Source organism: Leopardus geoffroyi, chromosome A1, assembly GCF_018350155.1.
Source record: "Leopardus geoffroyi isolate Oge1 chromosome A1, O.geoffroyi_Oge1_pat1.0, whole genome shotgun sequence".
Taxonomy (NCBI): domain Eukaryota; kingdom Metazoa; phylum Chordata; class Mammalia; order Carnivora; family Felidae; genus Leopardus; species Leopardus geoffroyi.
This window is the reverse complement of record NC_059326.1, coordinates 236,374,044-236,446,132: the sequence shown is the minus strand read 5'-3', so window position 1 is coordinate 236,446,132 and position 72,089 is coordinate 236,374,044.

The window sequence follows — 72,089 nt, the reverse complement described above, 5'->3', positions numbered from 1 at the left end:
CTGAACGCGTCCTAATGCCACATCTCCAGCCTCCTGCTGTCCTGAGATCTGTCCTGTCCTGTGTCGCCCTTGCACACCTGACCAGTTACACCGTAAGGATGGGAGGCTTCGTCGCATTCCCAATGGTCATAGTGCCTGGTACATAATGGTGTGTGATCAACACCTGTCTAATGAAGGGACCCATTATTCTTCTGGCATTTCTTACTAGTAAAATGATTCTTGGTGATGGAATAAGTAAAGCTTGGGGAGCAGCAGGGAAACTTCTTCAGGACAAAGCATTATCTCTGCATGGCCACTGACCCTTCTTAACAAGATTCCATTGTTGGGGTTTCTAAGTCAGTTAGTTACTTCTCGAGTGCAATCAAAGGCATAGACCAAAAAAGCTAAACCCGCAAGTGGTCTTGTCAAGGCTGAACTTGAATATTTAGTCAATGGTTATTTACATTTTTGAGTTTATGGATATCACCATTTCTTGATTCTCAAGGGTTGCATAGACCTTGTTTTGTGGGGGGAGACTACATTGAGTTTTGTTGCTCTTGGTGTTGATAGGCTAGATGTCTCAGTAAATGTTTTGGCACAATTTATAGCCACAATTCGGTTTTTATTTATTTGGTGTCCAGGAGAAGATTCTAGACAAAGAGTTGCTCAACCCACCAACTCTGTATGTGGCATGTTCGGTGTGGGATTTTCTATACAACTGTGACTTCCTGTTATTTTTTTTCTTGAGTAGACTCTTGACTTTGGAATAATTTTAGATTTACGGGCAAGCTGTAGGGATGGTATAGAGAGCTCCCCCATACAAAGCTGTAGGGGTGGTATAGAGAGCACTCTGTATCCCCCATTGTTGACATTCGACTTCGTGGTACACTTGGCACAGCTGAGGAGCCAACAGCAATACGTTCCTCTAAATTAAACTTCAGAATGTGTTCAGATGTCACTAAGTTTCCCACTAATGTCCTCTTGTTACTCCAGGATCCCATCCAGGACCACGTTGGGTAAGCAGGTGCTGCAGGTTGCGCTTGGCTCTTCAGAATGTTTGGAGAGATTTTCTCTGGTACTTTCTGGACAAATTGTGGGTGCCTCCCACTCTACTCAGCTTCTCGCTTTGATTATTAGCCACCCAGAGTGGGGCAGGAGGGGCCCATCTGGGTGTTCTTAGAGTATGCGCTCCAATAATCTGTGTACTTCCACCGAAACCTGATAAGGCCATTGTGACAGGCAAATTAATAGGGATGTTGCTTCAAACAGCTTTTCTAACTTTGTACCAGCATAAAAAGGAAACCCACCCAGAAGCGGCACAAACAATTCTAATCAATCTACTTGTGAGGTGTCATAAGACTACTTCCTTGAGTCTAACACAGACTTAAATTTGCTTTCTTTTATGCGCTGTCTCAGCAGGAAAGACCAACGGTGCAGCATGCCTTAACTGGAAATGCTTCTCACCGAGAGGAGTCAATTAAACACATCACTATAGGTCTAAGACAATCTGGGGTTTCATACAATAGAACAAATAGAGGGTACATAAGGAATACACACCGTATTAAAAGTTTTGTACAAGGGGTGTATTTCCATAGTCCCGAGTTACCATAATTTTATAAAACAAATAATTAGGGGTGCCTGGCTGGCTCAGTCGGTTGAGCGTCCGATTTTGGCTCAGGTCACGATCACATAGTTCGTGGGTTCGAGCCCTGCGTCGGACTCTGTGCTGACTGCTCAGAGCCTGGAACTTGCTTTGGATTCTGTGTGTGTCTCTCTCTCTCTGCCCTTTCCCCCCACCCCTCTCTCTCTCTAAAATAAATAAACATCAACACGCATAATTTTTTAAAAAACCAGATATGTGTTTACTAAGGTCTATGCCGTTCCTGACAATATAGTCTTAAGTGTGACGTTGTTAAGTCTAGGCACCTGCAATGAATGCAGTCATCACGCAGTGGCCCTAACTCAGTCAATGCAGAGTCTCCCTTATGGGCTAGAAGTGACAGGCATATACTGTTTTAATGAAAAGCGCCATTACAATTTACCTAAGAATATAGGGCACAGTCCTAGTTTCTAAGGTTTTACTCAACAATCAGGAAAATATTCCGTGTACCTCTAAGACTTTTGAAAGAAATATAGAAAAATGGATGTGAAAGACTGTCGGATCCATCGGTTATGTCGATGTATATGTTTGAATCTATTATTTCCTTGGTCTATTTAATTTTGTGCCTAAGGGCTTTGAAGCCATCTATTCTAGAGAATAAGGCCTTTATCTGAGAGTTAAATAGGTCATTTAAAGTTATCGTTATTCTGCACAACGATCCTAAATCCCATAATCTCTGGTAAAACCCGTAAAATACATTTCGAAGTCCAATCACTTAATGAGGAATTAACACACACAAAAGAAAAGTTTAATCCATACAATTATACTCCCTACTGGATGCTATAATTTTTTTAGTTATACCTCAATTAAAATTTCAAACTCAAAATTGCTGAGTACTATAATTTTTTTTTATTTATTTTATTTATTTATTTTTTTTTTTAATTTTTTTTTTCAACGTTTATTCATTTTTGGGACAGAGAGAGACAGAGCATGAACGGGGGAGGGGCAGAGAGAGAGGGAGACACAGAATCGGAAACAGGCTCCAGGCTCCGAGCCATCAGCCCAGAGCCCGACGCGGGGCTGGAACTCACGGACCGCGAGATCGTGACCTGGCTGAAGTCGGACGCTCAACCGACTGCGCCACCCAGGCGCCCCTATTTATTTTATTTAAAAAATTAAGTTTATTTATTTATTTTGAGAGAGAGCGAGAGAGAAAAAGAGAGAGAGAGAGAGAGCATGAGTGGGGAGGGACACAGAGATGGAGAGAGAATTCCACGTAGGCTCTACACTATCAGTGCAGAGCCCAAAGCAGGGCTTGATCTCACCAACCGTGAAATCATGACCTGAGCTGAAATCAAGAGTCAGACGCTCAACTGACTGAGCCACCCAGTTGTCTCTACTTTTCTTTATTTTGTATTTTATTTTAATCGATAAATTTAAATCTTCCCAGCTACTGGTGGGAATTAAATTGGGGCAGCCACAATGGAAAACTGTATGAAGGTCCCTCAAAAAATTAAAACTAGATATGCCATATGATCCAGCAATCACACTTCCAGGTGTATATATCCAAAGGAAATGAGAATAGGATACGAAAGAGATATCAACATTGCCGTGATCATTGCAGCATTGTTTATAATAGCCAAAAAAATGGGAACAACCTGAGTGTTTCTCAAAGAATGAAAAGGTGACGCAGATGTGATCCACAGGCAACCACACACACACAAACACACACACACACACTTACACACACAATGGAATATCACCCAACCACAAGAAAGAAGGCTATCCTGTCATTTGCAACCACATAGATGGACCTTGAGGGCATCAGGCTGATGAGGTATGACAGACACATGAAGAAATGTGCTGTATGAGACTCTTAAAGGCAGAGAACACACTGAGGGTTGCTGCAGGGGCCGTGGGTGGGGGGATGGGCTAAATGGGTGATGGATATCAAGAAGGGCACATGTAGGGATGAGCACTGGGTGTCGTACGTAAGTGATGAATCACTAAATTCTACTCCTGAAACAAACATTACACTACATGTTAATTAACTTGAATTTCAATAAATAAAGTAAAAAAAAGAAAAATATTGTATGATCTCACATATATGTGGAATCTTCAAGACAGTTAAACTCATCGCAACAGGGACCAGAAAAATGGTTTCTAGAGGTTGGAGAGCAGGAGAAATAGGGAGGAGTTGGGAAAAGGTTACCTGCTTTCAGCTCTAAGATGTCTAAGTTCTGAGGAGCTAATACGTGGTAACTGTAGTTTCTAAAACCATATTGTATAATTGAAATTTGTTAAGAGAGTAATAAACTTAAACATTCTCACCAAGGGGGGAAAAAAAGATAGACTCGTAAGGTGATCAATGCGTTAATTAATTAGATGATGCAGATCCTTTCAAACTGTGTACGTATATCAAATCACCATGACTTACATTTCAAATACCACACAAGTTTATGTGTCAGTGATACCTCAATAAAGTTAAATAAAAATAAAAATAAAAAATGTGCCTAGCCAATGTAATTACAGATTTTCTTCCCAATATTTACCACCTGATATAGTTATAAGTACTTGGTGATGGGCAGTTTACAAGAGGCATGGCTTGGATTGACCATTCCTCACAATGTGGAAGTTAGAATCAACAATGACACATTTGAATTGTTTTTATTTAAGAAAAGCAAAGTGGCAGCCTCCAGCTTCGACCTGCTCTGTAACATGGGGACATTGTGACGGTGAATCTGAAGAGAGATTCAAGGGCAATTAAACTGTTGTAAGGACTGTAATCAAAAGCGAAACACAGCTAGACTTCAGTTAGGAAAGCCCATTCAGGCACTGACATAGACTTGACTTGGGTTCGGGACAAAACAATGGCTACGATGTTTGGATTGGAATAAGTGGTTTATAAAGCCTGCTTCTTCAATTTCCGCATCAGTCAAGGATGCCATCTGGAAAGCTGCCTAACTGGATGCCACAGGTATTAGGCCTTTTCAGTGAGATCCATACATGACTGAAACCGTCGATAAAAGTACAGAAAAAAGTGTGAATGAATTCTGTGTTCAATGGACTGATTGTCCCATTTATGTAACCTGTGGTTAGCCTCAGTCGGGGTTCTTAACATTGTTGGGTTTGTGCTTAATTCTGTAATATTCTAAAGATCACCATGAAACGTCACGAGAGAATGAAACTGTCAGCCTCCCCAATATTTTATCAAACCTGTAATAAAGTTGCTTTGCCTTCTCACTCAACTTAATAAAACTAAAAGGTTAGAATGCTTTTATTTAGGCAGGTATGTCCAGAGGCATTACAATATTGTTGCTTTTCTTTGTGTTAATCTGTAAACTAAACATGAATCCTTCCAGTGTGTTATCCTTTTAAACTCCATAAGCATATTAAATATGTAACTAAAATTGGTTTGAATCAGACAAGGCACTTCGAATGAGTTTTATACTTTTTCTTCAACAAAAAAGTTGGAATTTTGCTCATTGTTTCAATGAGTAGAAGCAACAAATGTTACATAATATTTTGTAAAGCTATGATTATGGAACAGATTTAAACTTAGAAAAAAGTAACACAGATAGTACAAAGAGTCTCTGTGTACCACTCACTCAGATTCTCCCAATGTTGACGCATCGTATAACATCGTCAGATCTGTCAAAACTAAGCAAATAACATTTATACAATACTATTAATTAACAATTGAATTGTATTTTACCAGGCTTTTGTTTTTAATTAATGTTCTATTTCCTGTTCCAAAATCCAATCTGGGATCATACACTGCCTTATTCAGCGCGACTCCTCTGATGTCTGGTAGTTTTTCAGTCTTCCCTTGATGTCCCGACCTTGAGAGTCTGAAGACTATTGGGCTATTACTCTGTAACGTGTCCCTCCACTTGGGTCTGTCTGATGTTCTCCTATCGAGTAGAGCTGTAGATTTGGGGGAAGAAGACCATAAAGCTGAGGTACCTCCCATCTGGGGGTTCGTGGTGGCCACATGGCATTACTGGGTGCAACCACCTTGACCACCTGGTTCAGTCACGTTCCCAGGTTTCTCCACTGCAAGTTACCATTATTCCCTTTCCAGATTCCTGTCTGGGAGAAGGTCAGTGAGCCTGGTCCATACTCAAGGGGAGGGAGATCAAGTCCACCATCTAGAGAAGGTGTATCTGGAATTCTTCGCTAAGAAAGATTTGTGACAACTGTTTCAAAAAGAATGAACACCTTTTTCTGCAGAAAAGTTTTCATGATTTGTCCTCAGCTACTGCAGCACACATTTCTGAAACTACACTGTTATCATCCTTTCTAGATGTCCTCCTTGCCATGCTGATAATTAAACAGGAAAGCCAGCTGGTGACAAATCTTCTGGAGATAAAGATACGATTTCTTCATTTTTTTTCTCCAGTGTATGTCGTCAATATAAACGAAGATAACTGACTGGAAACATCATTTCTGAGGACAACACGAGCAATGTGAAAATCTCATTGTGGGGGGACGACAGCCTAGTATAGTGTTATGCTCCACATTAGTTATTGGAGCTGCCTATTGTTTGACCCCAAGGCAGTAATTCTACAAGAAAATCCACTAGTCTTGAGAACTTTTCTCTGGGAAAAGGTGGTATCTATGAAGTTAAAGGTTAAGCACCCAATGTTGACAAATGATATTAAACCATTAAGTTTTTAAATTCAGAGGAGTCAGAATAAACACTACCATATGCTGTAACTAGATCCAATGTTGCCTTAAGTCCTCACCAGTCTTTTGAGAGCACCACATTTTATGAGTTGTCTCTATAAAAAAATAATTGATTTTAAATGAACCTAAGATCAAACTATGGTATTGCATCACTTATCTATTGCTGCAGAACAAAGGATCACAAAATTGAGCAGCTTAGAACTACACAGGTCCATGTCGCAGAGTTCTGCAGGCCAAGGACCTGGGCATTACCTCATCTTGACCACCCTCTTCCGTTTGCAGTCAAGGTGCTGGCCAGGGCTCAAGGCTCATCTGGACTCAACTGGGGAAGGGTTTGCTTCTAAGCTGATTTACATCATTGTTGGCCGTATTTGTTGTCTTGTGAATTGTTTGAGGACAAAAGTCTAAGTTCCCAGCTTGCTGTTGGCCAGAGGCTGCTCTCAGTTCCTTGCCATATAGGTCCCCTCAGCAGAAAGAAGGAAGAAAGAAAGAAAGAAAGAAAGAAAGAAAGAAAGAAAGAAAGAAGCAACCTGAAGAAGTTTCAGTTGTAAGGGCGCCTGGGTGACTCAGTTGGTTGAGCCTCTGACTCTTCATTTCAGCTCAGGTCATGGTCTCACGGTTCATGAGTTCTAGCCCCGCGTCAGGCTCTGCGCTGACAGCGTGGAGACAGCTTGGAATTCTCTCTCTCCCACCCTCTCTCTTTCTCTGCCTCTCTCCTGCTCATTCTCTCTTTCTTTCTAAAAATAAATAAATAAACGTGAAAATGAAAGAAGTTTCAATTGTACAATCCTCCGAAATCCAGCCATGTAAGAAATACCTATCATTCAATAAAGAAAAGAATGAGAAACAAAGGGTCTAGTTGGTGGGGGGGGGAGAGGGAAAAGGCACCTGAGCATTTGTGAAATGTGGCAAAGGACTAAACCTTCTTGTAGAGAAAAAAAAAACTGGTCAGCAATAATTCACTAGCATCCTGACCCTGCACGCAGGTGCCCCGAGACGTGGCTCTGGGCAAAAGCAGTATTTCTCCTGTTGGGCCCTGAAGTTGGATGAGACGTTTTCCACGTTCCTTCTACTGAAGCTCTATTTACTGAGACATCAGTGCCTGCATTTAACGGACAAAGAGAAGGGCTGCATCCTGGTGTCTGCCTCTCAGCCTCTGAGCCTACCTGCCACAGACAATCCACCAAAGTCTCAAGAGATAGAAGATACTTAGGGAGGGTGCCTGCGAAGATGAAATACAGCTATTCTCGGAATATTCTAAAACTTATTCTTGGTTTAAGTTGATTTGGCACAGCTGATTCCTTTGATTATACCATGTCAACCCCTGAGAAAGAATATCCTTTATTGAACTTTGATTCAACAGGGAGATCCTGGCTCTTCTCATGAGATCGGGCTAGAGAGAGGTCTCAAAATGCCATCACTGTGTTGACTTGGAGGATGTGGTCGAGATGGTTGAACATGACATCATCCTGGGCTCTTGTCCTGACGACCTTCAAGAAATCTTGACTTACGCTTTGGTTCTCTCCCTCTCTAGCCTCTTTTTTTTTTCCTTCCCCTCCCCCACAGACTTCTGTTAAGTTTCTCAGGATCCACATAAGAGTGAAAACATACAGTATCTGTCTTTCTCTGTATGACTTATTTCACTTAGCATCACACTCTCCAGTTCCATCCACGTTGCTACAAAGGGTCATATTTCATTCTTTCTCATTGCCATGTAGTATTCCACTGTGTATATAAACCACAATTTCTTTATCCATCCGTCAGTTGATGGACATTTAGGCTCTTAAAAACTGAGAACAAACTGAGGGTTGATGGGGGATGGGAGGGAGGGGAGGGTGGGTGATGGGTATTGAGGAGGGCACCTTTTGGGATCAGCACTGGGTGTTGTATGGAAACCAATTTGACAATAAATTTCATATTAAAAAATAAACAAACAAATAAAAAAACATTATATGAGAAATGGAAAAAAAATGAAAAAATACAATTTATTTGACTGCTTATAAAAAAAAGAACAAAAACAAACAAACAAACAAAATAAATCTTGAGTTATCTTAGAATCAGAATGAGGCTTGGGCCTCCTAAGCACTTTGTGTTTACTGCCTTCCCCCCCACCCCATTGTACAAGCCCTATGAAGGGACTGACTAGGCTTTTCTTATCCTATTGATTATTAAAAACATCAGAATGCATCTGTGCCCAATCCCTTGCAAGTGTATGGATATTTATGACATACACTTTTATATTTTCTTTCCTTTTAACTCCTAAATGTATCATTTTCTAGTTTAGTTTCCTTCTACCTTATATAAATTGCTTTGTTTGCCTTTATAAACCATGTTAATACCTTTCAGTAGTCTGCTGAGAAAAAAGAAAAATTGCTTAATCTTTTTAAGTCAGTTGATCTCCAGTTGGGGTTTATAAAATGATACAGTCAGCATATAAAGAAAATATTATCAATTTATATTTGTTTTCATATCACACGTTATATCCATATTATTTATAAAAATAAAAATGCACCTAATCTTTAGAATCAGGACCCTTACTGGGGCACCTGGGTGGCTCAGTCAGTTAAGCGTCCAACTCTCGACTTCGGCTCAGGTCATGATCTCACGGTTCGTGGATTTAAGCCCCACATCAGGCCCTGTGCTGATAGCACTGAGCCTGCTTGGGATTCTGTCTCCCTCTCTTTCTGTCCCTCCCCTGCTCACTCTCTCTCTCTCTCTCTCTCTCTCTTCCTCAAAAATAAATAAATAAACATTTTTAAAAAATTTAGAATAGGGACCCTTACTAAACCTTGGAATACAGGGCCCTCATTCTATATATAGTATCTAAAGGGTATAACCACATCATAAATCAAAGATCTGTACCTGCCAATGGAGCGGGTTTAATACATCTAAAACAACTATTAAAAACACAGACTTTCTTGAGCTGTCTTTGGATTCCAAAGATTGAAAAGTACTAGAAACATCCATTTAGGGGCACCTGGGTGGCTCAGTCGGTTGAGCACTGACTTTGGCTCAGGTCATGATCTGGCGGTTCGTGAGTTTGAGCCCCACGTCAGGCTCTGTACTGACAGCTCAGAGCCTGGAGCCTGCTTTGGATCCTGTGTCTTCCTCTCTCTCTTCCCCTACCCCACTTGCACTCTCTCTCTCTCTCAAAAATGAATAAACACTTGAAAAAAAAATCCATTTCACAACATAAATTAAACTGGTATTAACATGCTCTGTCTCCAGACTTGTCCAAGGTAGGAAATGGAAAGAAGATGTGAAGGAAGAGACCATACGCAGGGAGTGAAAGTAAATGTTACAAGTTTATACTCCGTCAAGAGTGAAGGCAAGAGAAATGCATCTTGAGACGTGAGAAACTTCAGAACATACGTCTCTTGAGTTAGCTTCTGGAAAAAAGTTTCTTGGTCTCCCGCCCCTTTTAAGAGCCCGATTAACAATTCTTCTATCTTCTCTAAGCCCTCTGTCTATTCTATACCAGAGACGAACGCACGGTCCCAAATTATAGTCTTTAAGTTCACATACACTCCTGCCCCTTCCTTCTGCGTCGGTGCAAGAACTCTGGGTGAGTCCCCAGTCCTACCCTCGCTCTGCGTGTCCTTCCCCACCGGGAAGGGCTGGGCCAAATAAGACACGGCCAACGTGATGAGGCCTTCATGCTAAGCCGGGGTGAGGAGGCTGTGCGCCATGACCTAGGTTGCATGGGGAGCACAAAGGAAACCACCATGAGGTGCCGCTACACCCCCGGGATGGCTAAGATGGAAACCACTTGGCCATGACGAATGTTGGCAAGGCCGTGCTGGGCCCTGGACGCACATGCGCGCCAAATAGTACCACTAATTTAGACAACAGTTGGGTAGTTTCTTTCTTTTTTTTTTAATCTTTTTTAATGTTTATTTATTTCTGAGACAGAGAGAGTCAGAGCGTGAGTGGGGGAGAGGCAGAGAGAGAGGGAGACAGATAATCCCAGGCAGGCTCCAGGCTCTGAGCTGTCAGCACAGAGCCTGACGCGGGGCTCGAACTCACGAACCGTGAGATCGTGATCTGAGCCGAAGTTGATGCTCGACCGACTGAGCCACCCAGGTGCCCCTGGTAGTTTCTTAATATGGGAGCAACAGCTCTCGTATATTCAGTCATTCTACTCCTAGCTGTGTATCCAAGGCGAAAGGCCACACAGCCCACGGAAAATGCACTTCCACATGAGCGTTCCTAGCTGTTTTATTCGTGAGAGCCAAAAACATGGAAGCAAGCTGAACGTCCGTCAAAAAGCGCACAGATAAACTGTGGTATATCCACATAGGGGAAAACCACTCAGCAAGACAGACATGAATGAATTACAGATGCCTCAAGAATAGGGACAGATTTCAAAATAACTATGCTGAGTAAGCAGAGCCAGAAGAAAGGACAAATGCAGTATGATTCCACCTTTAAAACCCTGATTCATGTTGCAAGAAAGGAGATTAGAGGCTGCTCTGTAGGATCATGGAGACGGACAGAAGGAAGGAATAATCGGTGGGCATGAGGAAACGTGAGAAGCCCCGGATACGTTCACGATTTTTATTCTGGTGGTGATTTCATGGGCGTATACACATGTCAAAACATTTCCAACTGTGTACTTTAAATATGTGTACTTACTGCCTGTCAGTTACACCTAGATAAAGGTGTCATTTAAAAACTGTACAACCTACATTTTGTAACCCCGTTGTAAAATGGCTAGAATTTCAAAAGAAAGCACAAGGCAAGGCCAGAAAAAAAAAAAAAAAAAAAAAAAAGCAGCCAGGGGCACCTGTGTAGTTGAGTTGGTTAAGCATCTGACTCTTGATCCCGGCTCAGGTCATGATCTCACGGTTTGTGAGTTCAAGCCCCACATCAGGCTCTGCGCTGATGGTGTGGAACTTGCTTGGGATTCTGTCTCTCCTTCTCTCTGCCCCTACCCCGCTTGTGCTCTCTCTCTCTGTCGCACATTCTCTCTTTCTCTCTCTCTCTCTCTCTCAAACTAAACACATAAATATAAAAAAAAAAATTAAAAAAAAGAAAGAAAGAAAATCAACCAGTCACAGTTAAGAATGGAGACACAGAAACAGATACAATGCTATTAGCTCAAAGATAGCAATGCACTCTTTTTTAAGTTTATTTATTTATTTTGAGAGAGAGAGAAACAGACGAATGCACACGAGGGAGAGGCAGAGAGAGGGGGGAGAGAGAGAGAGAGAGAGAGAGAGAGAATCCCAAGCAGGCTCTGTGCTGTCAGCATGGAGCCCAAGGCAGGGCGAGATCTCACGAACCATGAGATCACGACCTGAGCCGAAATCGAGAGCTGGACGCTTAACTGACTGGGGCACCCGGCCCCCTGCAATATAGTCTTTGTAAACAGCCTCAAAAACAACCATTGTATTCTTCAGAAATGAAAACACAGTTTACTTCAAAAAGTGACCGACTCCTGTTAACACACAAGTAGGTGAAATGAGAACGGTTACCAGGATCACAAAGTCATGAGATTTAACACCCAAAAATCCAAGTTCTACTCTTGCTTCAAAAGCAAAGTCCATTTCTTTTTTTCTTTCTTTTTTTTTTTTTTTTCAACGTTTATTTATTTTTGGGACAGAGAGAGACAGAGCATGAACGGGGGAGGGGCAGAGAGAGAGGGAGACACAGAATCGGAAACAGGCTCCAGGCTCTGAGCCATCAGCCCAGAGCCCGACGCGGGGCTCGAACTCACGGACCGCGAGATCGTGACCTGGCTGAAGTCGGACGCTCAACCGACTGCGCCACCCAGGCGCCCCCAAAGTCCATTTCTTAATACAACGCCATATAATACAAAGAAAATAATCATTTAAAAATATGCTATGGAATATCTTTCTGGAACCAAGAGCTATTAAGTACTTAACGATAAATGCTTCAGGCATTCTTACTCCTAAGATTATTTAATACAATTTTGAATGCTTCAGTTCGTACTCTGAGAAAATTTTAAAAAATAGGTTACGAATGGTACTCACAAAAATAAATTGTTATTTAGGAATAGGTTAAGTGCCTATTTGAAAAATTCAAGGGGCGCCTGGGTGGCTCAGTCGGTTAAGCGTCCAACTTTGGCCAGGTCTTGATCTCATGGTTTACGAGTTTGCGCCCTGTGTCGGGCTCTGTGCTGACAGCTCGGAGCCTGGAACCTGCTTCGGATTCTCCCTTGCTCTCTGCCCTTCCCCTGCTTGCTTGTGCTCTCTCTCTCTCTCTCTCTCTCAATAATAAATAATAAACTTAAAAAAGAAATTCAAGAGGATCAACTGATACGATTAAGATCCCTGACTGCAAGATGACTAATATTATGCAAAAAAAAAAAAAAATCCATTGACAATAGCAACAAAAGTATATACTACCTAGACATCAACTTCACCGCAGAAGCAGAGGACCTCTAGAAACGTGACTGGAGGACTCAAGTGAATTACAGAAAAGAAGATTCCACACACGGAGAATCTACAGTCCCAATGACAAGAAACAAACAAATAAAATACTCTAAGATGTCTAAAAGTCAACTGTTCCCAAACTAACCTTCGATGTAATCCAAATGCAGTAAAATGCGGAATATGATTTACTTTTACGTGGAACACGGCAGGGCAGTCATGCAACTCTTTCCACAGGAGAGCTGAGCGGTCTAATCAGAAAGACAACAGTGGCCACGTCTGCTATTCCCGCCTCCCTAAAGAAGCACCAGGATCAGACGAATTAGAATTAGAAAAATATCTCTGGGACAATCTCTCATTTTCAACCGTGGTAAAAAGAATGGGTTCTGACACACTTTTTTTGGAAGCCAGTCTGACATGAGCCTCATAGACTGTGCTTTCTTATATGTATATAGATCTGAAAATCCCAGGAACATATTCGTACGTTAACGCAAACACACTGTTAACAATTAAAGGCTGTTTCAGGAAAATGTTTTACTCTCCTAATAGTTTAGGCAGATAGGAGGTGTTTGGTCACAGTGCAAAAATGGGAAAGAGACACCTGTACGCACTGGAAAGTCAGCCTCAAGACATCATCATCCTTGTCCAGATGGTTCCTTGGAATTCCGAGGAAGCCCTTCAAGAGCGTTTGGGAAACAGACAGCGGAGTCGTCGGACAATGAGATCCACAAACGGGGTCCGGAGATGGGAGGAGAAATGGGCAAGGTGGAGTCCAAAGATAATAAGCAGATAGAGGGGGAAAAAATTAACTAGAAAGCACGGACAGGAAGAAAGAAGGAACCATGCCAAGGGGGTCCAGGCAGAGAATGTTAAGACGGGGCCTGTAGAAAATGCTGGCACAGGTCGAGGGAGGGTTTTCAGTCTGCAGAGGCCGCGAGAAAGATCCTCGGGGAGCCTGGGTCACAGGGGCTGTAGCAGGGCCCTGACATACAGGCCTACTGTTCCACCGACGGGCCCTTCCAGGTGGCGAGGACTTGCACAGGACCGCCACCCTGGGAGCCCTGCGGCACAGGTCCCTCTCTGCGTCACTGCGGGAGGCTCTCGCAGGCTGAAATCCCCAGCCCCTGTTGCTCTGTCACAGACACAGTCTAAGGAAACCTTTCTTGGCGTGTGCCTCTCAGTGGACCCGGGCATGCACACAACGACTGTGCTCCAATCTGACAAAATGGGTACAGTTGATATGAAGGGGCCCGAATGTCACCTGTGGGCGGTAGTCTGAGCTGCGCACTGCGGCAGGTGGTGCCGGCGGTGGGGCCATTGCGCTGTCTTCTGCACTGCTGCTGGGAGGGCCTGGCCACATCGTCAAGACCTGAGCGGAGCCGGGGAGGGAACGTGTCCTGTCGGGGGGCCCTGGGTGGCTCCCCGTCCCCGAGTCACTGAGCTCCCTGCCCCGAGCATGGAGACAGAAGCCATCTGAGGCCGTGAGCAGAGGCCCAGGGGGTTAAGGGCTCGTGACCTCAGCTGTGTCACTCTATGCCCACGGAAGATCGCTCCGGAAGATTCCGTGAAAATTTAATTCAGTCAACTCTAATCCAGTGCTGTGGCAAAGCTGGATGTCTGGTTTCCTCCTTTGTTTGCAGGGCGAAGGCTAGGGCCACAGTAGAGTTCTTTATTTATGCATAAAACACAAGTCTTTGAGACATTTCTAAAAAGCACATAAAGGAAAAATAGACTTCGGTAGCACCGTAATGTCATGCTTTGGGTTTTGGTAAACTAATCATTGAATATAAACAAACTAAAGCCTTCCACAAACTATTTAAAAACCAACAAAGCAACTTTTCCGATTGCCTTCCAAAACTATCTAAGTTATTCTTCAAACAATAGACTCAATGATATTTTGCTTTAAAAAAATTTTCCATTAATATGAGTGTAGGTTTTCCCGACTCTTTGAACCAGGAGTAACTGCATCTTTTGCTTCCTGAATGCAAATAGAATCATTAATTTCAACTAAAATTTATGCCACATAGAAATGCAGGGCAGTCCAATTCCCTGCGGAAGCAAGAGCCTGCCAGAAGGAAAAAATTAGAAATCCCTGACCTAAGGCACCATTAAAAATTTTATTTATTTACACGAACATTTCACTGGCCTTACAGTTGTTCATAATCTCCTGATAGGGAACGGAGCTATCCTGTGTAGCAGACAGGATTTTGTAATGAGATCAATGTCTCTGAGAATCACCTTCGTGGGTTCTAGAACATTCTTGGATACATCAGGAGCAGCTGATGCCAGACAAGCAAGCTGGGCCGCTGTCACCTTCCGGTACACGGATCGAGAGGGAATTCTGGGCCTCGGAGATGTTCCTCTCCTCCAAGTGGAAACCAGCTCAGAGGTCACTCAGCATTTCACGCGGACTGAACCCCTGAGTCTCTCCTTTTGCTCTGCAGAGGTCTGGACTCTGTCCAGTGGGTCACTGCATGGGATTTCACCGGGTCTTTATTACCTTGTTCTTCCATTTCAAGGGCACGGTGTGGTTCGGTGGGAGGGGTCAGGTGGCCACTGGAGAGGAGTCAGAGAGCCAGTGGAGAGGACCGGTCTGTGCCTTGAGGGGGTCTGGGAAGGAGGTAGCAGTTAAAGCCTCCGGAGGGCTAAGAGCTATTTTTAGAAGGAGTAACATGACTCCCTGGAATCACAGAAAGAGTGGATTTTCATCAAAAGGACACACGGAGGGCAGTCATCTTGATTTCCAAGAGCCACTTGCTGCCAGAGGTTTCAGCTGCGTTGCTTGAGACAGAAGGATGATCCTATGTCCTGTTTGGCAAGGATGGTACCTGCTGGCCAAGAGCAGGGAAGGCATCTGAGGCCTCTGTTGTCCTGGATTGCCAGGACAGTAGGTGGGGAAATATAAGGAAGAGAGTCATGAAAAAAAAGAGTCTGAGTGCCGTAGTTACATCTTGACCTTCCTTCCGCAGACCTGCTCTGATAAGGACAGGAGCCAGAGCCGGACCCCCACGGAGCTCACGACCATACGATGTGGGGCAGGGATCATCTCATCTAATGTAAGACCACCTGCTCCTGCCTGTGCCACCAGGCTACGTATCCCTCATCCTTCCTCCCGACTGTTTTACATTCCCCTTTGATGGCTAACATACAAAAGCATACAGCGTCTGACCGGTTTTTGTTTGTTTTTTTTCCTATAAGAGCGATCTGGAGCTTTCCCTTGGGTAAGGCAGGAAAACGCAGATTGCACACCGCCCGGCCTGGCTCCCTTCCCTACTGCCTTCTGGATCCAGGACTGCCGGGCGCATTCAAGTCACTTCTTTCCTCACTGGCCCAGCCCCCCTCTGCAGCCAGCCTCACCCTTCACTCCCAGTCACCAGGAACCGCCTTTCTGTCTGAAGCTAGGACAGGTGCCTTGACGGGGCCCTTAGAATCTCCTGTCCCCATTCCTTCCGCCCTACGAGTATTTCATTCTGACAAAGTCATATTCTCCAGCCAAGCTTGTGAGCGAAGAGTTCCCTCACATTCACAGATACTCCGGGTTCCAGCCCATGCGGAAGTTATAATTCCTGCTCGAATCAGCTGCTGTGTTATCTGGTCTTTCTGGATTCGATTATCTACACATTTAATAAAAGTGTATTTAAGACACTCCCTTGAGTCATGGTTGAACCCGGGAATACAATGGTTCCAGAAACAGAAATTGTAACAATTCGCTAGACATTTAACTCCATCAATTTTCATCCACTAATATTCCTTGAGAATCATTTTGTAACTAGCAACGAATTCTTCTAAGCCAATTCTATTTCGGACTCTCATTCCTAAGACATTTCCAAATGATGTCATGAGACCGTGTCACATGTGTTTTAGAATTCAGCGCAGTTGTGTCCATAACACTCGCCGATCTGTGCTGTAGTGACCTCACGGAAGCACAGGTTGGCCAGGACTTATTTGTGGGGAATCCACACCAGTCTTGCGTGACTTCTCCCAGTTTTCTAACTGCCCCCAAAATGACCTACCTAGCAATGTGTTCTAGAAACGTGGTGCAAGTCAAGAACACGAATCAATAGATCCTGTGATTCACTCACTTTTGAAAATGTATATACTTACCCATCTTAATTTCTTTTGGCACCTCCCTCTTCTTTGAAGAGAAAATCCACCATCTGAGTTAAGTAGGTCCTTTGCCTTAATTTTAAGCAGCTAGGAGATCTCTTGGGATCTTGTCACTACAGGTTGGGATACAGATTTTATTCTTTCCCTAAATTCTTCTATTTTTCTCTCTGGAAAAAATAATATAGGAGATCAGATCTTGCTTTCTGACTTACGACAGCAAATCATATTACTGTAGAAATGGGTCTAACTGGTTTACTGTTCCTGTTCGTCCATATTTAGATGAAAACTCAGCTAATTCTGCCCACTTGAATTTGAACCTTAGCCCTCTGACCCTCCTCCGAAGTTGTGAGCCAGGCTTTCACATTTCTCCAGAGATAAACCACAGCGCTACACGTTCCTGGGTTATCAATGGTCCCCGTCCATAGAGGCAGACTTTTATTTTGCCCCGAATCTTTGAAAATCTTACAAATTATTTTGTCAGTTGGCTGGATTGCATTCCTTATGTTACCCAACAGATCTGTGTGTTTGTTTGTTTGTTTGTTTGTTTGTTTGTTTGTTTTAATTGGGGTTGGGGGGAGGGTTGAGGAAAATGCAGCTGAAGAGAAAAACTTTGATGTCTAAGCTGTGTTTTTTGTAAACAGAACCCAGGGGATTCTGGGACTCCAAGGTGCCAGGCTCTGGGCTGGGGCCATGCTTCAGGCTGCACATCTCTGCTTTCTCTGTCTTTATGTGTCTTGCCGTGACATTGCTCGGGAAGCGAAATGCTCTTTCCCGGGGTCCTCCTCTGCACTCTGTGTCATTTCCCCTCTGCCCGCCCCGTGCGCCCCTCTCTGGCTCTCCTGAGCCCCCGTCACCCACAGATGCCCTCGTTGATCTCTCGTGTTGCCTGCCTCCCCCCACCCCCTGCAGCGTCAGTTCCAAGGGCCTTCTGGTCTGCTCCTTGCTGCTCCCCCAGCACCCCCAAGGGTGTAGGCGCCTTGGGGCTTAGCACCTCCTCAGCCCGGCCTCCCTCCCACGCCCCCACCCTGCGCTCACCCTGCAGGCGGACACGCACTGCGCAGGCGCCTCTCGCCTGCTGGTGCACCTGCCAGGGCCCGCCCACCGCGCGGGAAAGAGGAGGGGCCGCGGCACGCAAAGTGGCTGCAAGCCGTCCTGTACCCCAAATCCTAAAGGGGCCATTCTCCGCGAGTGGAATGTTTGCAGAGCACCGATTTTTGGGCAGCTGAACTCACAAGTACGTGTTTGGCCTGATCGTACCAGGTCTGAAGTCAAGGGTGGTCAGCAACCTATTCCCTCAAGCCCCTCTTGGGTGAGGGGAACAGTTTCAAACCTTGAAGCTGACAGCCTCTAAGGCTCAGTCATTCGCGAACACGCAGGGCTGTTCTCGCCACAACCGCCTTCGCATTATATGGGAGCTTGGAGGCTGGTTTAATTAAAGTTATCTGAATAGCATACAGTAAGCCAGATGTTCATAATAAATATAATGTAGCTTATGTAATGTTATGCCATCATGGAATATATTGGAATGGCTGTGATTATCCATTATTACCCACAATAAATCTAAATTTATTTCACTGTTTTTAGGCATTAAGCTTTCCTCAACCACTGTAAATTAGTATAGTATTTGAACTTTGCCTTTTGCTGAAGTTTTTCCAATAGAGATAATTAAAGAGCTCTTTTGGCAACATTAGTTCACGTTATTTCCATTAGAATTAAACGCACACACGGGAGACTACAGTCTATGATATTGATGTCTGTGATTGACATTTTAAAGTGCAAATGTCGGTTCAACGTTTCTTCTCTCTACGTTTTTTTAGACAAATTCTTCATTTCAGTCCATACTCTCTTCCTCCTCGTGCTCAAATGCTATTTTAACATGTGTGCCCATAGTAGCCTGCCTAATATTTTCTGAGGTAGAAGTCCTTGGCTTAATCACACCTGGCATCTGGGGGGCACTCACCTCTTCTCCCACACCTGTGACCAGCACCTGCCATGCACACTTGAGTGGGGAATGGTCACACAGGAGGACGGAGTTTGCTCACGAGCAGGACCGGGGGAGCAGAGGTCTTATTGGTAGAGCAGGTGTAGAGGGCAGTCGGTTTTGCCTAAGGACGCATTTTCACGGAAGCACACCTGCTTTTATGTCTGTGTTGGTGTTTCGGGGATGACGGCCACTATGGGATGAAGACTGAAACCCTCCAAGCCCATGTGAGTTCGTACTCCTTTGTCCCTGCAGCACACTCACCGATCGGCTCGCCCAGAGAGCCTTGCTTCCCTGATTCTGGGACCGATCAGGCCCGAATCTCCTTCTTGAGGATTAGCTTAAGAGTAAGTGGCTTAACTGTTAAGTTTGAGATGCCGATCAGACATCCGGGTTTCAATGTGAAGGTGTGCCGATAGGAGGGTTTGGAGTTCAGGGGTATGAATTTGGGAGTTGCCAGCACCCCGATGGTGTTTGAGCTACGAGCCAGGATGAGGTCCTCAGGGCAGTGAGGATTTGGGGGGGATCAAGTTGTGAGTGAAAGGAGAGATGGGAGGGAGAGAGAGACAGACAGGGAGGGAGAGTGGGGCGCTATGAGACCCCTGTTCACGTTTAGGGATGGAAGGTGGGAATGACACATATTTGGAAGCACTGTCTTCACTGGTGTGCACACTGAGACAGGTGTGCATTGGCATGTCCTTTGGCCAGATTTCTACCACAGCCCTCTGTTAACCCCAGAGAAGGAGATTGTAGACTCGGTATGCTTTTCTCTTCTTACAGAATGTTCTTTGCACTCTAATGGACTTTGCGGTGACCTTATTTTTTAAGCATCTAGATTAGTTGACAGGGATATTTTCATTCCCTGTCAGAAATTGTCCATTTTAAATGCATGACTTATATTAACTTTGAATTCAACGGCGTCTTTGGTAGCTTCTTGGTCATTTTCTGAACGAACACATCCCCAGGAAGCTAAACCCTCAGGTGGCGACGTGTTTAGAGCCCAGCTCAAAACCGGTGGCTTCACGTGTATGCATGTGTCACGGGAAACTGACCGATGTTTCTGAGCCACATCGAAGAAAATGAACGGTCCCGTAAGTGACGTGCAAGGGAAACGGAATCGTGAACTTACTTTGACACAAGTCTTTTGGCCATGTGGGAAGACGTTTCTGATGGGAAGGGTAAGTAACAGGAAAGCCTACTGGAATCTGCTTCTGACACCGGTTTTGGGGTGCTGTCACTAGACGAGACGGGAAGGCTGAGCCGTCGCCTCTGCTCAGCAGAAATCAAAACACAAGTAGCCAAATCATTTTGTAAGTCAAGCGAATGCTGAACAGACATTTTCACTCAAGAAATTAACTCCAGCAGGTAGTTCTTTCCCAGCATGAAAGTGAAATGCAGGTCAAAAAATATGTATATAATCATATAGTGATTTGGGGGGATTTAATGTAACTCAAGCGTTATTTCAAATGTGCGCCTGAGTCCTTAAGAAGTTCACAGGCATTTTTAGCAACCTTTACGTCTAAAATTAAAAACTGTTGGTATAGCTATATGTTCATAGCAATCATTACTAATGATAAGTCACTGGGGATGATGTTGTATATATAAGGCACACACACACACCCCACGCAGATGCAGAGATTCATTGAACAAAGTAACTGGGGGTGGTTACGATACTTAGATTTATGCCTATGGTCTCCCTTCTCTTCAGAAAGAGCATGGTAAGATCAAATGAAATCAGATTACTCTTAAATTGTTGGATTCTGAAAGTATTTTAATTTCCCTCCAGAGGCGTAAGTATAGACATATTTCAACTTTTAAACAATTTGCCCACTATAGTCTCCATAAAAGTGGCACAGATTAAATAAGATTGCTTTCAGGTCTTCTGTGTATCCAAACACTGGCTAGATTTGGCCGCATCCGGGCAGGACTGGATGGCTGAGCACCCCGACTGCCAGGTGTGAATGTGCTGGAATCGCAGGTGCTGCTCGGGCTGAGATACCCCTGCTCACCTCCTCCTTACCGCACCTGGTCACCTCGGGCTTGGCGCCTGTGAACAGCACGCGCCTCACCTTACGGTGGTGGAGGTCGGAGGTCCACAGTGGGTCTCACCGGGGGTGAGACCAGGTGCCTGAAGGGCTGTGCTCTGCTCGGGGGGAGGGTCTGTCTCCTTACTTTCTCCGGCTCCTAGAGGTACCTGCATCCCTTGTCCCCTGACCCCACATCACCCCTGTCTTCTCTCCTTCTCTGATTCTGAGCCTCCTCCCTCTTTCTTAATGTTTATTTTTGAGCCAGAGAGAGACAGAGCATGAGCGGGGGAGGGGCAGAGAGAGAGGGAGACACAGAATCCGAAGCAGACTTCAGGCTCTGAGCTGTCAGCACAGAGCCCGATGCAGGACTCGAACTCATGAGCAGTGAGATCATGACCTGAGCTGAAGTCAGATGCTTAACTGACTGAGCCTCCTCGGCACCCCCACCCCCGACTTTGTTTTTAAGTTTATTTGAGAGAGAGAGAGAGAGAGATAGCACGAGCCAGGGAAGGGCAGAGAGAGGGAGACACAGAATCGGAAGCAGGCTCCAGGCCCTGAGCTGTCAGCACAGAGCCCAACGCGGGGCTCGAACACACGGATCTCAAGATCATGACCTGAGCCGAAGTCGGACGCTTCCCCAACGGAGCCAGCCAGGCGCCCCCCCCCCGCTCTTTCTTACGAGGACGCTTGTGATTACATGGCGATTGCACTGTATTATATAATATATAGTGTATTAAATACATATTTGACCAATATAGTAATAAGTTGCTATACTGTAATGGCAAAGACTATCCAGGATAATCTTCCTGTCTCAGCATCTTTGACTTAATCCCATCTGCAAAGTCCCCTTTGCCGTGTAACATAACGTATTTACATTATTTTTTTTTTCCTGTTAAAACTCCTTTAAATTATTTTCCTCCTCGTAATTTTAAGATTAAAACTGAGCATTGCTCTCGGCATCTTTATTCCACAGAAGCTGACTGTCTCTTCGTGAAGTTCTCCAAATATTCAGCTGGAGGGGACCCAGGGTTACCTTCCAGTCAGAGTACAATGTGAGCTATCTGCTTTCTGATTGCATCCAGGACTTGAGTGCCACTCAGCCGGTGGGGAACATGCTGTGGCACCTTCACTGCACCCGAGGAGGAGTCTGAGCTGCTGTCTCCATTACTTACTCACTCACTCAACAGGTCTGGATGGAGAGCCCACTGTTCCCCTAATGGGCCCTGCTCCAGGCACTGGGACCCAACCCTGGAGAAAAGTCCTGCCATGGGGGGGGGGGGGGGATGAGAAGCCATCAACATAAGTATATTTTGGGGCGATATTTCAAGGGATGATGAGAGTTTTGGAAAACACCAAAGGTAGAACATATTGAGGACATTTGGGAATAAGAGAGAGGAGGGTAATTTGCACCTTGAAAACAGTGGCTGAGGTGTCCTCATTGGGAATCTGACAGCCGGGCAGCCACGAGGCCCTGAAGACACCAGGAGGAAACATGTTAACACCCAGGAGGGGCTCCTGGGCGGCTCAGTCAGTTGAGCATCTGACTTCAGCTCAGCTCATGACCTCAGGGTTCAAGCCCTGTGTCAGGCTCTGTGCTGACAGCATGGAGCCTGCTTGTATTTCTCTCTCTCCTTCTCTCTATGCCCCTCCCCCTCCTGAAATCTCTCCCTTTGCCAAAATAAATGAAGGAGAAGAAGAAGAAGAAAAAGAAAAGATGGCCCAGGAAATGGCCAGTGCAAAGGCCGGTAGGCAGGTGTCCAGCCAATGAAGGGACCCAGTCGCAGCTGGTGTAGAATGAGGGGAGATGGCTGACATCAGAAAGGACCTTCAGGATGTGCCCTTTTTTGCTCACTCAAATCTGCTGCCCACCCCTCACTGCCCTGCTCAGTGCTCCAGAGTCACATCAGTGCTCCTCTGCCCTCTGGCTTCTTGCCGGGCTCCTGTCTCTCAGCTGGAGCCCCGAGGGGCCTCTGTCCTCCGCCCGCCCCCCTCTGGAGGGCCCTGGCACCCCCAGGCTCCCTCTCCAGCGCCTGTCTGCCCTGCCCTCCTCCCTGGGGGCCCTGCCACCCTTCTGGTCCTCGCCCAGCACCTCACCCGGCCTCCTGCACTTTCTCTCTGCTGCTCATGCCGTTTGCAAAGAGGCCCTGATTAAACCTCCTCAAATATTCTCACCTGAGCGTGGCCTGCGCGTCCTGCTGGCACCTTGATGACACAGCTGAGGAGTCACACGATGGGACTTTGGCTTCCTCTGAGGGAATAGAGGGCCCCGTCCCCTAACGGGGCACTCTGTGGGACGGGGGTGCGAGGGGCAAGGCAGGCAAAGGGGAGGGGCGGCTGACCCTTCAGCGGCTGCTGCCGGCCGAGGCCAGGGAGGGGACAGCAGACCGCGGGCGGTCAGGCTCGGATGTCGCCTGAAGTCTGAGCCACGGATTTCTGATGCATTTTGGTGGCAGCTGTGGGAAATAGGATGACGCTCGCAGACTTCTGACATGGGCAGCCGGATGGGGCATCCCGCCACCGGTGGATGCGGGAGGGACTGTGGGTGCAACAGGCTTTGCTTGGGTGTGGGAGACGGAGGGGCTCGGATCTGGCCACGCCGAGGGCAGACACGCCCCCTCCTGGCACCGCTTGGCCCACGGGTGCGCCCCAGGCCGGGCGGGCCTTTGCAGTCTCGCTCCGATGGCACCTTGTCATCTCGGATTCTCCTTTGCGGCCGACCTACTATCGCGCTCTCTTCCCAGCTCTCCCCAGCCTCACCTCTGCTGAAGTCTTCTCGTGACTCAGCCCTGAGAGATGACATGTCTTTTACTCATGTATTGTGCTTGCCCTACGTGCCTGTGCTCTAGAAGGCGAGCTCCACGCGGGCAGGGGATCCTGTGTTTTGCTTGGTGGCTTCGACATCCGCCTTCGTCACCTGATGCCTAGCAGCTGGACGAATGGGCAGCCACACAACGCATGACATACGTGTCGAAGAGAAGAGCAGAGGGAGGCTGAGGGTCCCTCCCCTACAGCCTCCCGAACACGTAGGCACCTGCAACCGCATCCGTGACACCCTCGCAGATGAGTCCCACCGAAGTGTCAAGGTGGGACAGGAGGGGGGAGGGGGGGGCACTGCGGATTGCAAAATAAACAAGCTGTGGTTTCTCTCTCACCCAGATCTTGTGTTGAGTCTAAATATGTTCAAGAAAAGGCATCCAGCGAGACTGCATTTAATTCTTCCGCTCCCTTTGATTCTTCCAGGCTTCATCTGCCTGCTAATATTGAAGCCATGTGCCTGCAGGAGAGAACTAAAGCTTTCCCCAGATGTTGTTGTCCATTGTGGCAGCAATCATATTTTTACCCGACGTGAACATATTTTCCTTGATTAATACAAGGAGCCCTAAGTAGACGTTCTTAAAATTTACTTAACAGCTGCACGATCTTGTCAGATAAGATCGTGAGCAGAGTCTGCTTCTTTCAAATGGGAATATGACATAGCCTTCTTTCCCACTCACCTCTTGTATCATCTCTGTGGAGGTTCAAAGCTTTGGGTTTTAAATTCTTAGCTGCTGTCTTTACTGGTATGACTACGATGCGGTAAGAAAAGTACCAAATGTGCTTGCCAATCTCCGGAGGGAGGAGAACAAAACCTTTCCTTGGTAATCTCGGATCGGGTTTTGCATCAGTTAAAGAGGACATTTGCATCGACTGGGGCCCATGCTGGAGGGTAGAGGGTGTCGTCCCCTCCAGGGAAGAGGGTTGCGCTTGACTTTGAACCAATCCCAAGCATCACAGTGTGGTGCTAACAAACACAGGAGATGATGAGACCTTTCCCCATGCTCCCAGGGAGTAAGCAAATGTTCGCAGATATCGAAACGTAATTTTTAACCAAACTTTTCAAAACTGGTGCCTTTCTGCTTGACAACCCAAAGATGAATGTCAGTATTTGACCAGCGGTCACGCATTTATTTACCAGCAAAGTTAGCTTCTTCTGTCTCTTCTTGGACACCACTTACAGCCACCGGGGTGGGGCAGGGGGTGCTGGGTTACTCGTTGGGGGTCCCATTTCATAGTACAGGGAAATTGGGCAAACTTCTCAGAACTTGTTTACAGAATAACACAGCTCTTTGACCCGGGCCTCCTGCACTCTTCCGTCCTTTGAGAGGTGAGCGCCCTAGCTTGCTAATGAACCCTAATAATTTTTTCCTCAATCCCACATATGAAGTAGCTACATTTTCCTCATAAGATTAATGAAGTGAGTTCATGTAAAGGTTATGTATTCAGCAAAAACCTGGAAGGAAAATCGGGAACACGCTTCACATTATTTGTCATTAAAAATCACACCCTGTCTGATTTTCTGATTGTTGAGCTCTGATAGTTGAGCTCCTGGCCAACAAACAGAACTCAAACTCTGTGAGAAATATGCAAAAGAAAGAAAGAAGAAGGAAAGAAGAAAGAAAGAAAGAAAGAAAGAAAGAAAGAAAGAAAGAAAAAGTCTGTTCCGTTGGAAGGGCAGAAAAGGGAAAGTGGAAATACAACACCTTTAGTAAACACTTCACAGAAAAAAAGTTGTGAAAACAGCTATGATATGAAACTATTATTGCCGTCAAAATAGCAGATACGCGGAAAGAGATTACTGCGCCAGTAGCTGGCGGGTCATACAAGAATTACACAGCAAAATATGTTTGCGTGCAAAATTATTATAATGGGTGGGAGACATATTTGTGTTTTCAATTTTGCAATTAAACCAATAATAATAATAATAATAATAATAATAATGATAAACAGTACAACACAGTTAAAAGTAGGGCAGAGAGGAAACGTAAGACATTGGCACGAATTGCCGAGATCACCACTGTCAGATTGTCACCCAGTGATTTTGATGAGAGTCCGGAAATGTGAGGAAAAGACCACAATGCACCTTGGCTCTGTGCATCCCCCAGCTTCTGCTGCAGAACAAGATACAGGTTGTCAACCATTTGCTGAAAGTGTGGTAACCCATGTTCCCCATTATTCTGAAGGGCTGTCCAGGGCCAACCCTATGGAACCCCATCACAGGGTCAACGTTACAGATAAACTTTGCATAATGAAGGCCGAACATCAGTTTCAAAATGTACATTTTAGTGGCGTCCAAAGAAAACGATTGATTGCAAAAATAAAGAATAATCTGCTCTGTTTTGGAATACCTATTGGAAAAGAATGCCTGGCAATTTGTTAAAACCAAACTCCAATAAGAGTGACGGCCAGAGGACAGCACCTTTAACTTGCATTTCCTGGAGCAATAGTTCCTTACAGATTACGTTACTTCCCCAAACTTCATGGGCCGATGAGTGGGGACAGACTTAGCTTTTTTTTTTTTTTTTTTTTAATTTTTTTTTTTTCAACGTTTATTCATTTTTGGGACAGAGAGAGACAGAGCATGAACGGGGGAGGGGCAGAGAGAGAGGGAGACACAGAATCGGAAGCAGGCTGCAGGCTCTGAGCCATCAGCCCAGAGCCCGACGCGGGGCTCAAACTCACGGACCGCGAGATCGTGACCTGGCTGAAGCCAGATGCTTAACCAACTGCGCCACCCAGGCGCCCCCAGACTTAGCTTTTGCAAACGACGGTGTTTACAGCTCCTCTGAGGCAACCCTCACTGTGACTTCCCTCCCTGAGCCTCTCTCCGGCTCGCCTAAGAGCCGGCTGTGCCTCTTGGGGCTGCTGTAAAAACACGTCGCTCAGTCATAGGTGATGCTTGTTTTCTTTGGTCTTAGACCCCCTTGATTCTGTGGAGCCGTCAGCTGAATCTCCCTCCATTCTTTTGTCGTGGGTTGAAGGTCTCCTCAGAAAAGGCCGTGTTCAAGTCCTAGCTTCAGGCCCCTGTGAACGGGATCTTATTTGGAAATACAGTCTTCACAGAGGCAATCAAGTTAAGATGAGGTCATATTGGATTGGGGGGTGGGGGATGTGACATCTGAAGACTGTGTCCTTCTCACAAGGACTGAAGACAACAGACCCAGAGGAGGAACTGTGTGTGTGAGGGACCCAGAAATCGGAGGGGATGCAGCCCCAAGTCACGGAAGGCCGAGGGTTGTGGGCAAGTCAGAAGCTGGGAGAGGAATGGGGCATTTTCTGCCTCAAGTTCAAGGAAGGAACCCACCCTGTAACACCTTGATTCCAGACTTCTGGTGTCTACCCCAGGGGGGTAATGTGCTGTTGCCTGCAGTCCTTAGCCTCACCCCCCCCCCCACGGCCACACCTGGCAGCAGCAGGGGCTCCCTGGTGGCATGGGGTCCCCAGAGCACCCCCAGGCTGTAGGGGACAGACCGAAACGCGAGGACGGAACTGTGGGAACTTGCTCCGTAAGGAAAAAAAAAAGAAAAAGGAGACACCGTAAACCGTAAACATTTGCGAGTGGGAAAATGTTACCTGTGAAATAAAATGGAGAAAAAACTCACAAAAGGAAAACAAAGCTTTCCTTTTAAGTTGAAGAAAGAGTCTAAGAAGTAGATGTCAGATGACCCCCCATAAAATGTTGATTTTCATCATCTAACAAGCAAACAAGAAAATGGGGGAGATTAGGATGACTCTTGGATCCAAAGCATAGATGTTTTCTCCTTTCCACATTTTTTTTTACTGTCGTAGAGAGGTAAAACTTTCTAGAAACGATGGACGGCGGGTTGGTTTTTGCTGCTCTATTACAGAGAAGCGCGATTAATCCGGAACCCGCGGCTGAAACACAATAAACTCAAGCATGTAACAAATACCGTTGGAGAATAAAGCAGATTTGGTTCACATTCCTGCTGTTAAAACATTACCCAGTATGGAGCTCGCCTCTGTCACAGCGCTTTTTACAAATTAACTTAAATCGAAATGCTGTCAATGGCCGCCAGTCTCTTTGGCTGTGCTTCCGGTCAGAAATCTCCCTTCTAATTCTGCCCTCCCCCGTGATTCATGTGCAAAGGGCAGGAACTCAGCATCTCCTCTCCTCAGATCCCATCCATCTCTGGCAAAGAGGGAAAACAGCGCTTCCCTGTCGTATCTGTGTCCCTCTTCTGCTGGGACAGAGATCCTGGGAGGATAGAGTGATCACACATGTGCAGAGCCTGCCGGGCCTCAGAGCTGATCTAATTTGCCTACTTAGAAGGTTTATTGAGAAGCTCACATTCCCGTGAAGTGTGGTGAGGGTCTCCAAAGGAAGGAACATGTACTCTCCCAGGAGGTATCGATATGCAGGAGAATTGGAGTCAAGTGAATTTGTCTTTATTTTGAAGGCCCGAGAAAAGTTCTTCCCCTCTAAGATAAGTAGTTGGTCTTGTGTGATTTCACCAAAGGAGTTAATTCTCTGGCTACTGATAGCAGTAAATTTCCATTTGAAATAGAGGTGGTGGGCCCGGCTTTAGCTGTGGGTTTGATAGCCCTGTTATCAGAATTTGTTCACCATATCCAACTAAAAATAGAATGGGAAACAGAGTCTCATTTTTTTTTTTTTTTTTTTGCCGCACTGTTGTTAAAAACTTTGCCAGCCGGCCCTGCACGCACCGTCTGGGTGATACAGGGTCTGCCTTGGGCCTTCCGCTGGCCATTTGTCCGCCCCCAAAATGCTTGTCTGTCCAGGATCGAGGCAGCCCCCATGTCAGGTTATGGGTCGCCTCCCAACCTGGCTCTGAGTCCTTGGCTGCTTCTAGATCAATCCCAGCCTGATGGCCACAGCTCTGCCAGTCTGTTCTCTTTCTCGTTTCATTCAACCGACTGGAGAAAGTCTCTGCACCTGTCCCTCCTTGTATGCATTGTTCGAGGTCCTGCCTGGCCTCTGAGCCTGGCGGGAAAAGTCTGTCTCCTGGGAGGCTAATGTGCCTCCCTTCCATGACTGCTCTGTGTGATCCAGCTTGAGCCCGGCCGCAGCACATGTGATCACTCAGGTGACACTGAGCTGCCTGGCCCAGCGCCGCTCTCCCCCGCCCTGCCAGGCAGGCAGCACTGAGGGGGGGTGGGGGGTCACACCCAACGTCTGCTGGGTCACACACCTTGGCCTCGGTATTATTCCAGGCAGTAGCCAGCTTCTTGTTTTAAATAGTTTTGGAAATTCGTTATAAAGATAAGAGCACGAAGTGGTTATAAATCATGGGACGACGTTGTTAGGAAAGCAGGCTTTTCTTCCCTTTCTGCTACAGAACCCAGACATGGGCGTTGCCTCTCTCCTCCAGCATCTGGATCCTGGGAATCGATACGCGATAAAAACGGCAGAGGACTTTCCAAACTCTTGGTAAGTTACCAGTGTAAACTGCATTCTTTGGGAGTTACGTTCAATTGCAGGTGACATTCAGTGGTGTAGTGGATATAAAACATGCAAGGTAACCGTCGAGGGGGCAGATAATAGAATATATGCACCACCTACACATAAATTTGGAAAACAGAGTTCCACATTCTCGGGGACTTTCTTTCTTACTGGTAAGGTACTTAACATACTACTGAACAAAGCGTAAGTTGAAAATGATTTCTTTACTAGACAGTGGCAGGAACACACACATACACATAAGCCTCAAGCCTCAAATTCGGGAAGAAAATTGAAGCGTGTCCCCTGAGTTCCCTGGCGAGAATGGCAAGTCTTATCTGCCTAGGGACTATATGATCTTTATTACTTCAGCCAACACCTAACAAAAAAGTGGTTAATTCCAACTTTGGTGTCCTAAATGGGTTCAAATATCCGCCCCCCACCTTTTTTTTTTTTCTGGAAGTTGCATAGTTTTTTCAAGACTTGTCATTCTGAATCCTTTGTTCGGTCCCCACGACCGCCCCACTTCCCCCCTATTAATCGCCATCCACGACAACTATGGGAATACCCTAAGGAGGGTGTGGACCTGACAGAATACACAGGTGAGACGTGGCACCATCCAGCTAATGGGGCTGACCCTTGGCACATAGTGCTGTTCCAAGTGTTGTTTCTCTGTAACCACCCTGCGCTCCCCCAAACTCGTTGGCCTAAACAGTAATGATTGTTTGTGCATCATGGGTTCTGGTGTCACTGACGCAGGCTGGACTCCACTCGCTGGACCTTCCGTGGGCCAGTAGGGCCTGGCATGTCCCTGTACGTTTGGCTGAAGTCTGGTGCAAGTATGTCCATCCTGGCCACAGGCTGAAAGGGTGATAAATATCCAAGGACACTCTTCTTATCACAATGGCATTTTCTTGCATGACTTTTCATAACCTCCAATTAACCCAAGCAAGTTACTTGGCTGGGCACCAAATCATGGAGAAACAAGCATCCTCTGTCCACCATATCAGTCCTTTGGTTTAAACCAACACGAACGCACATGGCAAAGCCCAATATACACGGAGAGTGATGGTTGGAAGGGGGAGAAAGAATGACTGTTTCTGAACAATCTAATCTACCTCATGTCCAGAAATCCTCATGAACCATTGCAAATGCTCAGTCCTCTTGGCTTGGGGCATCCACAAGTGCAGGAAAGCTTCCTGTCAACCAAAGAGCTACTTTCATTAGCAAGAGAGAGAATGTCTGTGACAAATTTAGACTCTAATCCTACTCCTTTGGTTTATTTTTTTCAAGTCTTGAGGACGTTCTGAATTCTATTGTTCATAATATAAAGAAGCTATAATTCCATATGATCTCTATTCTTTTCCATTTAGGTTTCTACCTCTTTTTTTTTTTTTTTTAATTTGAAAAGAAGATAATGTTCAATGGACTTGAGTTTTAAGTAAGGAGATTAAGTTCTTTCGTAGTTAAATATTGAAGCAAATTCATTTGAATCTTGATTGAGACATTTTGAAGGAGAGTAGGGAGTTGTATACCACAAGGTTGGATTAATGTAAATTGATTTGTCCAAGGTTATTTGTTTAGATAATGGAGGTAATAGAAGGAGGGCCCCAGGTCTCAGGGAACGGATGCTCTGAGATGTCCTATCCTGTCATCATGTTCAAAGCGAGTTCACATCAGGGCAACTCCATTTAGGCAGGGAAAATTCAATTAGGATCATTCTGTGGACTGAGGACTCCCAGAGGGATCTGGGTAGAATATGGAGATCTCGTTGTCTTAACAAACTCTTACGCTAACAAATGACATTTTTCGTCCTGTATTGGTCTCCTTTCTTCCGTGTGTGTGTGTGTGTGTGTGTGTGTGTGCATGTACGTACGTGTGTGTTTTTGGAATATTACCACAAGAATCAAAGTGAGTCATGTTTTCATCATCCGTTTTATTCACATTTTTGCATATATCACTTCCTATTTAGAAAATATAGCGAATCGTTTCCACGATAGGTCTCTCCTCTAGCAGATGTCAGTGTTTGGATCCTTGTCCCATGGATTGAGATACAGGTCGAATCACTTGGTTCCAAACCCAATGATGTCCTGAAAAGTCTATCGTTGTGTGATTCTGACGTGGATAATAAGGCTGCTCTATAAATTCATAATTGCGAAGTTATTTTACTTCACACACACACACAATATCAATTCTCAAGCAAAAACAATTAAAAAAAATTTTTTTTAAATGTTTTTATTCATTTTTGAGACAGAGAGAGACAGAGCATGAGCAGAGGAGGGGCAGAGAGAGATGGAGACACAGAATCCGAAGCAGGCTCCAGGCTCCGAGCTGTCAGCACAGAGCCCGACGCGGGGCTCGAACTCACAGACCGCGAGATCATGACCCGAGCTGAAGTCGGACGTCTAACCGACTGAGCCACCCAGGCGCCCAAAAACAAATTTTAAAATACATGCATGCATTTTCCAATATGGGTGTCTCCTTGTGAATGGAAATCAACTCCCTGTACTTAACAATCTTTTCTGAAAAAAAAAAAAAAAAACCCATAAACCTGTGAGAATGACATATCTTCTTCTTGTAATCTTTGGTTTTAGAGACCACAGAAGGTTACTTATTTTCTCTTCAGAGTAACAAATAGAATCATTGATTCAAACTTCACAAATAAATAAAACCTCTAACAAATAGTATTCTAGAGACCTTTCATTTTGTTACCTTGACTCACTATAAGTCACAATGAAATAATACTAAGTGACAGTCTGAGACTTACTCTCAGGGAAATAAATAACAGAGAAAATCAAAATGCTTTCAATGTGATTACTGGAGCGCGCCCTAATTTTGTGAAGGAGGACCGTGGTGGGTGCACGTGGCCGCGTTCGACTGGGATACACACAGCCCTCACCGTGGAGGGTGCCACTGTCCTCCACGTGGGTTCTGATCACCCCACACAACCCTCGTGAGTCCACGGGGCACAGCCCTCTCCGGTGCCAACCTGTCATCTGGGGGGGGATCAGACCCCATGCTCGGATGGTAAGACCCAAAGTCCACCGCCCATCTATATGAACAATTTGTGAATACTTATGAACGATTTCCAAGGAGCAGAAGTGTGAAAACCCAAATGATCAAGGTTACAATGACAGAAAGTTACAAGAACAATCAGTCATCGCCAACACTGCTCCAGAAAGTGTTTTGGTGAACTTGCTCTCGTGCCACAAGTGTCTCCCTTTCCAGGTCCTTTCTCTTGTTGACTAGAAGGAAGGGGCATGATAATTGAAAATTCAAGGGCGTCAGGAAGAAGTGATCTTATCTTCGCCAACAGTAAAAAAAGTCTATCCTTCAGCCGCTTAACACGTGCTAGATTTTACTGACAGCTGTCAGATACAAGTACTGACTGATTGCTCCTAAAACATTGGTAATACCAAATCCCCCGGCCACGCTGCACAGGGCATGCATTCTCTGACTCTTTGTGCATGCATATGTGCGTGTGTGCATGTGTGTGTGTGTGTGTGTGTGTGTGTGTGTGTGTGCGTGTTTGCAGGCTCTATCTCATCTCCGCTCCTGAACCATGCATTTGGCCATTCTGCACAAAATGCGCACTCCCTGACCCTTGTAGCCACTTGTCCATACCAGGAACTCTCAATTTCTGCCTGCCTCCTCACGACAAGGAGAAGAGGGAATCTGGAAGGGCACCCTTTCTCCGAGAATCTCCCTTAATTCCTCGCAGCACCACCTATAAGGGATTATGAGAGATGACAATTTACGAAAGTCCTGAGTGTAACTGGTGGGAATTGCTACAGTCTGCTTAATAGGTTTCTGGAATGTAAAACGGCCTACAGACATGACTATTTCTATGCCCCAAGTGTGACAAGTCACCCGGTTTCCAGTCCTGATTTTTCTTGACCGTGACCTCTCCCTTCAAATCTGTATGGCCCGAGTTCTCGTCTTCCTTTAGGGAAAGGGCTTGGTCTTAAACTTCAATCTTTTGATGTAGCGTCACTATCGAAGGTCCCTGGAACCAACTGTGTCATTGGATAAATACGTAGTCAGTCACATACTGTGTCCGTGGGCTAACGGGATGCGATGATGGAGGAGAGGAAGAGGACGTCGAGAGTAGAATGAGAGACGATCCCCAAACTACCACCTTGGGCAGTCGAGTGGTCGGTGGTACAATTTCCTGAGGGGAGGAGGCACCAGGCACCGTTTCCCCCAAAGCCTGCGTTATCCGACGGTGGAATAAAACCAGAGTGAGCTGTAAGGAGGGGATCCCAGTTGGGGTTTGAACTTCTAAGTATAACACACTGTTCACAGCAAGAAATGGAATGCTCAGCAAGTGTTTTGCCTCTTCCTTGATCATGTAAGTTCCAGAATAAAGACCTTGGAACAGGGGGGGTCGTGCACATATTAAGGAAGAAAAGCCTTTCTCTTTGTTGACCATTCTGAGCTAGAGAAAGGCCGAGTCTTTAAGACAACAGCCTTTTGGGTTGGGTCAAGATCTCCAAAAAGGAGAATGTGACATAACCTTCTTATATTTATAATCTTCTAAATGCTCGTCTATTTTACCTTTAAAGCTACACGAAATAGGTTCTGGGGTCATTTGGTTTTACAATACAGAATTATCTTTGGAAATGAAAGTCTGCAAAAGCCGTCCGGGGTTGCCTTTCCAAGTTCACCACATCATACGCGTTGAGTAATCAAACCAAATGAACGTTTTATGACACGTTGCAAACCCTTCTGTTTTGCACACACTGGGTGTGTGCCCTGAGCCAGAAGGCATTCTTGTTCAAGTTTTTTTACCCATAATGCTCTCAGTTCGCATCAAGTTGGGATTAAGAGTGCATTTTCCTTATTTTCGTGCAATCTCCAGGGGTCGGAGGTGGGACAGGGTGGTTAAAACGGCAGCCCTACTTAGCTAAGGGCTCATACAGGCGGGGGGTCTTGGCAGCATCCTGCTGAGAATTCTCCAAAGCTCAAGTATTGTCAAGTGACTCTTATGCTCTGCGGACACGGCAATTGGCTGAGTGCCTGTGGGGAGTATCTTAGCTAACAGAGCTGGGGCCTTTGAAATAGACCCAATCTCCCTTGCTTCAAAGCCAGTAACTACGTGGTGTGTAAAACAATCGTGCTTAACCTAGGAAAAACAGAATTCACTCCAGGTATGAAGGCAGTGGGCAGGAGGGACTCAGCCTCACAGAAGCACCGGACAATAAGTACCTGAATGTTATGAGCTTACACGGCCATCGAGGACCTCACCCTAAGAATACTGCTAGGACAGATGTATTTTAAACGTTATGCTCTGTTGCACGTGTCCCGTAAGCATCCTTTACTGTAGTTATGGTGTGAGTATTTATCTCTTTAAATAGTGTCAAACCAAAACATGTCACACTTGAATTGTTAGGTAAGTAATAGTATAAACCATTATTTGGAAGATGATCTTTGTCTTTGTCCACTGTGTCCTCACAGAACCAAACACTGTGGCAAGATATGCCGGGCCGCTAACAAGCTGATCTAATCGTCAATGACACTAATGGGTGAACTGGCTGTTTTTTTTTTTTTTTTCAACGTTTATTTATTTTTGGGACAGAGAGAGACAGAGCATGAACGGGGGAGGGGCAGAGAGAGAGGGAGACACAGAATCGGAAACAGGCTCCAGGCTCTGAGCCATCAGCCCAGAGCCTGACGCGGGGCTCGAACTCACGGACCGCGAGATCGCGACCTGGCTGAAGTCGGACGCTTAACCGACTGCGCCACCCAGGCGCCCCTGAACTGGCTGTTTTAACTGCTAACGTGAAAACTGAGCGGATTCCTTACTTAAGTTCTTTGATGTGAATATATTACCTTAGAAAGGATTTGTTTTTCTTTTTTTTTATGTTTACTTACTTATTTTTTGAGAGGAAGAGAGAGAGAGAGACAGAGAGAGAGAGCAGGCCAGGGAGGGGCAGAGAGGGAGAGAGAGAATCCCAGGGAGGCTCTGAGCTGTCAGCAAAGAGTCTTACTCAGGGTTTGAACCCATGAAGTGTGAGATCATGACCTGGACCGAAGCAAAGAGTTGGGCACTTAACCCACTGAGCCACCCAGGTGACCCGGAATTTGCTTTCCTTTATCTTCTTCCAGGAGATTTAGATTTCCCCTTTTTCCCTATTAGAAGGCGGTAACAATAACCGCGTAAATTAATTGTAGTAAGGTAGTACATGTCTTTTTTTTTCACAGTTATGACTATACTCCAGAGACAATGCCATTTGGGTTTTCAAATAAATTGACAACATTGTCATACGTTATCCACATGCTTCTAATACAGAAGGGTTTGCAACGTGTCATAAAACATTCATTTGGTTTGATTACTCAACGCGTATGATGTGGTGAGCTTGGAAAGGCAACCCCGGGCGGCTTTTGCAGACTTTCATTTCCAAAGATAATTCTGTATTGTAAAACCAAATGACCCCAGAACCTATTTCGTGTAGCTTTAAAGGTAAAATAGACGAGCAATTAGAAGATTGTAAATATAAGAAGGTTACGTCACATTCTCCTTTTTAGAGATCTTGACCCAACTATTCTCTCTGATTTGCTTCATCGCACTTGGAAAAAGTTCTTCACTCACGTAGTGTAGACTCAATTGTCATTAAGACGGTATGAGCAGAGCAAGGGCCTAGGCATACAGGTACAGTTGCTCTGTGGCAAGTTTGTAAAGGTTTTATTACCCGTCCCCTGGAGGCCAAAGCAAGGGCATGGGTAATGGCGCCATGAGCTACAGCGGTGGCTGAGGCAGCCTGTGGGAAGAGCCAGTGTGGTCCCTGAGCAAGACACCCACCCTGCTTTTCCTGTCACCCACCCTAAGACTTGCCAAACGTGTCCCCTTGATGGAGCCTTGAATGTTAGGGACCCAGCCCCTCAGTCCCTCACAGATACCAAGAGAGGGATCCATAGGATGAAGTTGAGGTAACTGGAATTTTAAGGTAAAAATAGATAATGCCTTCTCGGAGATAGCAATCCATGCCTATGCTGTTGGAGATAATGATTTTTTTTAAATTTTATTTAATGATTGCTTTATTGACATATAACCCAAAGAAAATAATGTATATGAGTATAGGTACACCGAAGGCGTACAACAGGATATTTTGATATACATTATGAAATGATCACCACGATCCAGCTGATTAACACATATGGTATCTCACATAGATACTTTTGTGTGTGTCTATGTGGTAAGAGTACTCATGAACTACTGTCTCAGCCGATTTCAAATATACAATACATTATTATTAACTATAGTCACCACACTATACGTTAGGTTCCCAGAACTTACTCATCATACAACTGAAACTTTGTACCCTGTGACTAACATCTCCCTAATTTCCCCAGCTTTCCTCCCACTCTCCACCTGGGCCAACACCTTTCTCCTTGCTGGTTCCACGAGTTCAACTATTTTAGCTTCCACATATTGGTGGGGTCATGCAGTAGTTGACTTTCTGTGTCTGGATTAATCCACTCAGCACAATGCCCTATAGATTTATTTGTGTTGTCGCAAATAGCATAATTTCCTTTTTCTAAAGACTGAACCATATTCCATTATTTACCACATTTTCATTATTTATTTATCCATGCCTGGACGCTGAGGCTATTTCCACATGTTGGCTATTGTAAATAATACTGCAATGAACGTGGAAGTGGAGAGATCTCTTTCAGATACTGATCTTATTTCCTTTAGATACAGACCCGGAGGTGGCATTGTTGTATCATGTGGTGGATCTATTTCTTTTTTTTTTTTTTTTTTAATTTTTGAGGAATCCCCACACTGTTTTCCATCATGGCTGCTCTAGGTTACATTCCCCCCAGTGGTGCACAAGGGTTGCCTCTTCTCCACATCCTTACCAACACTTGTTATCTTTTGTCCTTTTGGTAATGACCAATGTAACAGGGGTGAGGTGATACCACATCATGGTTTTGGTTTGTATTTCTCGAAAGATGAGGGATGTTGTACATCTTCTCCTATATCTGTTGGCCATTTTCTAAATTTATGTATTTATTTTGAGAGAGAGATAGAGAAGAGAAAAAGGGGAGAGAGAGGGAGTGCCAAGCAGGGTCCACACCGCAGCGCAGTGCCTAACATGGGGCTCTAAGTCACAAACCATGAGATCATATCTGAGCTGAAATCAAGAGTCAGATACTTAACCGACTGAGCCACTCAGGCGCCCCACATGTTGGTCATTTTATATCTTTCTTTGAGAAATGCCTATTAGAGTTCTTGGCACAGTTTTTAATCAGGTTATTTGTTTTGATGTTTTTGCTATTGAATTGTTGAGTTCCTTATGTATTTTGGATACTAATGTCTTATTACACACACACACACACACACACACGTGTGTGTGTGTGTGTGTATATATATATATATATATACTTGGCTATGCAGAGGCTTTAACATTTTTCTTAATTTTATTCAGATAGCAACAAAAAGAATAAAATAATTAGAAAGAAACTTAACCATAGAACTCAAAGACTTGTACACTAAAAATTATAAAATGTTAAGAAAACTTAAAAGACACATAGGTAAATGGAAACACATCCAGTGCTCATGAAATAGAAGATATAATACGGCTTAAATGTCCATACTACTCCCCAAATAATCTACAGATTAACTGCAATCCCTCTCAAAAGTCCAGTAGCATTTTTCTACAGAAATTAAAAAAAAAAAAAAATCCGAAGATTCATATGGAGCCACAAAAGTCCCCGAATAGCTAAGCAGTCTTGAGTGAAAAGAACAAAGCTAAAGGCATCACATTTCCTGATTTCATAAGGTAATGTTGCATGGTAGTAACATAAAAGCAGACATACAGAAAAATGGAACAGAATAGAGCCCAGAAACAAATCCATTAATTTCGAGTCAACTGATCTCCCCCAAGGGTGCCAAGAACAAACAATGGGGGAAAGATAGTCTGTTTCATAACTGGTGCTGGGAAATCCGGACATGCACATGCCTAAGAATGCGATCGGAACGTTCCCTGACACCATATACAGAAATCAGCCGAAAATGGATTAAAGACCTAAGTGAAATACTTGAAGCAGGAAACTACTAGTGATACCGATCTTAACCCGTTACATACGCTGACTCATTCAAGCCCCATGCCAGCTCTGTGAGTTCAATGCTGTTTCGACTCCCACTTTACAAAAGGGAACAACAACAACAACAGAAACCTGAAGCTCAGAGGACCAGGTGCCTTGCCCAAGACGCCCAGTGCCTGTGGAAGTCATGAGTAATCCAGGGACAGAATCTGTGCACTTGTACCCTCAAGTATAGACGCTAAAAGAATAATGGTATCAGAACTCAACCCTCAGCAAATGAGGAAAACCCTCTGAAGCTTAAAAGTTAATTTTCTTAATACTTCAAATTAGGTAATAATACAAAATTGGCTTCTACACAAGACTAAGATTAGGCTTTCGCCTTATGGCATTCAGTGCAAACCCAAATATTTGAAGCTGTGTATTGTTCGTGTGCAGACTTCACACACATACCCTGATTATGATTGATTAGGGTAACACGAGACGTTTGAGTGTGACCCCTGGTCCAAGTGAGCATGTGAGTGTTTGGACGGCAGCCAAAATATCTCCCAAATTTTAGAACTTGTTGAGTAGGCAAGCATGAGCTGTACCAATAAGACTTACTCGGTCATTTCCTAAATACTTGTTCGGAAAATTATGGAGGAGTAGAGAATAATTAAAATCCCAGAGATTACTAGGTTCAATAAGCAGTATTGTCAAGTGAATATTAGCCCTATGAAATTAGCATTAAGAATCTGAAAATGAATTGCTCTGCCCATACAATGCTGGCATTAATATTCTGTGCTTTGAAGAATGTCATGACGGCTCTTCATTTAGAATCAGAGTGTCCAGGTAATGAAACAGTGTGATGGTCATCAAGTGTGAAGGTTAAGATGATTGGACTTCTGGTGTGTAGGTTGATTTAACGGGTTTCATTAAGCATTTCCCAGGAGTAGCACTAATTTGAGCTAAAATCTTTTTACCAGCTGTCGGAATGTTTCCTTGCACATTGCTGTGCCGGGCGACCTCGCAACGTGCCTTCTTTAGCGTTTTTATTATGACTATTTTTTAATAATAACCACCCCTCTGGCCGAACCCAAGATTTGCCAGTCCCAGGGCTCTGTCGTGGTTGTTGGCCTCAGAGGAGCGTGTGGGAGAGAACACCGTGGTGCCAGCTGGCTGTCAGCCTCCAACATTTAAGAGGACACTCCCCACAAGCCAGTGCCTCTTGGAGTCATTGACCATCTGTTCATTAAAAAGAAACGCATTCCTTTCTCATCGTGGACTTAGCATGGGAGAAGCAAGCCGGGGCAAGGAACCCAAGGAAATGGCACGATCTGGTTAAATATAACGATTTAAATATTCTAGTCCCTTAGCGGTCAAAAAGGTGACGAGATGAGCTTCTAATGAAAAGGGCTCAAACGCACCCACTCCCACTCACTCATTCATCCAGAGAAGCACAGAGAGCTGTCCTGTTCTGCTCCTTTACTCTCTGAATACCCTAGGACTCGGTGGAGGCCCCATAATTGAGTCATAGCCGTCACCCATATATTAGATTTCAGCCTGAGCCATGGCAAGTCTAAGTAATAGATTGAAAAATACAATTATTGCTTACCTACAGAATTCCTTTGCTTGAGAGGTAAGGCATATATATCAGAAAAAGTTGTTGTGTTTTTTTCCCCAGGCCTATTCAATAAATGAACATTACACCAGGATTCTTACACAGAGTATCTCTGAAATGGGTTTTGTATTGATTTTTGTAACTACCCTGTTAGATGACGTTATCCCTTTAGGGTGTCAGGTTTAGACCGGTCCGCCCGGAGCAGGCCACTGAGGTGATAACTGTCATTTGGAGGGACAGAAAAGCAATCATAGCTTTTTCATTACTTACTGTTTTCCCCGTGCGAGTGCGGGATCATTTGACATATTATGGCTTCTGTGATTTAAGCTGCATTCTGAAATTAAGTGCTAGAATATCACGCTGTGGGTTTAGAAAAATCAACTTGATGTCAGAGAACTGCACGCCCTGTGGGTCACGTAGATCCACGATCCTCTCGTGATATTTATCTCAAATTTTAAGACAGGTAGGGGGTTCGTGATGCAAATAAATCTATACCTCTATCTGAGAAGTGTCGCATACAAAGCAGAACCAGTCCAGCATACTATAATTTTCTCCAAGTTTTTATTGTTGTTGTTACTTCATAAGTATTGCTGGAAAAATACTGGAAGCTAAAAGTCTGTTTTTATCCTACACATAGATTACAAACACATGCATTTTTAAAAATTCTAATAGGCAACGGTAGCAATTTTTAAATCGCATGCATCTCGTGCAACACAATTGTTTTCCCCAGCAATCATACTTGGACAGCCCGACCTAAAGATATGGAGGCAGGTCCCCCCAGAATAAGTACATAAATGTTAACATACTGAACAACCATTTCCAAGGGCAACCAAGGGGTTAAAAAAGCACAATATAAAGGAGTGTGTCCACATCGAGTGGGTCGGGTCCATCCTGGCCCCACTAGCTTGGCCTACAGGAATCAGGCTGAAGGCCCAGAAATACTACTGAGGCATAGGGTGCCTCCCATGGGAGCGGGTGCCATTTCTTTCTTTTTTTTTTTTTTAATTTTTTTTTTTTAACGTTTATTTATTTTTGAGACAGAGAGAGACAGAGCATGAACGGGGGAGGGTCAGAGAGAGAGGGAGACACAGAATCCGAAGCAGGCTCCAGGCTCTGAGCTGTCAGCACAGAGCCCGACACGGGGCTCGAACCCACATACCGCGAGATCGTGACCTGATCTGAAGTCGGACGCTTCACCGACTGAGCCACCTCGGCGCCCCTCGGGTGCCATTTCTTCAGGACCCCCCCGTGATTCGTTTGCCAGAGATCCCCGCACGACTTTCCTTCCATTCCAATCTGTAATGGTCTGTCTGCTCCAACAATCGTGGGGTTTTTTTGAATCAATGTTTTCAAACACGCTAGCAATGCTCTTACACTAAGCACTCTGTAGCAACGTTCTTGACTAAATAGGCTCATTCTCAACTTGACCTCTGCTAGGTAATTCCCCTCTTAATCCTAATTATCCTCGAGAACAGCTCTCACTCATTTCCCCCCCTTTCAGTTTTCACACCCTGGTCTTTCTAGTCCTTCTTTCCCCATAATCTCATTCTTCCTTTAACTGAGATCACCACCTCTGTGACACTTGAAAGCAGGTAAAAATACCCTCCTTATTAAGTTAAAGATCCTCCATGGTTAATTTTCAGTTCTCACTCACTTGGCTTTTCTCTAATATCAAACCTGTTACTTTCTCCTTGAACTACCTTCTTCCGTCATGTCACAAAGAGTGTGTTCTCTTGATTCTCTTCCTACTTCTTGGCTCATTCTTGAAAACTGTATTACACATTTTCTTTATTCTTTGTCTAATGTGGCGTTAAGCCCTGCATTAGTCATCTAATGATGAAGAACAAATTGTTCCAAAATTTGGCAGCCTCAAATGGCACCCATGTATTTATCTTACAGGTTGTGGGTCAGGAATATGGGCATGACCTCGTCGCTTCCTGTCTCTCAGTTTCCCAAAAGGCTGCAGTCAGGTGTGGGCTGAAACCGAGGTCTCATCTGAACACTTAACTGGGGAAGGATCTGTTTCCAAGTTGGAATGGCTGTTGGTAGAATTCAGTTCCTCGATGGCTGTTGGACTGAGGGTCACCCTTAGTTTTTTTTCACCTTGGACTCCCAACGTGGCGGAAGCCTAGAAGTCAAGAAGGCTAGTCTGCTAGCAAGAAGACAGGAACAGTATTTTGTTAGAGTATTTTGTTACTTAATCAGGATAGGGCAGCCCCTCAACCTTGCCATCTTATATTGGTTAGAAGCAAGTCACAAGAGGAGGATATTATACAAGGCCATGAATACCAGGAGGTTGAAGTATTGGGGACCATTATTAGAGAACACCTATGGCAAATATTACTTTTTTTTTCTCTTCTTCTTAGTGAAATACTTTACTATGTTCAGATGTATTTAGCTATGACCTGTATTCTCTGTTGAATCATAATTTTAACCTCGACTGAAATATCATCGTGCGTCCTGGCCCTCTGTTTCTAAATCCTTGTCAGAACCTCCCCAAACTCAGTATTTCCGTGAGCGGGCATGCTCTCAGCTTACTTCACTCTGCTATCACACTCGGGGCCTCGTTCCTGCCACTGTGGTCGCCACCTCTGTGACTTTCTAGCCCGTTGCTGGGAAAGAAGCGTGAGCATCCTCCTGGACCACGCTGTCTTTCTCAACGTCCCAACGTGAGCAGCCACCTGGGAGTCTCATTCGAAAGCACCTCCAAGTTCCGTCCCCCATGTGGACGCTCCTCGGTGTTCCTTCGGCTGTTCAGACACGGTTTTGCGACGCCTACTCAAATACGGCCCTATCACGTGCCCGGTTCCCTGGACGGTGTTACTGTTTCACCCCTGATGTTCCCATCATGTTGCTCCCCCGCTGAAGAACCCTTCAGCAGCACCCCACCTTATCTCAAGGGCGATGGCCAGACACCTTCAATGTGTTAACAGCGCGTACCATGTCCATGGTCGATTTGCCTTTTGGGATTCATCTCTCCTCAGCCCCCATCTCCAGCTAAGAGAAGCCACTTGCACATTCCCAGAAGGCATAAGTAATCTTGCGTATTTGCACACATATTTTTTACTGCCTACACCACCTGTGCCTTTCAGCCTTTATACACCTCCAGGGTCACTGGTCCCCCAGGATACTCACGGGGACTCCTTTCCTGGGTATCCTGGGCTTGCCTTTCTCCGGGCACTTACAGATCAGCATCACACGTCACCAGACTGCTTTGTTTGTTTGTTTTTTTGGTTTGGTTTGATTTTTGGTTTTTGGGTTTTGGTTTTGGTTTTGGTTTTTTTGCTTTGTTTTGTTTGTTTGTTTTTTTTTTTTTTTTTTTGGTTTGGTTTGATTTTTGGTTTCTGGGTTTTGGTTTTGGTTTTGGTTTTTTTGCTTTGTTTTGTTTGTTTTTGTTTTTGTTTTTGTTTCTTTGTTTGTTTTTGTTTTTGCTTGCCACACCTTGAGGTAGTTGTGGGCAGGTTTCATATTTCCCTTATTTCTCCATCCCAGACATTGAGCCCAGTGCCCTATACATCCAATGGAACTAAAACAGAGGCATTAAGTGGGCTTTAAATGAATTAATGCCCTCACACATGCCTTATTCGCCCCACGCTCCCTTAAATGCCGTGGCCTCCCCTTACCTAGTGGGGAGAACGATTCTGGTAAGTTTGTCAGATGAAGTCTGTTTACTGAAATCGACATGAGTCTGAGTGAAATAAAACTTAAAGCCAGCACCAAGTATGAATGCAAATGCCCAGTTGATTATTTATATGCTTTTTTTTCTTAGACTGTCATGTGGTTTACATTTACCTTATTTTAAAAAGCAGAATAAAATGCGTCCCTCTCTTTTTCAAGAGGCAGAAAATAACCAAAAAAAGGATATCAGTTAACCATCAGTGTTGAGATTTTTAAACTACATCCCATGAGTGATTTCAGTAAAATGTCCTTGGGATTTCCACCATTCATAAACTGAGTGTGATAAAACAATTGTCGGCAAGATTTTCAGGCGAAACGTATTTTAAAGGAATAGCTCTTACAAAAATTTTGAGACAGAAATTATAATTTATTAACTATCTAGTGATTATTGAACAATGAATTTGAACATTCTGTTCTTTTGGAGGATGTAATTGTGAAGAGATATGGAATTATTTTTAGTTGGGATTCTAATGTACCTCTTCTTTAAAAAAAAAAAAAAGCTTGAAGTGATGATAGAGACACAGAAAGACAATGTCATAAACATTTGTTTCAACTGAGTATTTGGGCCTATCCTGGGAATTTTGATGTTACCCTATTCCTTCAAACAGATGAACTCAGCCATGAAGTTATATATAAAAAGATGATGTCTGCAGCTTTGACATTCCAAATAACATCCATAAGGAAATTATTATTTTTCTTGCAAGCATATTGTATAATATGATTTCCTTTCTATAGAGTGAATATATGCTTTTTCAAATGTTTCAACTGAATTAACAAAAGTATGTCTTTTAGCATAATAAGTAACTCTTGCAGAATTTGATTTCAAAAGTATATCTAAATAACTTAAAATCTGTATTTATTATCTTGAATAGAAACACAGAGGATTAGCTTTCAAAATATGCCCTGATCCGTGGTCTGTCTGTAGCTTATGGTGGACCTTTTAATAGCGATCATTCTTCAGGCACAGACGCGGGTCCCAAATGAAGCTGGAAGGGTGAGCTTCTCCGTAAGATTCTACATGTGCAGCTTCCAACATTCACATAAGCCCGCAGTGTGGCTCTCTCCACGGATTTTCTTAATCAGTTCATCTCCATTCAGGAATGTAAAAGGACTTTAAAGTAGCTTTACTTGGACTGCAAAACTGGGCAAGAGAAGATTATAGCAAATCTTCTCAGCACCTCTATTATATTTCAATTGGTCTTTTTAAAAAATGGCAGTGGGGGAGGTGACAGGGAAACTTTAAAAGACACTTAGGAAAGCTTTCGAATGTATAAATTTCCAACTTTTACAGTCGGGATATAAGTGTTTTGTCTTAGCCTCACAGAAACAAGTAGAATAAGCCAGCAGGTAAGTTTCCCTTAATCTTTGAAAATGATTGGGGCACACTAGAAAACCCATTTCCCAGAGTCCACTTAATGCAATGCATTGGGGAGGAGAACTAATTTTAATGAACTTGAGAGCTCAGTGAATCCTCTGTCCCAGTCAATAATCATATTGGACAAAATTGTCAAAATCCATCGTTTTAGAACTCTAGACATTGGCCAAAGATAGTTCAAAAATTAATAAGCGTTGATTCAAGGGAGAATATCCAACTTGGACAAACAGTGGAACGTTGGCATTTTTGTCTAAGGACGCTCTCAACCCACCCTCAATGCATCAGTTGCTTTTCAAGAGCAGATGCAAGCTGTGAACACAACAGCATTGCTTCTGGAGGGAACTGACTTGATCTGGGATAGAGCACAGAAAACCCCAAGTGCATAGTAGTTGCTGGAAGCGGGAGCCTTCTGAGTGTCCTGTGAATGGGGAGACCAAAGTTACAGGTGGTCTCAGCTTGGGGTCCCGAGTGAGACAAGGAACACACTGGCAGACCAGCCAGAAATGTAGCTGGAAGATACAGGGAACGAGACAGCCATGGGAGGGGGGGAGGGGGGCTTTATAAGCGTATAAGCTTTATAAGCTCCCACATAACTCTGTGGCCCGGACTGGTCCAGGGTCAAGTAAAAGCCAAAGAAGCCTTGCAAACAGCTGGCTTTGAATGTGCTTTCCAAGGCACACACAGACCTGTCAGCAAATCCCCTAAGTCTTATTGATTCAAGGTGTTTGAACAAACACCCTGACAAACGATTGGTGGAACATTTCACTCTGCTGACGTGATGTGACCCCCAAATTAAATTAGAACCAAAATTAAGAATGAAAACAGGAAGTAAAGAGTAAAAACTCAGCAGAGATGTCAGTGGATGCCCACCGCTGGAGAGACAGGCTTCACAGAACATATCCAAGTAACATATTAATTAAATAAAGAAAAAACAGCAACAGAGACGATTCCCAGGGAGGATAAAAGTGGATCCCAGGGTGAGGCAAGGATCCAGAATTATGACACTCTTCCCTAAATTATGCAATTAAAACCATGATGGGACAAGCAAAGTAACAGGAAAAGCATTACAGTCAATAGAAAGTTTCTCTGAGGAGATCCAGATGTTGGACTTAGAAAAAGACTTTAAACCACATTGTAAACATGTTTTTAAAAATTGGAAAAAAACATTTTTAAGGAATTAAAGCAAATTTATGACACTGACTCATCAAATAGAAAATGTCAATAAAAGAGCACACATTCTAAAAAAAAAATAATGATATGCATATTGTGGAGTTGAGGAGTCCAATAAATTTAAGCTGTCTGAAGGAAATCTCAATGAAATTCATGATCTAGCGATAGAAATGATCAACCCGGAAGAATGGAAAGAAAGAGCACGGAGGAGAATGAAGGGTCTCAGGAATCCGCAGGGCAGAGGCACGTGGGGGTGTGGGACAGAAGGCGGGAGCTCCAGAAGAGAATGAGAGAGACGGATAGAGAGAGAGGCTGCACAGGGAGCACCACTGCAGGGGGAAAAGCGGGAAAAAGATCTCAACACGCGGCAAGCAGGGCCCACACCCAGACACATCCAGGCAAACTGCTCAAAACTGAAGGCGGAGAGAAAATCTTGAACTCAGCGTGGGGAAAACACGTCCTGAGCAGAACAGTGAGACAATCCACAGCTAACTTCTCAGAGACAAGAGACCAGAGGGCAGCAGGATGGCATATCCAAGAGCTCAACGGGGGAGGAAAACCTTGTCTAACGTTAAATTCTATATCCACAAAATTCTCCTCCAGAAATAAAGGTAAGAATTCCAGGTTGAGCTCAGACATGCAAAGAGTGTACAAAAATGAAGGATTGCAGGCGCCTGGATGGCTCAGTCGGTTAAGCATCTGACTTTGGCTCAGGTCATGATCCCACGGGTTCATGAGTTTGAGCCTCCCGTCGAGATCTCTTCCTCCTGCACGGAGCCAGCTTCAGATCTTCTGTCTCCTGTCCCTCTGCCCCTCACCCACTTGCGTTCTGTCTCTGTCTCTGTCTCTTTCTCTCAAAAATAAGTCCACATTAAAAAAAGAAAGAATAAAGAATTGAAGGGAATGAATATGGAAAGGCACGGAGGGTGCTGGCCAAGTCCCCACTTTGAGATCAGGAGGCGGGCAAAGCTAAGATCACCCCAGCTGTGATCTGCTTCCCCTGGGGTGACAGCGGCCTGGTCAACTGTAGGGCACTTAAGTCATAATTCTGATCAATTGCTAAGACCTAGGAAGTCAGTGGGTGAGAAGCTCCTGGCGGCCTGGGTCTGAGAAGGATTCCCATGCTTCCATGGGTTTATGGAAGGAACGTCTCGTGGGGAAGATCCGATGCTTTTGTCAAACCCCGTAGAACCTGAGAGCACAAAATGTGAATCGCTGTACATGAAAATTAAAACAAACAATCATTTAAGGTGTCACGGGCCCCGGCACAGACGTGCCAGGCTGGCCATGTGCCACACAATGTGTGGATCACACTCCCCGGAAGGGCTGCATGGAGACAGAGGCCCGAGTGACTGGCAGCGAGGCCAGTGTGAGCTACCAGCAGAGTGAGCTACGCCAGCACTTTCCTCCTGCCGTGTGGTCGCCGGGGAGGGTTAGCAGTTCTGCCGGTGCCACACGCACCGCGACGGAAGAGACGAGCAGTAGACGGCAGGTGGTGACAGGCGGTGACGGGTGATGACAGCAGAGGCAAGAGAGGAAGGCAATCTGAGGAACCCAGGTGAGGACTGGTTGGAGACGGGCGTTGGTATGAATTCTTGCTTGGACTCACACAGGTACAGATGGTTCCACGTAGGAACGTCCCACGCGTGAGCTCTCGCACACGCACCTTCGTGCGGGTCAGCCGGGAGGGCCTGGGAGCAGCCACGCCAAGACTCTCAGGTCTCGGAGTCTAACGTGTTTCCCAGTGAGAAGAGCCTGGGCTGATTTGAGGCCCAGGGCCGAAAGGAGACACACGTGCGCGCGCGTGCACACACACACACACACACACACACACAGTGCATATGCTACTGCCAGAAGGCATGGAAGTGCTGAGAACTAACGAACAAACGGAAATAACCCCCATGATGATGAGGGATGTGTCAAAAAGACGCAGGAGCCACGTGAAGGGTGCCCAGTGGCCAAAGTTGTTAACAGTTTCAGTGACAAGTTCCCTAATAGAGTTGGGGCAGTTTGAGCTGCTAGAGACGATCCTATGGACTGGGTGGCCGGGACAACAGTCATTATTTCCACTCTGCTGGAGTCTAGCCGTCCAAGGTCAGGGTGCCGGCTGGGGGGGGGGGGGCGGTGGGGTTCTACTTTGTCCTTAAGGAGGAGACAGTGCGGAGGGAAGGCAGGCTGCTCCCGATTCGGAGGGCACGGATCTCGTTCCCAGGGCCCCATCCTTGTGAACTAATCTGACCCTAAGCCCCTCCCAAAGACCCCTCCTACCACCATCACACTGGAGGGTAAGGTTTCAACACATGAACTTGGGGGGCACAAATGGTCGATCGTGACAGGTTGACGCTGATGTAAGTCAATGATGAAATAAGTAAACACACGTGGGCGAATGTGAATGTCCTGTGCAGGAGACTTTATGTGGGCCCTTGGCCCTCCGGGAGGCGGGCCCTATCCCCACACACTGCCGTCTGGGTTTTGCATTCGCTCCCTTTCGAGGAGCACAATGCCCAGAAGAGGAAGAGTAGCTTTGCAGTGGAGAAACCTGAGAACATCAGCTAAGCGAGGAAATCAAGGTCAACATCAATCGTGGCGAGTGTATCGACAGCACACGCCTTCCGTCCGCTGTGGTGCGAATACTTTGTGGCCTTTGTGGCCTTTCTCCTGAAACGCGTGACCCCAGCCTAGTCGTGAGCCAAACATCGGACTAGTCCCAGCTGAGGGACATCTTACAAATGACCGGTACTCCTCAGTATGGTGATCAAAAACAAGGAAAGCCTGAGAAACTGTCAGGGCCAAGCAGAGCCTCAGGAGACAGGACCAGCAATCGGATGGCATCCTAGGTGGAATCCTGTCACAGAGAACAGTCACCCCCTTACGCCAGTGGTAGAGGGCTATGCCATGTGTGTGTATGTGTGTGTGTGTGTGTGTGTGTGTGTGCCCCAGCATTGCGGAAGGCACTGGGTGGGTGGCTGGGCTCAGGAGAATAAAACAACCCTGTGTGAAATTAATTGAGTTCAGTGGGCATGTCACGTGAGCAATGGCGCCCGTACTTACCACCAGGTGTAGCCCTTTTTCCTGATCGTTGCTGTGAAAACCGTATCTCTGGGCATCTCGGCTTGGCTCATACATCCTGTGAATAATTCATATGTTGTCGAGTCGACGGGGCTTGTCTTTACGTTTTGACCTTTTAACTCTAGCTCTGGTTCCTTTCTGATGAAGGACAAAGAGAAAAAGTTTGAGTGAGCACAAAAGTGTGCTTAGACACCCTTTTCACACCACCCGCTGCTTTCTTTTCAGGCCAGCAGCCTTTCTGTCCTTCCCAGAGCCTTAGATAGCAAGGGGTCCAGTCAGTGGGCAGGGGCAAGTCACGCTGGCCGCCACCGACTTATTTTCCACTCGCCAAGGGTAGTCCCGCACCAGCCATCTTCACTGAGTCCATTTTAGCGAAACGGCACAGCTCTCGGAAAACACGGGTCGGGCCCTTCGTGTGCCAGGCTGTGTTCTAGGTCCAGGGAATTCAGAGGGAGAGAAGAGCGGGTCCCTGGTAAAAGGAGCCACTGCCAGGGTCTTACGCCTGTGTCACTGAGGGAAGCTACAGGTGAGGGCCGGGGCGGGAGAGACAGGCCACGCGTCAGAGATGCCCGCGAGTCCGGGTGACGTGTGGCACATGGGACATGTGAGGGATTTGGACTCGCTCCCACTGACAGTGTGAAGAGCTGGGGGATTGCAGACCTCCGCGTGGCCTCACCAAGGATTTACTTGAATTATAGCACTTTGGTGGCGGAGGGAGGAAATGAGACGCATTTGCTCCAGTCGGGGTAGATGGGGGGGGCGGGGCTGGGAAATAGGACATCCGTTAAGCGGTCATCTCCACTGGCCGAGGGAACAGTGAGGAACGTGTGTGACATGATGGGGCAAAGAAGGTTGGAGAGAAAACGTGAAATTGACTTGGTGAGGTCAGAGTGGCAGCTCCTGCTTTGAGGGCGTGAGGTCGAAACTGAAGGTGAGGGTGTGGCCCTAGGTCAGTGGGGACAGATGTGCCACTGGACCGGCATACCATCAGCGGCTCGGAGGAAGGCCAGGCGGGGGCCGAGCTGCAGGAAAAAGGCGAGCTCGTCCGGGGTCCCCCTTCGTGGAGCTGAGCTTAGCTTGTGTGACTGCAGGCCTGTTACCGAGTGCTCCTCTGGGGTCAAATTCGAGCCGAGTGGACAATTTGGAGCTACTAAAATTTGAAGAAAAGGTAAGAGGACAGGAAAATGCCACAATCTAGGATCAGCGGAAGCTGGGTGTCTGAGACTAAGGATGTGCTACGGGGGCGTCATCATGGCCACAGGGTCTAGGTCAGGCAGGTGGGTCTGCCCGTGGGGCTCAGGTGCAGGCTGTGACCCCCTTAAGTCAGACACGCCAAGCGGTACATAACGTTTGATGAATGTAATTGTATTCTATTGAAATCGTTAAATATACACATATATCTAAAAATATATAGATACTCCCATACATGGGACGACAGGTATACTTCTCGTTTTAACAACAACCACTGACTGAGGAACTGCCCCCCCCCCCCACCCCCGGCTCCAATAAAGGAGAGTTATATCGGTGGCACAGGTGATTACTATTCAGTTGCATTCTCACTTCGGTCCCTTACGATTCTCCCAACAGCTTCACGCTAGCAACCTAGAAAATGAAGCAAAAAAAATAAAATTGGCCCTGTTTTTGTTTGCCGGGGTGTTATTTCCTGGCACTCTCTCTGGTCCGTTCAAAGAACGTCGATTCCCCCAAATATCCAGTGAATGAGGTGTGCAATATCCAACTATTACAATGCAAGGTTGTCCAGGCACATGGTCACAGACATCGGTTTACTTAACGCTGGGGTTATTGATTTTTATAAATCAAAGAAGCCAGAAGAATTTATTGAGGATATTCATTTAAAGCAGTGTTGGTTTATCGATGCCAATATTTCAATTTGTTTCTATCAAGCCCTGGCTGGTGAGGTCAGTAACATTTTCTGTTTCTTGCTTCTGCAGAACAGCCATAGAAAACCGCAAATGGTCTGATATTATCTCGCCACGACCTTTCGGAAGCCAGGCACTCCACTGCACATGGCAGCTGGACGAAGGGAAGAGAGCCACTCACCCAGCTCGCACAGGTCTTGAAGTAGTCAATCTTCTTCTGACCACAGGTCTGTTTTATTTTTATGCTAAATGCATAAGAATGAGGTAGCATAGTAGAAAAAGCAGAAAGAAACCAAGCCCAGGAATCTGTGCTTCTGTACCCAAGGCTGGGGACCCCGAGACCCCGTTTTCCTGAGTATTGTCCAGATATTTAGACAGATACCTGCCCAGTGAAGACACACACATGATAAACATCCCCCTGAAAAGATGCTCTATGTTATTAACCATCAGGGAAATACTATCAATAAGGTATGTGTGATAGCCCTCAGATGCAAACAACAGGAGGTAAATCGATAAGCAAACTTCGGCGTACTTATATGAGAGGACACCCCTCAGCAATAAAAACAAAAAGTACTACTGGTAAATGAAACAGCATGGATGATTTTCAAAAGTGTTTCTTGAGCAAAAGATTCAAGAAACAATACACACTGTTTGTTTCCATTTGCATTAAATTGTAAAACAGGGGAAATGAATCCTCGATGACGGAAAGCTTGTCGCGGGGGAACGAGGCCCAGGAGTGGGTTCTGGGATTGATTCCAAATAGGAAAAGGAGAACTTGGGTGCGGGGATGGGGAGTAGAATTCTACTAATTGTGTGTGGCAGACCTTACATGAATGGACACAATTTGCAAAAGTCATTGAACTATACATTAAAAAAGGGAACAAAATTACACTTCTGTATTGCTGATTAAATTAAACATAAGGAGCCAGTCCCTTTGCAAACACTGGAAGGGAGTTTATTGAGGACACATTGGAACACCACTGCTATTATTCTGGAGGCTACTGAACGTCGTTCCTGTAGATTGAAGTAGAAAGCTGGAAAACACAGGTCCCTGGCCCGCTGCACACAGAGGCCCTATGTTAGGTAGCAAATTACCAACTATTTCAGCCTCACATTTCTGAGCTCTACCCTTGTCCCGCTACGTAAATCTAGTGTGCCAGAGCACCATTTTGTAGAAGCATCAACATCATCTTCCGACGGGGCAAATCCAGTTTCTGCATGGAATCCGGTGCCCCTACGTTCAGCGTGCTTAACAATTTTGACTCCTTTGCACTAAGAGACAGCTCTCTTGTGAGGGACCTCATTCCTGGGCAATTGGCCCCCTTCCCCCGGTATATCCAAGTATAGCCCTTCGGTACGGCTAACATGCCTGCGTCCTACTCTTTCTGCACAGCCACGTACGCCTGTGGGCTCAGGAACTCTTCACGAAACGTGAATCAAGGCAAAAAGGAGAGATGGACCTACTATTTTTAAAATACATGCCACAAAATCCTCCTCTTTCAATGTCTGCATCAAAGTAGCCGTTCACAGGTGTCTTTATGTCTGCCCACATGGGTGGATGTTCAGTGCCATGGGCATCCACCTCTATGACCCGCGAGGCTCAGCCCCAAGGCTACTGTGTTGAACGATAATACGTGACTGATCCCTTTGATTGTGGCACGTTGGGTTTGCAAATGGAAACCAGCCTTTAGTCAGAGCATTAAACGCAAGCAAACCTATAGCATCCCGGAGAGGTAAGGGACATTGCTGTCAAAAACTTTCTCACGCGTAGATTTTTTGTCTTGTCATGGCTGTTTGTGTTATTCTCTCCTACCTCTGCTCTCCTTTGCTTCCTTGAAGAGTATTGTTATTTTTTTCTTTTTCATTTCGACCCTATTTCTACGATTTCAGTCTTACCCCAGATTTGTGAGCGAGCTAGAAATGCATAATGCAATGTGCGTAGTAACCAACAGAGCTATACTGTTGTCTGTTACGTGTCTATCTCCCCTAAATTGGAAACGAGCCAACAAAATCAAGCAAAACCAAACAGAACAAAACAAAACAAAGAAACCAAGCCCCAAATCTCCCTTTCAGTGACACTGAAGTGTTTTCCCCACTCCGTCTTATCACATTTCCCCTCATCCCGTCCTTCAGGGAAATCTTTCGGAAAGTACTGATGATTCCACATTTTTAAAGTGTTTTTCCTTTTTATAACGCATTACCTTAGGTAAGAATTTACTTTCTCGGCAGTAAACTGAAAAGCACTTGCAATGACAACACTGCTCCTCAGTTAATGACTCTCTGACGTTCCCGTGTTGCTGTAATGGCCGACTTTTCAGGTTTCTGGAAGTCCTTTCAAAATTGATTTCACCGCCTCCCTCACGAGATGGGCTCCAAAGTCCTGTTCTAGAGATGAGATTTATTTTTCTCATATTCGTATTATTCATAATAAAGCAGCATTCTAGCCCCGAAGACTGTTCAAAGGAGCAAACTGACATCTATGTACTACCTAACTAGAAGCAAATTGATAAAGTTCTGAAACCCTCTTTGAAAGGGAATGCCAGCGCGCTGCATTTCGAGGGCGGTTTTCGTGCCTCATCGGGGTACCCTGGAAACTGCTGTCAAGCTCCATTTTATTCCATGTGTGGCCTGACAGTTCTAAGGGGAAAGTGTATCCTAATTCTTCCAAATAAATTAGATTTCAGCCATTTTAAAATGAAAACACAGCCTCCGCTGAAGTTATAAACAGACCCTATTGAATAAAGTACCAACAGAGGCTCCACTGTTATCTCTGGCTGAGGCTCAGCGCTGTGAGACAGCAACACGCTAATCACGTCTTTGTACTCCCAGTAATGCAAATCAGTCAACACCTCACACAGCGGGAAAGTGGGTGCTCCCATCACGGCGCATCACACTTCTTCACCAAGAAGAGAGAAAGCAAAGCGAGGGAGGGAGAGAAGGAAGGAGAGAGGGATGGAGAAAGAGGACAGTTTGAGGCAATCAAGAATAAAGCATATTTTCAGTTCAGATTTAGACACAAAGAAAATAGTTAACATACCCACTTGAGGGTGTATCCGATCACATTGTGTCCCGATAAATGCATGTAAGTTCTAACTCTTCATTAATGTCTATATTTTAATGCATATAATCATAGGTTAGATCACTGGAATTTGGAAATATGTTAGAAAAATAGGAGACATGGGAGCCTGGGTGGCTCAGCGGGTTGAGCATCCAACTCTTGATTTCGGCTCAGGTCGTGATCTCATGGTTCGTGAGTTTGAGCCCCACGTTGGGCTCTGTGCTGACAGAGCCTGCTTAGGAGTCTCTCTCCCTCTCTCTCTGCCTCTCCCCTGCTCACTTTCTCTCTCTCTCTCAAAATATATAAAGGAAAAAAAAAAAAGAAAAATAGGAGAGAAACAGACATTTTCCCAATACATTTGTAGAAAATTAGGTTAGATTTAATGAAAAATATAACTAATAATGCAAAATAATATTAAGCATTAATAATAATAATAATAATAATAAATAAAGGATATCATAATTAGAAAAGAAGAAATAAAACAGTCTTAATTTGTAGACAAGCTAATTCCAAATGCAAACGATCTTAAGAACTCATCAAAAGAAAAACTATTAGAACTAAGAATCAAGTATAGTAAGATCTCAGGAAATAAGCTCTATATGAAAATTGTATTTTTATATACAAGCAATAAAAAATCCAAAAAGAAACTTAGGAATACATTTCCAGTTACACTATTATTAAAATAGTATAACACTTAAGAAACTCTTTTAAGATGCAAATCTTGTACACTGAAAATTACGATATTTTGCTGAGGAAAATTAAAGCAGTTTCAAATAAAATGGAAAGGGATGCTATGTGTATTGATTGGAAGAGTCAATCTCATTTAGATGACAAGTCTCCTCATATTGTTCTTTAGAATCAATAGAACCAATATAATCTCTATCCAATTCCTGGCAGGATTTTTTGTAGAAATTGACAAGCATGTATGAAAATGTATATGAAAATTCAAGTTCATTTAGAAGAGCCAAAATATCTGAAAAAAAATTATCTTTTTTTAAAAAATATTTTCATGTTTAGTTTTGGAGAGAGAGAGAGACAGAGTGCAAGTGGGGGAAAGGCAGAGAGAGAGGGAGACAGACTCCCAAGCAGGCTCCAGGCTCTGAGCTGTCAGCACAGAGCCTGACATGGGGCTTGAAGTCACGGACCACGAGATCATGACCTGAGCCGAAGGCAGACGCTTAACTGACGGAGCCACCCAGGTGCCCCTGACAAAATGATCTTAATTGATTTCAAAATTTACTATAAAGCTACAGTCATCAGGACATCGTGATACTGGTGTAACAATAGGCATGTAGATCAAGGACATAGAATTGAGAATCCAGAAATAAATCCTTATATTTCCATTGAAAGATTCCATTAAGAAAATGAAAAGGCAAGCAACAGACTTGGAGTAAATATCCTCATAACTCCTATTCATTAAATAGCTAGTATCCAGAATTTACATAAAGTTTTTAATTCATGGGTGGCTCAGTTTTCCAACTCTTGGTTTTGGCTCAGGTCATGATCTCACGGTTCCTGAGTTCAAGCCCTGCGTCGGGCATGGAGCCTGTTAGGGTTTCCCTCTCTCTCCATCTCTCTCTCTGTTCCTCCCTGGAACACTCTAAACCAATCAATCAATCAATCAATCAATCAACAAACTTTAAAAAAGATTCTTAAAATTTAATAATAATAAGACAATTCAATCAGATAATAGCAACCGATATGAACAAATTTATCAACAAAGAGGGTATTTGAATGTGACTTTAGACCATGATCAAGTAACATTTCACTTTTATTAAAATGGCTATAATAAATAAGACAGATAATCACAAACATTGAGGAGGACGCAGAGAAATGGAAGCCCGTATACATCACTGGCGGGAGTGTAAAATTGTGCAGTCACTTTCCAAAACAGTTCGGCAGTTTCTCAAAAAAGGTATATACCTTATATATATAATATATATTATTAGTATATATTAATAATTATTAATATATATTATATATTATTATGTATTAATTTTATATACTATATAAATAATATATAATAATATATAAATAATATATAATATAAATAATATATACTAATATATAAATAATATATACTATATAAATAATATATAATAATATATAAATAATATATAATAATATATAATAAAATTATAAATATAGAATTTTTTATATAATATATAAATATATATATTATATTAATATATAATATATAATAATAAAATATAATTTTTATGTTATAATTATAATTATAATATAATATAATATTAATATATATTTATATATATTAATATTATATATAATTAATATATATATATATATTATTACCCTGCTTCTGAGCAACACCATTCCTAGATATCTACCCAAGAGAAATAAATACATATTTCCACACAAAGACTTGTATGTGAATGTACCAGCGTGGCAGAATTATTCGTAATATCCAAAAGCTGTAAATTGTCTAATGAGCATTAACTGGTGACTGGGCAGACAAAAAATGTTCAGGGTGTACCCATGCGATAGAATATTATTCAGCATTACAAAGGAATAAACTACTAACACATGTCATGGCATGACTGAGCCTCAAAAACATTATTTTAAATGAAAAAAGTCAGAGACATATTGGATCATTCGCTCATATGAAATTTTCAGAAAAGGTAAATTTATAGGGACAGAAAGTAAATTAGCAGTTTCCTGGGGCTGCAGTGGAAATAGGGATTCACTGTAAATAGGCACGAGGAGTCTTATGGGGAATAGTACGTTCAAAAGTGATTTATGGTGATGATAGCACCACCCAGTATGGTTATTAAAAATCTCTGATCTGGACACTTTAAGTGGGTGAATTTTATAATGTATAAATATACCTTAATAAAGCTGTTTACAAAAGACACAAGGTAATAAAAAAGATTTCTGCTTCAGACCAAGATGAATAGAGACTGTGTTTATCTTCCTCCCTAAAGTAAAAAAAAAAAAAAAAAAAAAAGGACAAAACTTAACAGTAGTCTTGAAGACACTAATCATCAGACAATGAAGGACAATAATTTCTGAGAGATGGAAAACAAAAAGAACGAAAGCTTTGAGAGAATTTTCAGGGCAAGTCACAGAGAGGAAGAACCTAGACAAATCCTAGTAGACTCCGCGTGAGTGGAGACAAAGCCAAGAGTATAAGACCAAACCTGTATTTTTGCTGATTGGAGTAGTATACAGGAGAAGGGTGCCCAAAAAGAGAACACTGGAGATCTGAAGAGGGTTACTCTTGAGTCCTCTGTTGAGTACTTATCTGCTCATATCTGTGAGGGAACTACCCATGTCCAGAGAAAGAGCCACTAGAAAGGATTATAGATCAGTGTCCTTGTTCATAGGAGGCCAGAGGGAGTGCCCATTGCCATCAACCAAATGGAAGCTGTCATGTTTCCTGGGGCATTGAGCAGAAGACGCAGAATGGTTACGCCTCCGAGGAGGGGAATAATTAGCCTTGGACTGAGCACCAGTTCCACCTAGCAAGTCTTGAAAGAAAGATGCCAAAAGATCAAACTCTTGCCAAGTAAAGTGCCTGAGAACAAATCTCAACAATATTTATAAAAATACAAAATGAAGCCAACATCCAACAATGCCCGGCATCCAATCAAACGAGGCACGCGGTCAGTCTAGCAGAAAGATATGAGCCATTATGAAGATAAAACCCAGTAAATTAAAAACTCGCGTAAAACTGACACAGCAGAGGATTTACAATCTTCAGATGAGGGCACTAAGACATTACACATTATAACTGCATCCCACGCATTTAAAAATTAGGCAGCGACAGGGAAGATCCAACAAAAGACCAACCCTGACGTTAGGGGATGAGAACTAAAATGCGTGAGATAAAATGTACACTGAATCAGATTAACGACGGTGTAGATATTGCCGAATAAAGGTTGCGTAAACTTGAAGACATGGCAAAAACTATCTGAATCCAAGAGAGGAATAGAAGAATTTCCAATAAGTAATATTGGTGGACCAGGGGACTTAGTAGCCCCTTGTACCTGTGATTTATGTGAGTGAAGGAAAATTATGTGAAACAATAATGGCTGAAGGTTTTAACATTTAGTGAAAACGGTAAACCTAAGGGTCCAACAGGTCAACAAATCCCTTGCGCAAGAAATACGGAGAAATATATACTAAGGCTCATCATAGTCAAATTGCTCAGAACCATCGATAACAGGACATCTTAAGGCCAGCCAGAGAAAAGGCAGGCTATACCGACAGAAAGACAAATAAGGATGACAGTAGCTTTCTCATCAGCAACAGTGTAACTGAGAAGACAGTAGGGCCATGTTTTTATTTGACTGATAGGAAAAGAATAAAGACAAAGTGAAACAAAAAATATACAAACCTAGAAGCTTTGGCCAGAAGAGAATAGGCCTGAAAAAGGTTTTCAAATATTCACACACTTACTGAATTCATCACCTACCTACCTGCACTGCAAAACATGTGATTAACTGTGCTTTTTAGGCAAAAGAAAATGAAACCAGATGGATTTGTGAATCAAAAAAAAAAAAAAAAAAAAAAGGAATGAAGATCCATAGAAATAGTCACTCTAGGAGTGAACGAAAATGCTAATAATGCAAGCTGCTGTCTATAACATATAGAGGAAATCATGCTACCAACACAAAGGTCAGGGAGGGGGAAAACGAACATACTAGTGTAAGATTCTGACTCTATTCGTCAAGTGCTACTATAACAAGTGAAGGTAAATGGTCCTAAATCAATGCAACAATAAAAATAAAAAGCCGATGAGTTATCGTTACTAAACTACAAAAGAGAAAATATGGAATCATAGAAAAATAAAGCCAAAATAATGGTAGGTCTGCCATCATCACTCTTATTCAATGTTAAATAAAATTGGAGGTTGCAGCCAGTGCAATAAAACAAGAATAAAGAAGCACAAACATTAAGTTTGGAATAAAGTAAAATTGTGTTTACATATAGACAACATACTTGTGTCAATGGTCTAATGAAAATTTACCAAAAAAAGCCACTAAGACTAATCAGTGAGTTTAGAAGAGATGGAGAATACATGGTCAATGTGCAAAAATCAATTTCATTTCTTTATGCCAGCAGTGAACAATCACAAATTCAAATGACCGAGACCACGTACAATGTCAGCAATATATATGAAATACTTACAGGTATATTTCCAAGACCTATGCACTAAAAGAAGGAGGGTGTAGGGCAAGGAGGGGTGGAGGGAGAGATGAGACAGAGGCATGAAGAATTTTTGTCGGGGACAGAAACGTTCCCGTTCTTGATTGTGATGACATTTCACAGTGGTACCCGTATGGCCACACTTGTCACCTGGCACACTGCATGTCAAGTTCGCTGCAAGAATACTTTGATTTTATAGAGAAAAGAAACAAGGGAAGATGACACCACTATGGCTGGAGAGTCTACAGGCGCTCTTCCGCAACATCGCACCTAGTGGCCGATACAAGATGACAGAACAGGGCTCACCATCCCCGATTTCCTAAGTAAGTACTTTAGGGCTGAGGAGGTTACGTGTGAAACGTTACAGGAGACATGAAAAGAGGCTGCTTTTGCACTTATAGCCCAATGATGGCAAAACGAGATCTTTAATGGATTGTGTCAAACCGTCTCTGGCGAAAATCTGGAAGTTCTTAGGGCATAATTTTAAAACCTATAATTCTGAAGAATTCTATTTGGAGGTTAATAAAGGAAATGGTAAAGAATTGAACATTTCTATTGTGGTCATCAAGACTCACCCCTGGTTTTTGTTTGTTTGGTTGGTTGGTTGGTTGGTTGGTGGTTTTTCTTGTGAGAGAAAAGAGCACCAGACAGGTGTAAGAGGGGGAAAAGGAAAGCAATAGAGCTGTAGCACTGGGCAGTGGGGCCCCATGTTTGTTGTTTGGAATGAAATCGCCCAAAGGATGTCTCCATGCAACAGAGTATACGGCTGATTGTTAGCTTCTAGACACCTACATGTTTTCCTGTAATTCCACCCGAGGTTCTTTCTAGACAAAGTCCCCGAATCGGTTTCAGTTCTTTGCTTCCTCACACCTGTGCCTCCTTCCCAACCCGGTGGTCACACTGCAGAACTACATGGTTTGAGCAGGAAGCCACCACTTTAAATTTCCAACTGTTTAAGAAATAGAAAGACTTGACTTTTCTAGCCCATTAAGGCCCCACATTTGTTTGCTCTTTCTTCCATTTACTCTTGCAAGCCGATCAAGGTCACACTGGCCCTTTGATTTCAAGCACTCCCCCGGGGCTGCTGACTCGTTTACCTCCTGATCTGTCTCTGTGTGACACAGACCTTTCAACCTCACATAGGTGCTCCATCAGTGTCGGTGCCCAGCTGCTAAGCCAAATCCATGAAGAAGGTGTTCCATTAGCATTCTCTTCCGAGGGGCCCATGTCAGAGTTAGTCAGGGTCAGTAACGCTAGATTCTGTAAGGAGCAAACCTCACATATTACTAGCCGCCCATAAGGGAGGCTTACTTTTCATGTGACAGGTTCATGAGGGTTGATGTGGGTGGAGTTGGGAGGGGAGAACATGTTCCTCTCCACTGTCGCGTCAGGATCTGATCTGGACAGCCTCCAACACTTGAGATGTGTGTCCCAATATTTCCCGAGGCACAAACATGGAAACAGTAGGCAAGAGATGAGAGATAGAAGAAACAAAGAGGGACTTCTGTCCTACCCTCTTTGGACCAGACTTGACATGATGTTTATCCTCACACTAGTGTGGGCATGAGCCACGTGCACCCCAACCCTCAAGATGCAAAGTAGCTGGGAGATGAGCTCAGGTTGTGCACACAGAAAGAAAAAGAGGTTTGAGGAACATGTATACAGCAACAGCAATGGCACACACTGGCAATATTATTGCAACAGATTTCTCCGTTTCCATCCTCCTCTCCATTTCTCAACAATCCATTTTTCACATGGCAGCTGGAGTGATCTTTGCAAAAGGTAAGTTACATGATTCCAATCCCCTGTGTAAGCCCACAGTAGCTGCCTACATCGCTCCAAGGGAAAGCCAAGCCATTGCAGGGACCTCCTTGACATGACCTGGCATTGGCCCACCATCCCCACTGCTCTCTGTCTCCCCTCGCTGACTCCCCCATGTGTAGAGATGACCGAGTCAACCCCCATCTCTGCATCTCTGTCCTTGTTGTATCTTCTACCTGGACGTCCCTTTCTTCAGGTAAAGCAAGGATCATCATCACGGTCTACAGGTCTCAGCTCAGTGTCACCAGAGAGGTGTTCCCTGACCTTTCTATTCAGAATGGTAACTACCCCAAATTTTCACTCCCTGTTTTCTTCACACTATTGCATATTTGCCAAAGTACTTCGCACCATCTGAAAGACATATGCTTTAATTTGTTTTTCGTGTGTTTATTCCACAAGGACATGAGCCCCAGGAAAGCAGAATTTGGGTCTGTTGGGTTCATTTCGAGAACAGTGCCTGGAACTCACCCAACATTGTTGGCAGAACAAATAAACGAATGAATAGGTGAATGAACTTCAGGTTAAATTGAAACGATTATGTTATTTGCTCAAAGTCAAGTTGAGGTTAGCATCTACCTGAGATAAAACGCTAATCTCAAAGGCTCTGCAGATTAGAGGGCTAACCTCAGGGCCACTGTACTACTCGGTATCCCCACCCCCAGGTAACTGAAGGCACACTCGGAACGAGACAATTGGGGAGGACTTTAAGTAAGGGTATTTGCAATGGAGTAAATGGATAGATTTCAAGGGATTGCAGAGATGACACAGAGCCTAAAGCTGGTGACAGCTGGGCTAAATTCCCATCTGTAAGAACTGAAGAGCCACCACAAGGGCAGTTACTAGAAACCAGGTATCGGATGATGTGTAATAGGCCAACTATCCGGACCCGTGGCCTGCACTTCAGGGACAGATCTAGCCATGGAAACGTCACGTGGAAAGGTACTCCAACCTTGCTATCTGATGTCCCTCCGAGTCCCTGTTGGTTTTTCTTCTGGCCTGGACTCGTGAGAAGCTGCAGAGGAAGAGAACTACTTGATGAAGTCCAAGAGTCTCAGCGTGCAAGAGCACAGGGCAGGCTAGCCCGGCACGGAGAGGAGGTGGAACAATGACAGGAAGATACACAGCAGTCACATGACTATGTCTTACATGGTCACAGATGGATCAAGGCTTGGTGACATCAGAGTGGGGGCAACTTTAAAGGAAAAAAAGGAGCTATTTGGAAGAGGAGTACTGAATTTCCCGTTTGCCGTACGAGAGCTTCGGGCTTCCCAAGGGATATGGCTGCGACATCCCAGGGCAGTGGGACGGAGGTGCCCCCAAGTGGAAGTAGAATATTTCTAGGACTCCTGCCTGGCTGCAGATCCCCAGGCTCGTTCTGGGGCTTGTCATACAACGAGACTGCCCCTCTGTGGGAAAGAGGAAAGCTTGGGATGTCTTGCAGAGGTGTGTGCAGTGGTAATTCTATTCTTCATACCGTGTACAAGGAGCCTACAGGGACACGGAGATTCCTTGTCAACTACCAGTCAGGCTCCCCCGACACTTAACCAGATCTCTCCCAGCAACTGGAAGATTGAGCAGCAATCCACCCAGAGCACAAGTCAAGGGCCAGGCAGCGGCAGACTCTGAGCCAAAGGCAAACCCGGGATCGACTCATGGCGGGACTTCAGACCCCAGGTCCTTGTGTGTCAGAGGGAGGCAACTGTCCCATCACCCTCCCCGAGAGGGCGGTGTGACTGCTCAGCTGACTGCCCAGGTCTCAGGTAGAGGGTGCATCGCAGAGATGGCTGTCAAGCAGAAGGATGCAAAATTAAGGATTAGAAGGTTAGGCACAGAGCTCTTCACAGGTGAAACTCCGTGAAAAACAAGAATGAGACAGCAAACAGGCACCACGAAACAGCTCTCAGTCCAGAAAGAAGCTATTGCCTGTCTACAGCCTGAAAGTTCTCAGTCTTCCAGCAAAAGTTACAGTGCTTCTTTATGCTAAACATTTCGCAAGAGATTAGTTTCATAACATTAGTTATGAAAACATATTCTCAGTGGCTTTTGAGAGAATGCCCAAAGTAACTGAATAACGACTGCACCGTGTAACATTCTGTGTGGCTGAAATGACATCTGAAAAGACTAGGGCTTTTAAAAATTGCAGGTAAATTGAGAAAAATGTGCAATCCTTTTATCAGCATTGACATTGGGGGAGGGGGAGTTTCTTTATCTCCTCTCCTCCCCTCTTTCGCAAGTGTGCATGAAGACCTCCTCGGCCCTAGCCCACAGCACTGGCTCCGTGAGCTTGCAGGGCCAAGAGCACGCTGACCGAAGCCAGTCCAGCATGGTCCAGGAAACACCACAAGTTGGCCTGCCCTACGGGGAACTTGCCCGCCACGTGAAAATCAGAATTCTGTCATCCAACCGAGTCCAGCAAAGTTTGTTTTGTCACCACGGAGTGAATGCCTGTCTCTGTAACAGCCACTGATTCTGTGTGGCCATATACAGAAATGCTAAGAACACTATATTTCAGTGACTCTATAACCAAATTTTATCACATTCTTGTAAAGTCTGACCATGACCTTCTTCTGCTACCTCCCCGGCTCAGAAGTAGGAAAAGTAGATGCACAAAGAAAGGAGGAAGGGGTTGTACTCCCCTCCACGGGCTCATTAAGGAGAGAGAGAAACTTGTGTGAAGTCTCTACTCACTCTACTGATGGAAACGACAGATCTAGATGGCATTATATAGATATACGTATGCAAACATGTATGCGTACGGATATCTAGACATACAGACGTAAATAATACAGACATAAATGAAGTTGATGCAGTCGAGAGTTGCATGGGGGCACCCAGGTGGCTCAGTCGGCTGAGCGTCCGACTCGGCACAGGTCACGATCTCACAGTCCGTGAGTTGGAGCCCCGCGTCGGGCTCTGTGCTGTCGGCTCGGAGCCCGGAGCCTGCTTCGGATTCTCTGTCCCCCTCTGTCTCTGTCCCTCCCCTGCTCACGCTTTGTGCTCTCTGTCAAAAATAAATAAACCTTAAAAAAATTTAAAAAAAAGAGTTGGATGTACGTTACATGTGTGCACATATATGTAGGTACACTGATTACATAAAGAAGTAGACCGAGATGTGGATGCCGATGCTAATGTCAGTTTCATAGAGATGTAAAAACAGATATAAATACTAGATCGGAGATACAGAGACGTAGAGTGAGTATAAATATCAAAATCAACATATAGATCAGCTATAGACATACAACAGAGATGTATGTGTAGATACAGGTGTGGCGTTACAAGTACATGCAGAGGCAAATTTATATGTGCAAATGGCAACATCAGTATAAAGATACACATGAGTTGGATATACACGTCAGTGCAGATGTCCGTGTCATTGCTGAGGCTGGCACCGAAGTTATATAGATACATAGATAGGGACAAAGACATAAACACAGATGTGATGCAGATGTAGACGTAGAACTTTGCTGTGGAGATGTCGATAGAGAAATAGCCATGGACGTGGGAATAGATTAAATACGGAGATTGATGTGGACGCGAATGTCCATGTTGACACCGGAACAGGTGCACACATAGTCACAGACACAGTTCAGATATGAGGAAGTAAAGACAGGTGGAGATGTAGGTGGTGATACAGTTGTCAATGCAGGTGGTGATACAGTTGGCTGCTGCCAAATCCCTAGGGAGACACACATTCACAAAGATACAGAATTAAGTCGGATACAGATGTCGCTGCTGATGCCCATAGTGATAGTTACTCACACATATATGTAACTCCAGATGTTGACAAGGACACAGGTTACACGTATGTGCAGATGCACGTGATGATATCAATGTTGGTAGAGACGTGCGTTGGGTGTAGAAATGGGTGTTGCTGTTGCCGCTGGTATCAGTGTAGAGATACTTACATTAGATATGGGTACATATGTATGTAGATATCAATAGTTATATGTATACAGGGAGACACAGGGCCATTGATTAGATACGGAAACAGTTACAGAAGCTACCAGGTCCTTTCGCCAGCATTATTCCATGAAACTACTTATCTCCACAAGTGAAGCGATACGATGTGTTTAAAGTGTTAGCGCCCAGTACCAAGCGTGGGCTCTGGAAATGCAATTTTGAACACGCTCTTAGCTCCCACTGATTGCTGACCATTGCCTCAATCCTTCTAAGGCTATGTCAGGAGGCTGAGTGCCTTCGTAAGGCTGAGAAGCACGGAAATGTCTCCAATCTTTAACTCGACAGCTACATGTCTTTGCTCCTGCAGGAGCACCGAACCTGCTGAGCGTCTGATGGCCTTTGAGGGTCAAAATAAACAAGCTTAAAACCTCTTGCCTGGTCTCATCCAGTAATTTCCTTCCTTAAATTACACAGAGGAGTCACACTTGGATGGCAGACCCAAATTAAACATTCCTTCAGACGTTTTCAAGGGAAGGATGTGACGAGGCCAGAGCTGACCAACGTAAAGAGTCAGCATGGCTAAAGTGCCAACTGGCAGAAGCAAGGGACACACAGGATTGTTTTCAGACTGATGGCATTAGAAAGAGAGAGACCAGCCATCCAAGGCCACACTGTCTCAGGCTGGTCGATTATTAAAGTTACATATTTAAAAAGCATCACGCAAGACCTCACAAATATATGCACGCACACTAATGGATGCTTGAAAATAAAAGTTTGAGCATTATCTTCTGAATTTCCTTGAAGGTGGCAGGAACAGAGCCACGTGATGGCGACACCAACACATGTGAAAAAGCGTTTGAGAGGGAGGCTTGCCTAAATATTTACACACACCCTGCCCCACCAAAAAGTCGGTGTTTGCAAATTGCAAAAACTTTAAAACACAGAGATCGTGTTGTTGGTAATGATACTTTTCTCGAAATGTATCATCTTGAAAAAAAGACGCAATTTTATAGGAGATGATTAAAAGTCACCAAAAGAAAGAAATGACGTGTCTAAAGGAAGCTATGGAAATACAGTTCCGTATTCAGTACAGACCTTTTCAAGTGTCTCCATGTTTGATGTTAGTAACAGCGCCGAGGTCTATGGCTTGCAAATTCTTGAACATTAAAATACCGCACACATCTAATTTCCCATGACACGTACCTTTCTTTGTGTATACTAGGACATGTAGGCAGCTACAATAGGCCAGCCCATCACCAGCTTACGGAGAAAGCTGCCTTTTAGACTTTTTCACACTGCCTGCATTCTTCTTTCAAAAACAAAGACAGGGCCAGAATCAAACTTGTGTCCTTGTTTATTTTTTGCATTCTTTACGTTGTTACCCAGATTTTCTTTATTTTCCTATTTCCTATCACGAGGTGTATTATATTCATTATGTTCAGAACCAGATTGCTAGATGTCTGTATCTAAAGAATCTTCCAAGCTCTTCTGAGCACTTGATTAGGTTAATAGGTTGTGAGGGCGGCAAGGAGGTTATTATTTCCTCCATTTTTAAAGATGATGAATCTGCAGCTACAAAACATTGATTGTCTTGTCCAAGGTGGCATAGCTGAGAACAGGAAATGAAATAATTCAGACTTTGAATCCCAAAGACCTTGGAATTTCTTATAGATTATGCTAGATATTTTTCTTCCTCCTCCCCCGCTCCTCCTTCTCCTTCTTCTTATCTCTTTCATAGTAACATTAGAATGGCCAAAGACATCACTACGTAGAGAGTAAAGAACTTATTAAAATTCCACCCTGTAAATAGTCCTAATTTTAAACTCAAAGAATATACGGAAAGGGAAAGAAAAGTAAGATAAAAACAGAGAGGGAGACAAACCACAAGAAGCTCTTAAATACAGAGAACAAACTGAGGGTTGCTGGAGGGGTGGTAGGTGGGGGGATGGGCTAGATGGGTGACGGGCATTAAGGAGGGTGTTATATGTGAACGATGAACCACCAGTTCTACTCCTGAAGCCAAGACTACATTGTATGTTAACTCACTTGAATTGTAAACAGCATTATGCTTAGGTTCCACATCAAAACTTGACTGTTTGCCCTAAACAAATTAACCACCCCCCTAAAAATGCATACATGCATACATAAGATTTTGATGAGTTTCTAATCATGTCCTAATACATTACAAAGATGAGAAATATATATATATATATATATTTAAACCATATATATAAATATATATAAACCAACAACAGATGATTGTAAATAAACCCTAAACACACCCTTGATTAGAGTTTTGACCAAGTGTCATGCTCCTAACAGCTTTAGACTCAGGTCCTTTGAACAAGCACGGGTGAAATGTTTGTCCTGCCTTGCCACTGTGTGAAAGACGGTTGTCTAGTTAATGGCTAAAACTGAGCGAAGCGGCTTTTAAACGGAATCAGTGTCTGGGAGAACACTTCAGTAACTCCTGAACTACTGCCCCGGGCCGTGTTCCCAGGGACCTTGAATTACTTGGGCCAAGGAGATTGGGCCACTGAATTAAGCAATTTCCTTTGCCTCCAAAATTAATGCCCCTTTGCTTTGGACGATGTTTTCACTAGTTGCAAGAAACCAGGCACTGATGGATGTAGAAGCAATGCTCTGTACGGACGTAGCCTTTCCCAGCAGGTTTGATTTTTAGTTACAGAAAATGAAACAGAGAAGACCTTTGCCTTCTGACTGCATTATTACAACAGAGTCATATCAACAAATGCATGGAAGTGTTAGGGGCAAGTGGGTCCCTCCTTATGCTTCAAGAAGCTGGATGTCGTCCGTATCATTTTCCCCCGTCACCTGTCCTAAAAGATTCAGAGCAAAGCATCCGGCACTGGATGCCCTCTGCGTCTCCCCCGCCCCTGTACCACCTCTTCCAGAAAGTAAGGCAAACATAGTCTCGTTGTTTTCTTGTACCTCCTGCTTAATTCTGATGATGTGCACGGCAGATACTTGAGATTGCTTAACCTCAGGCTACAGCGAGGTTAGAACATTGTTCAACAGATGGTGATTTATGTTAAAAAAAAAAATAGATTAGCAGGGAAAGAGCTCAACAGAGAAAGAGGTATCGGGCGGGGCTTTCATAAGATCAGATCATTTTAGTCCAGCGGATACAATTCAGTTTCTGTCTCCCTCTCGACAGTCACAAATGTAGGCATACAGGGTAACTCAGTTTCCTGATCTGTAATCATATTCAAAATTATGTATGATGTGTGTATCTGATTTTCCATACTTTTCCCAAACAGTGTCAGGAGAGTCACAGCGAGGAAACAGCCTTTGATTGATTAGCCAGAAGAGGTGTTTAGACTGATGGAAAGGAATAAGTTTATCAGGTTAAAGCCACGAGATCAATTGGCTAAATATAGAGCAAATGGAGCTTTCAGTGTGTTGTAGGTAAATACGCAAGGCTTTAGATTAATCTAAAATTCTATCAGAAAACTTAGTAGAAAAATTTTGCCCATTTCTCTCCCCAGTGTCCAGCACAGAGCCCGGAACATCAGAGCCACTCAATGAATAACAGCTACTTTTGTGAATCATTTGTTCTCTAAAACTTTTAGTACTGGGGCAATAAGAATAATGCCAGCAGCATTTGCAATTGACAAATTCCACTTAAGGCCCAGATGGACGAGGATTCATGTTTTTTTCCTTTTTGTTGTTCTTATAAATAGTAAAAAAAAAAAAAAAAAGTTAGTGAATATTTTAGGTAACCTTCCCTCTTTTTTTTTTTTTTTTTTTTTTTTTTTTTTTTTTTTTTTTTTTTGGTTAGTGCTACCCTTTTTTTTTTTGGTGGCCCTTTGAATATTGAGTATATTTCTAAACTTTACAAGTCATGTCACTAATCAAAAAAGAAAAGGAACAAAAGTTGTAGTTACATTTTCACTATTCAAAACCAACCTAACGGATGTAATGTGACGGCTTTTTGTATATAAAACACACACACACACGCACGCACACACACACAAGGTCTTTGACAGTAATAGTAAAATATTCCACCAAGTCAGGAGATGGTTTTTTATATGCACTGACAGGCATAGTTTATACTTCAACACACATTTTCTGATATGAGCAAAGATATTCGACACGAAAGTAATTATTTGAATCGTATGGCTCAGAGAAGTTAGCCATTGCTAATGTGAGCCAGCTAGATTCTAAAAAGCATTTCCAACTTTTATCCTGGACATTATGTATGTTGAAATGTATTTGCACACCTTCCAAGGCTTGCAAGAAGAAACGAAGGGCATTCTGCCTGCGTGGAGCACAGACCAGCCCAGAAATCTGTTTCCTTCTTCCTCTACTTTCAGGAAAGAGATTTGCATACATGTTTGTTTCCTGCACCGCAGCACTTGGGGAGAATCTTGAGGGCATTCTGGGAGGACTATACCGACCAGATTACCTGGAAGTTAAAACGCCTCCGAGACGGGGTTGTAAACAAGGACGTAGTTACCTGTGTTAACTTCCCAGGAATATTTCCGTTGTTTTTCTTCCCACCAAAAGGGCTCAAGCCACGTCTCTACGCCTGTTTTTTCTGAATAAGGTGTGCTGATTCTGCCAAAGATATACTGATAATTCCAGGTAATCAACAGAGTGCATTACAGGGGAAAATCTGAACCAACAAGCTGTACAAACAGAATAGCAATCAGAAAATTTAATGCATTTCTGATGTACATTTAAGGCACTGACACTGGGCCACAGATGTACATGTGTTGTGTTTTATATTGCTGAGATATGGCCTGTGAGAACCTATTACCGCATATCATCATCCACACTGGAGGGGCTGGCGAAGGAAAAATTCCATCACACATTACTCCTGCGGATGTATTAGAGAAACAAATTGTACTCGGAATTGAAAAGTCACAGGCTTATTCTGTCTTAATAAATTCCTGCCAAAAGGCTAAGTGTAAGTCTAGAAATACTTCCCAAATGTTGTTACTGTATTATCATCTTTGACATCTCAAGGGCTGTTCCAAGAATCATCAGATATCTGTTCAGGGTTCTTACAATACATTCCTTTTTTTCTCTTTGGGCTTTTCTCTTTTCAAACAGTTCTTGATCTCATGTAGCCATTTTGAGTTGTCTGTACCTGATATATAAACCTCCCTTTGGCTAAAAGAAGTAGATTCCTTCCACAAAGTTCGTGTCTGAGCGGTTGCCGTTGGTTAATCTAGATAGTTTCATAATTTAAGGTGCTAATCCTTCCCTTAAATTTCCCATTAGATTTATCGGAAGATTTTTCTGTTGCGTTAGAACAGCTTAAAAATGGAAAAGTAATAGGACGAACTCTGATCTCCTCGAGAGTAGATTCTGGGTCCTGATTATCTCCGTGGCAGGAGTGCCTAACATCTAGTGGGATGTTTTGCAAACATCTGCCAAGTAAGTGAAAGAATGATGATGGGATGGGCCACCATCATGATGCTTTAAAATATCCTAATGAGATCAACTTAGTAATATTTTATGAACCACAATAAGCGATATCAGTTTTATCAAGCTCAGGTCATGATTTAAACTGTTTATTTTATATCAGTCTTCTGAGACTTCATTTCTCGAGACTGGACATTTCTGATCTTGTCTTGTCATGTATGTATTGAAATCTAGCCTTAATTCTAAAGTGAAAATATAATGGAGAACAGCCTACAGAGAAAACAATGGTTACCCAATACACACGTCTGGAATTTTCTATAGAAAACACGTTTATGAGTTCATCAGTGCTACGTGACCAGTTTCCCCAATGTGTGTTGTCCCTCGGACACCAAAGACTTACTATCTGACAGTTTTTGTGTGTCTGGACACTGGGTATAGCTTCTTGGGATCCTTGGTTCGGGATCCCACGTGAGGCCCCAGTCAAGCTGTTATCTGGACAGCAGCCGGGGCTTCCTTGGGACCGGGTAATGTACTGTCCAGCTCCTCAACAGTGACAGTGTCCTCGGAGTACCGCAGCAGGCGACGTAAGACAGAGTTCCAGAGAGGCCCCAAGATAGAAGCCGTGGCCTTTTGCCTGTCCAGTCTCAGAAGTGACATCTGTCAATTCTGTTATATAAATCCGTAAGGAGTGAATCATTGACATCTTTGCACATTTAGGGGGAAGGGATTGATCGCACAGGAGCTGAAGATGTCTACCACAGACGTCAACAGCAGAATTCACTTTCAAGAAATAAATCGCATTATAAAAAGGCCAGGTCAACGTCTAGAGTAAAACTAGGAAGATTCTCAAAGCAAGAGCCTCCCCCCCGCCCCCACCTACCCCTGCCACCAATTACCGTCTGTGACCAACAGATGGATCCATTAGATCGGTGCATTAGAGAGTGTTTACACGTCTCAAGTGCTGCACTGGATGCCTTGTAGACCCCGACTTCCTTAAACGTCACTGCAACCTTGCAAGACTGATAGATCCACCACACAAGCCCTCAGGGTTTAGAGAGCAGACATGCTGATCTTCCTGGACCTGGGAGTCGAGGACTCCCTTCCTAGACCTGCCTCTTCTAGTTGTTACTGCTTGACCTTTCACAAGGCAGGTGGTCTTTCTAAGCCTCAGATTCCTGAACTGAAAACGGGTGCATTTCCAGGCCAGAAACTCTTTGTTTCGGACAGCCATACCTTTCAATGAGGTCAAGGGGTCTTGACCTATTTTATTGCCTCTCGATTGTTGGATGATCAAAGATGGGACTGAGAACACAGTTTTTCGACTCTTTTTTTTTTATTTTTTAAACATTTATTCGTTTTTGAGAGAGTGTGAGTGGAGGAGGGGCAGAGAGCGAGGGAGACACAGAATCAGCAGCAGGCTCCAGGCTCCGAGCTGTCAGCGCAGAACCTGATGCGGGGCTCGAACTCAAGGACCGCGAGATCATGACCTGAGCTGAAGTTGGATGCTTAACCGACTGAACCACCCAGGCTCCCAGTTTTTTGTTTTTGTTTTTGTTTTTGTTTTTACTCTTAATCAGCATTTTCTAGTTCCCGCTGCCTTTGCACAAACTCACTTTTTTGTTTATGCAACCTCACAACAAAGTGGACTCCCTACCTGTGTGTCTTAAGCATTCTGTTTGTCCAGAAAAGAAAACAGTGGTGTCAAGGTAGACGTGATTCTTCCATGAATATATTCTAATGAGAAGCCTCTAAGCAATCGGGCAGAAAGGGGAATTTGGGCTTAGCAAAAAAGGCTTAAGTAGAATTAAATACATGGCAATCTTGTTCCTGAAAAAAAAAATGCCTTTGCTCTACATGAATCAAGCTTTATTGTGAAAAGGCCTTATTCCACATGAATCAAGCTTCATCTTTGC